At 36.0% G+C, this 67735-nt stretch overlaps 11 protein-coding genes and 1 long non-coding RNA gene across 29 annotated transcripts in view; 7 read left to right on the plus strand and 5 right to left on the minus strand.

Moving 5' to 3' along the window:
* LOC131009158 (trihelix transcription factor ENAP2) overlaps nt 1-1138 on the minus strand; it is a 2520-nt gene extending 1382 nt beyond the window's left edge. The window contains exon 1 of the mRNA XM_057936386.1: nt 1-1138. This exon is cut by the window's left edge and continues 15 nt beyond it. Within this exon, the coding sequence (XP_057792369.1) occupies nt 1-1054 (1054 nt within the window). The 5' untranslated portion in view covers nt 1055-1138.
* Nucleotides 1139-3389: 2251 nt separating this feature from the next.
* LOC131009159 (uncharacterized) lies at nt 3390-6886 on the minus strand. The gene is made up of 2 exons (XR_009096406.1): nt 6764-6886; nt 3390-3799 (listed from the first exon to the last, which is right to left on the minus strand). It is a non-coding gene; the product is annotated as an uncharacterized LOC131009159 (long non-coding RNA).
* Nucleotides 6887-11535: 4649 nt separating this feature from the next.
* LOC131009160 (phosphoenolpyruvate carboxylase 2-like) lies at nt 11536-17239 on the plus strand. The gene is made up of 10 exons (XM_057936387.1): nt 11536-12047; nt 12766-13157; nt 13278-13362; nt 13518-13740; nt 14057-14160; nt 14252-14339; nt 14455-14609; nt 15026-16024; nt 16105-16491; nt 16640-17239. The coding sequence occupies exons 1-10, from the start codon at nt 11883-11885 to the stop codon at nt 16940-16942; spliced, it is 2901 nt and encodes a 966-aa protein (XP_057792370.1). The 5' UTR covers nt 11536-11882; the 3' UTR covers nt 16943-17239.
* Nucleotides 17240-17780: 541 nt separating this feature from the next.
* On the minus strand, nt 17781-20789 carry LOC131009161 (protein CONSERVED ONLY IN THE GREEN LINEAGE 160, chloroplastic). The gene is made up of 9 exons (XM_057936388.1): nt 20374-20789; nt 19655-19704; nt 19488-19563; nt 19307-19402; nt 19102-19182; nt 18911-19002; nt 18456-18548; nt 18238-18306; nt 17781-18157 (listed from the first exon to the last, which is right to left on the minus strand). The coding sequence occupies exons 1-9, from the start codon at nt 20689-20691 to the stop codon at nt 18019-18021; spliced, it is 1014 nt and encodes a 337-aa protein (XP_057792371.1). The 5' UTR covers nt 20692-20789; the 3' UTR covers nt 17781-18018.
* A 533-nt stretch (nt 20790-21322) lies between these two features.
* On the plus strand, nt 21323-25139 carry LOC131009162 (14-3-3 protein 9). 2 transcript variants are annotated; one of them, XM_057936390.1, is made up of 7 exons: nt 21323-21637; nt 22359-22665; nt 22751-22838; nt 23294-23403; nt 23492-23640; nt 24723-24781; nt 24884-25139. In XM_057936390.1, exons 1-7 carry the CDS (start codon nt 21565-21567, stop codon nt 24884-24886), a joined length of 789 nt encoding a protein of 262 aa, XP_057792373.1. In that variant the 5' UTR covers nt 21323-21564; the 3' UTR covers nt 24887-25139. The 2 variants fall into 2 exon arrangements, with proteins under 2 accessions (XP_057792373.1, XP_057792372.1); XM_057936389.1 differs by having other exon boundaries at nt 21340-21637; nt 24723-25139.
* Nucleotides 25140-26394: 1255 nt separating this feature from the next.
* On the plus strand, nt 26395-31090 carry LOC131009164 (bifunctional riboflavin kinase/FMN phosphatase-like). Of its 2 annotated transcripts, XM_057936393.1 has the most exons (10): nt 26395-26737; nt 26814-27000; nt 27392-27522; nt 28352-28421; nt 28717-28782; nt 29392-29546; nt 29636-29713; nt 29909-30042; nt 30419-30511; nt 30844-31090. In XM_057936393.1, exons 1-10 carry the CDS (start codon nt 26659-26661, stop codon nt 30943-30945), a joined length of 1095 nt encoding a protein of 364 aa, XP_057792376.1. In that variant the 5' UTR covers nt 26395-26658; the 3' UTR covers nt 30946-31090. The 2 variants fall into 2 exon arrangements, with proteins under 2 accessions (XP_057792376.1, XP_057792375.1); XM_057936392.1 differs by having other exon boundaries at nt 26399-26737; nt 30419-31090.
* A 763-nt stretch (nt 31091-31853) lies between these two features.
* Nucleotides 31854-42270, plus strand: LOC131009165 (ubiquitin-conjugating enzyme E2 36-like). 2 transcript variants are annotated; one of them, XM_057936395.1, is made up of 9 exons: nt 31903-32060; nt 32154-32181; nt 33078-33164; nt 33283-33341; nt 33537-33578; nt 33679-33752; nt 33855-33952; nt 34053-34124; nt 41961-42270. In XM_057936395.1, exons 1-8 carry the CDS (start codon nt 32025-32027, stop codon nt 34088-34090), a joined length of 462 nt encoding a protein of 153 aa, XP_057792378.1. In that variant the 5' UTR covers nt 31903-32024; the 3' UTR covers nt 34091-34124; nt 41961-42270. The 2 variants fall into 2 exon arrangements, with proteins under 2 accessions (XP_057792377.1, XP_057792378.1); XM_057936394.1 differs by lacking the exon at nt 41961-42270 and having other exon boundaries at nt 31854-32060; nt 34053-34317.
* LOC131009163 (ketol-acid reductoisomerase, chloroplastic) lies at nt 35954-39805 on the minus strand. Its single transcript, XM_057936391.1, has 10 exons — nt 39376-39805; nt 38788-38880; nt 38484-38549; nt 38240-38380; nt 37733-37960; nt 37501-37618; nt 37286-37425; nt 36978-37145; nt 36731-36886; nt 35954-36505 (listed from the first exon to the last, which is right to left on the minus strand). Exons 1-10 carry the CDS (start codon nt 39649-39651, stop codon nt 36137-36139), a joined length of 1755 nt encoding a protein of 584 aa, XP_057792374.1. The 5' UTR covers nt 39652-39805; the 3' UTR covers nt 35954-36136.
* A 3465-nt stretch (nt 42271-45735) lies between the features above and the next one.
* On the plus strand, nt 45736-47581 carry LOC131009166 (transcription factor bHLH30-like). Of its 2 annotated transcripts, XR_009096407.1 has the most exons (3): nt 45740-46313; nt 46737-47447; nt 47510-47581. XR_009096407.1 is itself a non-coding variant. In XM_057936396.1 (2 exons), exons 1-2 carry the CDS (start codon nt 46059-46061, stop codon nt 47202-47204), a joined length of 723 nt encoding a protein of 240 aa, XP_057792379.1. In that variant the 5' UTR covers nt 45736-46058; the 3' UTR covers nt 47205-47581. The 2 variants fall into 2 exon arrangements, 1 of the variants encoding a protein (XP_057792379.1); XM_057936396.1 differs by having other exon boundaries at nt 45736-46313; nt 46737-47581.
* A 6296-nt stretch (nt 47582-53877) lies between these two features.
* On the plus strand, nt 53878-57684 carry LOC131009167 (uncharacterized). The gene is made up of 9 exons (XM_057936397.1): nt 53878-54009; nt 54148-54263; nt 55407-55438; nt 55630-55730; nt 55829-55901; nt 56005-56036; nt 56691-56781; nt 56937-57048; nt 57132-57684. Exons 2-9 carry the CDS (start codon nt 54156-54158, stop codon nt 57444-57446), a joined length of 864 nt encoding a protein of 287 aa, XP_057792380.1. The 5' UTR covers nt 53878-54009; nt 54148-54155; the 3' UTR covers nt 57447-57684.
* Nucleotides 57685-61146: 3462 nt separating this feature from the next.
* Nucleotides 61147-64798, plus strand: LOC131009168 (uncharacterized). 6 transcript variants are annotated; one of them, XM_057936402.1, is made up of 6 exons: nt 61231-61329; nt 62667-62784; nt 62956-63571; nt 63712-63813; nt 64040-64173; nt 64247-64798. In XM_057936402.1, the coding sequence occupies exons 2-6, from the start codon at nt 62698-62700 to the stop codon at nt 64424-64426; spliced, it is 1119 nt and encodes a 372-aa protein (XP_057792385.1). In that variant the 5' UTR covers nt 61231-61329; nt 62667-62697; the 3' UTR covers nt 64427-64798. The 6 variants fall into 6 exon arrangements, with proteins under 6 accessions (XP_057792386.1, XP_057792385.1, XP_057792383.1 ...); XM_057936400.1 differs by having other exon boundaries at nt 61238-61508; XM_057936398.1 differs by lacking the exon at nt 61231-61329 and adding an exon at nt 61503-62516.
* A 1394-nt stretch (nt 64799-66192) lies between these two features.
* LOC131009170 (dihydroneopterin aldolase 2-like) overlaps nt 66193-67735 on the minus strand; it is a 2339-nt gene continuing 796 nt past the window's right edge. For 6 of the 9 annotated variants that reach the window (XM_057936413.1, XM_057936409.1, XM_057936407.1 and 3 more), the window contains exons 2-4: nt 67542-67625; nt 66772-66973; nt 66193-66523 (exon numbers count right to left, since the gene is read on the minus strand). In XM_057936413.1, the coding sequence (XP_057792396.1) occupies nt 66319-66523; nt 66772-66973; nt 67542-67560 (426 nt within the window). In that variant the 5' untranslated portion in view covers nt 67561-67625 and the 3' untranslated portion in view covers nt 66193-66318. Of the gene's footprint in view, nt 66524-66771; nt 67007-67541; nt 67626-67735 lie in introns of all 9 variants that reach the window. The other 3 variants (XM_057936406.1, XM_057936404.1, XM_057936405.1) reach the window with 1 other exon arrangement.

Consider the following 67735-nt stretch of genomic DNA (forward strand, 5'->3'; position numbering starts at 1 on the left):
ATTGGACGCGCTTGAGGTTGTCGAGTTGCACCTGAGCTCTCAGCAGCTCCAAATCCTTCGCAAATTGCATCCTCTGTTTCTCAAACTCCACCATCTGCCGCTGCTTCGCCACCTCCACTTTCTCGTACGTTTCCCCCAAACTCATTATCGCCGCCGCCAACATCCGGTACCCTTCCCGCAGCCCCGTCCGCTCCGCCGCCTTCCGCTTCCTACCCGCCGCCGGCCGGCGGCGCCGCCCTCCGCCGCTCTCATCCTCGGGGTCGTTGTCGTAGTACTCCTCGTCCTGCTCGGCCTCCATCGCGGCCGCGGCCGCGGCCATCACGGAGAAATTCCGCTCCGTGACGCTGCCGGGGCCGGACCGCTTCGACCTGGGCCCCACCGGCACCGACCACGGGAGGCTCAGCAGTTGGCTCACGGCCGGATCCCTCGACGGCCGGCGGATCGCCGGCGAAACTTTCCGGCCGGAGGGGAACGGCTCCGGCGACGGCGAAGGGGACGGGGACGGCGAGATCTCCGGCGGTGGGGAGATTCGCCGGCGGAGATTCTTGCTGTGGCCGGCGTTGACGTTGACGGCGGCGGCGGCGGTCTTGGAGAAGGAATCGCCGATGAGGGCGTCGAGGCTGTGGAAGTGGGGCCAGGCGGGGACGTAGCGGCCGCCGGATTGGACGGCCTTGGACTTCTCGATCTTGTACTTCTTCTTGGTGGTGTCGATGCGGTTCTTGCACTGCGCGTCGGTGCGGCGGAGCTTGGCGTTGTGGGCGGCGTTGACGGCGTCGGCGACCGCGCGCCAGTGCTGCTGGCGGAGGTTGCCGCGGTTGAGGTGGAGGTACTGGGCCCCCCACGCCTCAATCAGCGTGCGCGTCGCCTCCTCCGACCAGCAGTCCTCGCGGCTGGGGAAGGCGGGGGTCTTCTGCGGCGGCGGAGACGGCGGCCCCGACGGGGAGTCCGGCTTCGCGGGGGAGGCGGGCGGCGCGGGATTCTCGTTGTCCGAGGGGAGGCGGCGGGGGGAGGGGGAGGGGGAGGGAGGAGGGGAAGGGGAGGGTTGGGAGGACATGTCGCGGCGGCGGTGGCGGTGGCGGTGGCGGTGCGGTGAAATATTGAAAGAGGAATGTTTTGTGAAAATTGAAAATTTTGGGATTTTTGAGAATTGGAGGACCGGTTTGGGATTTTTGGGGCCTTTCTAATTCTCTACCGGTTAGCGGTATCTAAACCGAATAAAATTAATATTTTATTTGAATTTTTTTTTCTCTTTTCAAATGTGTCCATCGTGTCATGTTCCTACGACTAAGTTGGAAACGAAGGTTTTTCTTAGTTGGAAACAAATTAAATATGGTATTTTTTTAATAATAATAATAATAATATTTTTTCATTTCTTCTCATCATAACTCAAACTTCAACATAAGAACATTCATATTAATTGAGTAAGCACTTAATTCATTTATGTTTTGGATCCACTTATGAATCAAATATGTATTGAATTAATTTAGGGTAAATATCACTTTAAACCCCAAACTATTTTCGCACTATTAATTATATTCTGAACTATTGAAAATATTTTTTTAAACCTTGAACTATCAATTTTGTATCAATTGTACCCTTTATCCATTTTTCATCCTTTGAATTTTTAATGAGTAATGCATATAATCACGTCGGTTTATATAATATATGTCAAAAAAAGAATGATTCTAAATACATTGTGGTATCCGGTGAGCCATGTCAAACTTTTGAAGCTAAAAAAAATGAACGAATGGTACAATTGATACAAGATTAATAGTTCAAGTTTTAAAAAATTATTTTCGATTGTTCAGGGTATAATTGATAGTGCGAAAATAGTTTGGGGTTTAAATTGATATTTACCCATTAATTTATCATGTTGACTCGGAGGATTAATTAATTTTGAGATTTTGATTTAATCTAAATGAAAGAAATTTAAATAAGACAATTACTTAAAATTATAATAAATTTAAATTATTAAAATTTAAATTATACTCCTTCCGTCTCGATTTTTAGTATCTATTTGAGAGTGACGCGAGTTTTAATAAAGTGATTGAGTGTGTTGTGAGTGGAATAAAGTCCCATCTTTTATGTGAGTGTTAAAAATAATTAAAATGAAGTAAATGTCTCACCTACTTTTACTTCAAATATAAATGGATACTAAGATGTAAGACGACAAAAAAAAGAAAGTTGAATACTAAAAGTTGTATTTGGAGGGAGTATAAAATTAAGTGACATAAAATTTAAAATATGAAAATTAATCATCTTTGGCTCCCCTTCGTACTAGAATTTCAGTAACCCGTTGTGCATGTATTTTTGTTACTTTGGTGTTATTTTTTATATATCGCCACACCAATTTGAAGAAATAAATCAAGATTGTTTGGATCCATTTCACATAAAGATTTGATAGAGATAATGAGAAATTAATAATAAAGGGTAAGGAATTGATGTGAAAATTGTGCAGGATAAATAAGTATTTAAAAAAAACAAAAAAAAAGAGGTTAAACTAGTTGTTATTGTCTGTTGTATAGTTTTTCCAAATTTATTTATTTTTATTTTTTTAATAAGACGAGTGTAAGAGCATCTGCATTGGCTGAGTTAATACTTGACTCAACCATGTTATGAGCCCACTTATGAGTCAAGTGGTGTATGAGTTGGCTCATCATGTTGACTCACATAAATTAATTTTGATTTTTAAATTTTTGATTTAATTTAAATAACATGAATTTAAAGTGTATGGGTTATTTTACTAATTAACTTTAACTATAAAATAAAATACAATTAGCATCAAAGGAAAAATAGAAAATAATAATTTTGATCCGATCAGAATGGTCTCATCTCATGTTATTTATAATTAAGATTATTGTTCGAAATAAAGTCAAGTGATAGTCTGATGGCATAAATCGCGTGAGTTGGCTTTGATATGGTAATCAACACAACTTTTGGATACAACTGGGTGTATCGTACAATCGAGTTGACTCGTACCCAGAATAGTATTGTTTATATGGGTTGGATCAGGATATGGGTTCAAATTAGTTTGTGGATCAAAGTTTAAGTAAAAGTGTAACTCGATTGTACGGTACAGCTACAAGAGATATCACACAATGTGTACAAATTAACCCATTTTAAAATAGGAATTAAGAATTAATTGTGAAAACATGATGAATTCAGAAAAATGGTATTTTTTGCTACGATCCATCGTAAATTTTTACGATTTAAGAGTTGAAATATTCCTAATTTATATTTTAAAATAAAATTTTATCCCATCTCTTACACAATTCTGCAATGGACGATAGAGATTCTATCAATTCAAAATTCTACTTTTTCTTTCTTCTAAATAAGGATATATAGATATATGTTTTTTCTAAAAACTGTGTCGCGTGCATTTTTCACGATGACAGATTAATTAGTAGATCCAATAAGTTCACTTCATTTCTTTTAATAAATTACACAAGTAAAGAAAGAAATAAATAGATCGCGCGACGATGAACTCGAACCCAGATGCTCAAAACTTGCACATTAATCATCTAACACTAGGCCAAAACACGCACTAAAATCCCGAGTTGGTCTTTCCTAATACCGAAATCCCGAGTTGAGTTTAAAAATCTAAACTCAACTCGGGATTACGAAAATGATGGCTTTGATGTTGAGATCAGTAGTAGGGAAATGGAGCTCTTCATTTTCCTGCATCCTGAGCATAACATCGACGATATCTTCGCCGCCGAACTCGCCGCTCTTCTTGCGGCGGTGCTCCTCCACGATCACGTCCAGAATCCTATCAACCCGCCGCCGCATCCTCAGAATTCTATTGATGTAGTCTTGTAGATATTACATTCATGCTGATGTATAAGCTATATAAACCAAATTTGTTGCATGCAAACATTCAAAGATAAATTTTCTATAATAATAGAAATAAACTAAGGTTGTATATCAATTCTCTTTCTGGTAGAAAGATGCACTTAAATTTTTTGGGCTCAATTGTGTCAAAAAAAATAAAATAATAATGGGACTCAAAATTTTGACGTGAAAATAAATTGACGTTAAGTCCGAGTCTTTCACATCAGAATTCCGAGTTAAACAATGTAGGTTCGGGCCTTATCTGCCCTTTTTTTCTCTTAAAAAAAATTGAAGTTCAAATCATTTTTACAATTTGCCCGATCAAAGAGTCACAATAATTTTTATTTTTTTTCAAAAAAAAATTCAAAAAAAAGAGACATAAATTTCGAAATAACCCTCTTATGTTTTGAATATATTTTTAATTGAAATGAACATTCTTGTTTTCTTTGTCCATGCTAGTTTTGGCCCATTTCATCTTTCTCGGCCCAATTTTATGTGTAAGGCAAATTTGGGCTTGGACTAAAAATGTAAGCCCGATACAAATATGTGTGTACACAACATGTGTTTGTTCACACGCCACTTCTATAAGACTATAACCACTTCATTAAGGTGAAAATTGACATTTGTAGTAGTCAATTTATAGAGAGGGATTAGTATAAAAACAACTATTAAAATATAAAATACAAATCAACTAAAATGTGTGTATTCTATGTTGATTCTATATGAATTCGTTATTTATGGAATTCGAACTTAAGATTATGAATTTATCCAACAATGTGATGAATCAACTGCAGATTTTGATGATCTAAGAATTGAAAATGATTCATATTTTATATTTTAAAATGTGTTTTTATTTTAGTTCACCCCTCACTTTATAAACATTTTTTTTTACAAACACCCATTAATCAAAATCTAACAAAATGAAAAAGAAACACCCTTTCTCATAATTTTAAAAAAAAAAATTTAATAAATAAACTAGGTTTAGTCGTTTTAGCTCTCATTAATCCATTTTTAGAATCTTAAAACGTCGTCATACAAATCAAAACTAACAACAATATATGGAAATCCTCAAAAAGAAAACTCATTGGCAATTAATATATAAGTTCATACTTAGAAATATTAGAAAATGCATAAAGACTTATGAAAATTTAAATATACCACGATAAAATTTCCCCTTTCTTTGTTCCAACTATCATGATTTGGGCCTCATTTGGTCCCATTTCCAATAGAAATTATCGTTTCCACTTGAGAATTTGGGATAATTTATTTTTTTGGAAAAATGAAACTTGTTTTCGAAGGAATCTGTAAGACTGCTAATTATTTAGTGCTTTTGATTGCAAGTGCATAACCTTTTTTTATCATAGAAAATTTTAAATTCCATGTACTCTAATTATGTATTATTGTAATTTCGACGAGTATATGATATTATTGAACTCATAATATAACTCTCCACTTCACTTCTTATGATTTAATTAATTGTTAATGTCTTTAAACGTTGGAACAAAAAATTTAAACCGTTCACAACGTATAGAAATTTGGCCACAATGTTTAGGAAGATTTTATGAGTAATAAATATTTGTATGTCATTCACATGGACATGAGGGGCCAATCACGTTCAAGATGACGTGGCTTCTTCAAAACCTCCTACATTTACTTTTGTACTTATTTAAATTATTTTAAAATTAAAATCTTATTACCTTGTATAGATATAACTATCATTTGCATCTCAGTAATGCACGAAAAAATATTTTTATATTCTATAAAATTGATACTAATTCAATTATCATATTTATAAATATAATAAAAAAATTAGCTGAATATATTTTAGCTAGATATTGAAAAAATAAAAAATTGCAATATTGGATTCTTAATACACTATTAGTTGAGAACTTGAGATAAAAAAAAAAAGTTACAAATAATTAAATAAATCAACAAATATCATTAAAAGTAATTGCAACTCTAAAATTCCACCAATCTTCCTAGAGGTGAGTAGGAAGCCACTAAACTATAATAGTACTTTATATTCGATTCCCACATACATATGTTTTTCTCCCCTTAATTTTCACTTTATTAGATTTTTCATTCAATGATTGTGATTTTAGTTAAAATTATATGATTTCTTATAAAAGAATTTGAACGTGTCTCATTCGTGCTACTTTGAGTCGCTTTTCAGTTATTTGGATTGTTTTTGTCTATTGTGACAAATTATCATTAGTTATTTTTTTTTCTTTTTTTAAGCATGACTAGTGACTACTGCCATAATTTTAGATTTTTTTCATTCATTTCCTTATGCATCCAATTGCATTATATAAACCTTTTTGACGATTTTTTTGGGTAAAAATATTATTTTTAGAATTTTTTTCTCTCTTTTTTATATCATTTTAGAAAGAAAAAGAAAAAAGAAAAATCAACGTTGAGTGTGAGAATATATATGCTGGATTAGACTGCATGTCAAAAGTTATGACTTATTCTCAGTAAAAACTTTATGATGATTTTATTTTTGTATTAGACCTATATATAGCATATCTTTAGGTATATGCTTTGATCATCAATTTGGTGGGTTTCCATTTTACAAAGTACAATCATAATCGTACTAAAGTACTATTGGTTTTAAATTAAATTAATACGAAGTTTGTAGCTTAATATTAATATCTTTCAATTTGTAAGGATAAAATATCGGACACAAATTAATCTAAATCCTCTCATCCTCCTGCTAAAAAATATTGAAGTTAATATAGTTAATAAAAATAAAATTTGACTAAAATATTTTACCCATATATCCTTATGATTCATTATTTTTGTTCATGTATAACAATTCCTACTAAGAAATGAGATATTGCCCAAGAACATAGTTTATCCAAAATTTCTCTTGTCACAAAAAGCTAGTATTAAAATTTTGTTAAAGAAAAAAGAAAAAGATTATTTGTCGTACCTTTTGACAAAATAATGTATACGGATCCTCAAAGTTGACGATGACAATTCCTCAACATCTTTTTAATTTGTCTTCTTTATTTTTCTCACGCATAGGAACAAACCAAAACTCATAAATTAGTATTTTGAAATTTTGAGCACCACACGTATCTAAATGGATCTAGTATACACTTGCAAAATCCCTTCATTTATTTTGCTTTTATTTATTTTTTTGTTGCAAAAAGAAGCAAACTTGTGATTTTGTTTGCCTCTTCAAGCTAAAGATGTTGAAGTATTTCAAGAGCTAAGTGTGAGAATTGACCTCTCATCATCTCGTAAAGGCAACTTCTTCTTCATCCCTCTCTATTGCCTACTCCACTTAATTTCTTGTTTTGTTGCCACAATTTTTTCTTTGTTGTGTAGTTACAATGCAAGGTCATCAATGCAAATATGAATGCGACCTATTATTAATTTGCTTATTATGATTCCATCCTTTTTGATAACAAGGATTCTTATATCCGATACTTCAATGCCGAGGCCTCCTTCCAAATTTTGAGTTATATATATTATAATGGCTTAACATTTTATGACATTTTATTTTAATCGTCCCATTTAATATGGCTCAATAGTCATTTTGGAATGTCCTATTTATAATGGCTTAATCCCAAAATAGAAAAAAATAATAAAAACTATATATATGCCTTAACCACCATATTGAGCTAGTGAGACCATCTACTTTATTTATAAATTAAGCTCTCCTTAATATGCGTACCGAAAAGTAACGAGTCATATTAAATAAGATAGAGGGAGTACAAAGTTTATTAAATTTGCGATATTTTTGTTTTCTTTCCATTTTTTCTATAATTTTGTATGTTGAATTTAAGTCAATTCGCTAGTTATATATATATATATATATATATATATATATTTAAAATGCATAGATGTAGTTTTTTATGGTTTCAATGTACCTGATGTTTGAATCAATAGAATGAGAACAATTATTTATTACTCCATTAAAATTTTAAGTCCATTAAAATTTTATTTGGATACAAAAACAAATTGTACGGACAACCCAAATTTTTTTTGCTCAAAGGCTACTCGCAAATCCCCGTACAAACACTCTCAGGCCCACCCTTGGATGTCTATGTATAATTTACTCTATGTTCTCTACGATTATAAAAATAAAGTAAATATGCATGTGTGAGTCTAATGATAAAATGATTAATATGTGAAGTTATTTTTTTTAATTATTTATTTATTAAGTAAAAGGTAAAAAGAGCTTGTCATAATCATGAGCAGGATTCAAAGTTTCAACATATTAAAGGCTAAAGAGTTCGTATGTCGGGTGATTTTTTCATCTATAAATTGTTCTAGACCACATATTATAATGTTGTATTTAATATATTTATCCCTTAATTATAGCTCAATTACAACTCATTAAATTTAGTTTGGTCTGAAAGTTAGTTTTGATTAAATGAATGGTCAGGATTAGTATTTGACAAGCATGTGATTTTATATGCTTTAAAGGTTTATTAGAAGTCAATAATTAGTTATTGATCGCAATAATACATAATAATAATGCAATTATTTAGTTAAGATAATTTGTGGATTTTGTAGATTTAATAATATTTATAGTTATTATAATTAAAATATTGATTAAGAAGATAATAAAAGAAGAATTAAGTATAAATTAATATGAAGATGATATGTAGAACCACGAATTAAGCAAAAAAGTTTCAATCATTAATTAATCCTATTATTATATCGATAATTAATTAATCATATTATTATATGTTTTTTACATTTTGGATGACATAAACGTCAATGAGCATCCATTTTAATATTTCAATAATTGACTTAGAATTTATTTATTATTATACCGGCCATAGACATGAATCTCCACGAACATGATATCTAAGATCAAGATTAATATTACCACGCCACTAAATACATATTTTACGACATTATTAAACAAAAGTAAACCTTTTTAATTATTATATTTTTCCATAAGACACACGACATCATGAAATTAACAACTCCATCTGTCCTAATTCAACAGACCACGTTTCCTTGTTTGAACATTTTAATTTAATAAATCATTTCCTAAAATGTAAAATCAATAAATAACAAATATTCCCATGTAACTCATTATTTACACCAAATATTATTGTGATCCACACATAATTATCTCTCATTTCACTTGAAAAATAATATTATCTTTATTCATTTTTTCTATCTTTTTAGAAATTTACCTTAAAAAAAACACTTTTTCATATTTTATTATAAATTATTCGTTTCTTAATATTTGTGTTTATATATGTCATGTGACCTATTGAATTGAGACGAATGAAAGTATATATTTTTATTGAAAATTACTTTATTTGTCCCACATATTTTGAGCACGGAGGTTAAGAAATTTATTTTTTAGAAAAAAATGGTGTGGTTCATACTAATTAAGTATATATATATTTTTATTATTCAAAATGAAAAACAAGCCTATTCAAATGAGATGTTTTAAAAATGAAAACAAGTGTATTAGAGTGGGACGAATGAAATATAATATAACTAATTTTTTACTTAGCAACCACTTAAGCATGACACATGTTGTCATGTGATTCCCTTCCATGTATCGACCTAGATCCACATCCAATGCATTTGCCGTTTGTAATAAATTTGTGAATTGCAAAAACAAGACTTTATAAATAAATAAATAAATATAGAAAAAACTCATTAATATGGTTTACCACCTTTAAGTTTCGATAAGAATCAGATACCTCAAGCATTACCTAAAAAAAATTATTTTTCTATAATTTTTTTTCTCTCTCTCTTAAATAAATTTAAGAGTATTTGAGGGGGAAAAAAAAGATTCCCTCTCTTATTTTATTAATTAAAGTGATTCAACTTCAACGAACTCTATTACTATAATCTAGAACAAAAATAAATATTTGTTGCGTCACACATCATGTGAGCGACTCTTTTAATGTAAAGTATGTGTAAAGTGTGCGGCGTCAAAAGTAGTTATTTAAGCTATTTAATTTCTATAATTAAATTAAAATAGATTAATTAGCACTGAATAATGTCCCAAAAATACTTACTTTTGCTCAAATAATTTGTTTTTAGGAACTGCAGGAATTGGCCTCTTAAAAAGCAAACGTAAAAAGTAGTTATGAATTAATATCGTATAACGTGACATATTTACATAATGGAATTAAGAAAAAAAATCCCATGAAATATGATTTGAACTTGTTTAATTTTTTAGAACAAATATCACAAGTTCAAATTTCATCAATAACTTCTAATTAAATTTGTTACATTTGATTATTATTTTTTGGACTTGTTGCATTTGATTTTATAAATATAGTAAACCCCACTTTTAATTCTGCATACTATTGCAATAAAGCGATTTATCCAATCCGCTTCTTCATCAAACCAAAATAAATACTCCCTCCGTCCACTAATTCAAGGCCTTCTTTCCTTTTTGGGACGTCCACCAACTCAAGGCCTATCCATTTTTAGTAAGTTTTTATTTATATTTAATTGGTGGGTCCCAAAACAATACACTTTTTCTCCACTCAACTAATAAATAATACATTAATTGTGGGTCCCTTTCTCCACTCAACTAATAAAAATACACTTTTTCTTAAAACCCGTGTTTTGCTACTTAGGTCCTGAATTAGTGGACGGAGGGAGTACATATAAATAAGGGGTTATGGTAAAAAGATACACCATTTTTTTATAAAAATAATTTTTAATTAAGTCAAAAAATACATAAATTTATATTTTTATTATAATTTTCATCTGAGCTTGACTTACTTGAAAATTAGAGCTTAGTTGGCAGTCGGAAGTTCACCTGATGGTTTAACTTCTGATGATGAAGAGTATATTTGATTTAATTTCGACTGTCAGTTAAACTATAATTTCGTTGAAAATCAGACTTAGGTGAAAATTGTAATAAAAATATAAATTCATGTATATTTTAACTTAACTAAAAAATCAGATAAAAATTACAATTTTTTTTTAATTTGACCATAATCCCTATAAATAAATTAATTTAAAGCAGATCTCTCACCGAAAGACATAACAATATGAATCACCTATTTATTGCTAGTGATGGCAACTTTATCTTATTTGACAAACGTTTCAACCATCGAATATTCCAATGTCAAATTTGGGATAAAAAAACCAATCCTCAAACTTATCTACCATATACCTTTTTAACTACATCGTACACATAAAACAAAAAACAATTTTCTTTTTCTTTTTTAAATATGTTTCAGTCTCAAATAAAAGCTAACTAGTCAATGTAATTCATCATTATGCACACGATGCAAGCTATTAAAACACATATACAATATAATATCATAACATATAAACGAAAAAAAAAAATGAAAGCTCAAATAGGACAATATTGATAATTAAAAAATAAAATTAAAAAAAGGCAAAAAACCTTAAAATTTCCAAAAAAGACACACTTGATACACCAGTGTAGAAGTATAGTAGATGTCCGAGAAGTTGGAATTCTTATTAAAGTCTTGCACATAATTAACTCCTTCATCTTCGGAAAAATCCAAAGGCATATTCCTAATTGGACTCTTCTTCAATCTTCATCCAATAATTCTCAACTTTTCACTGTAGAAATTAGGGAAAGATTCACACTTCCAAATTCACAAGATTTTATGATACTCAATCTCCTAATTTAAATAATATTTTATCTTAAAATTGAAGGGCATATTTAGTTAAATTAACCATCAATGATTAATAAAGTACTAGAAAATATAAGTTGAAATTCACCCATGGAGGTTGAAAAAAAGTTGTGGGAAAGAACAAAAATTGATGATTTTACTGAACTGAGCTATCAAGAAAATTTTGTCTATAAAAGCAGAATCTCTCTACACCATTACTACCTCTGCTTGAAACCATCTCCTCTCCCTCCTCTCTCTCTCTCTCTCTCTCTCCCTCTCTCTCTCGTGATCTTTTTTTTTCTTCTGGTTTCTCAACTGCAATTCGATCATCCGTGACTTATCTAAGTTAAACCACTCGAAAATCCCGTGTCCCTTTTGTTTCTTCTGCCTCGAATTGAGAGGTAGGAGACAGGTGGAAGAGTATCTTTTTGTTGAGAGGCTATATATAGAGAGAGAAAGATGAGTAGGAAGATAGAGAAAATGGCATCGATTGATGCACAATTGAGGCTGTTGGCGCCTGGGAAGGTTTCTGAGGATGATAAGCTGGTGGAGTATGATGCTCTGCTCTTGGACCGTTTTCTTGATATTCTTCAAGACTTGCATGGAGAGGAAATCAGAGAAACGGTATAAAGATTTGATTTTTCCATACAAAATTTTGGATTTTGAGTTTCTTTGTGTGTGTGTGTTCTTGATTGTGGAGATGGGTTAGATTTGTTATTGAATGTGACAGATTGTAACTTTTTCTGGGTTGATTCTAATTCTCACTAATTGAATGCATGTCTTGTTTTCCTTGGAGTTTTATATTGTGAATTATGGTAAAAATCAGAGTAAATTTCTTTTAACTTTTGAGAATTTGTGTTCTGACTTTGAAAAGTTGTTGAATATATATATTTATACATAAATTGAAGCCCTCTGAAAGAGGATGAGCATGTAGAATTGTTTGTTTATTACACACCATCTTTATTTCAATATATCCCTTCTTAGATACTGTAGTTTTTGCTTCAATATAGGAAATGTTGATGCTTGTTAAAATACATTTTTGGTTAACTGGGAGAAACCATAATTTATTAATTTGGAGAGGGCTTCTGAGATAATGCAGTTGCTTGTTGTTACTGATGTGCTTGTTTTGGATCTGTGCTTTCATCAAATCGAAGCGCGTGATCATGTATAACATGGATTTTTTTAAGCTTTCTGAATATTGGTAATGGGGATTTCCAATAAGCCTTCTCAATTAGCCAGCCCTCTTCGTTCTGCTCTGCTGAGGTTGCGATTTTTGGTCTAAGTAGATGATGGAATGTGGGAAAGTTCGAGTGATGTTTACCACGTTTACCATGTTTATCAGGTTCAAGACTGTTATGAGATCTCCGCTGAGTATGAAGGCAATCGCGACCCTCAGAAACTGGAAGAGCTCGGACGAGTTCTCACCAGTTTGGATGCCGGGGACTCCATTGTCATTGCAAAGTCTTTCTCACACATGCTTAACTTAGCCAACCTTGCTGAAGAGGTCCAGATTGCCTACAGACGCAGGATCAAATTGAAAAAGCACGACTTCTCGGATGAGGCCTCTGCAACGACTGAATCTGACATCGAGGAGACGCTGAAGAGGCTGGTGGGACAGCTGAACAAGTCGCCCCAAGAAGTTTTTGAAGCTTTGAAGAATCAAACTGTGGACTTGGTGCTAACGGCTCATCCCACACAGTCTGTTCGCAGATCTTTGCTTCAGAAACACGCAAGGTTTGTCAATGTAGTAGAATTCGTATTTGCATCTGTTGTGAATGTTCGTTGATTCATTTGATCTAGAACGATTTGATTTAGTAGGAAGAGCGTTTACATCTTTCGTTCGAATTTTCACAGGATTCGTGACTGCTTGACTCAGCTAAATGCGAAGGATATCACTCCCGATGATAAGCAGGAGCTTGATGAGGCATTGCAAAGAGAGGTAACTCGATCACGTTCCCTGACACTCCGAGAATGTTCATCTTTTCTTTGTTTATGAAATCGATCCCATATTGAAATGAAATCGTCAATATCTTAAAACGTGTTTGTTTTGGCCTAATTGATGATCTAATGATTATGCTATGCGGGTTCGTTCAGATACAAGCTGCATTTCGCACTGACGAGATTCGGAGAAACCCCCCAACTCCTCAAGATGAGATGAGAGCTGGAATGAGTTACTTCCATGAGACCATATGGAAGGGAGTGCCAAAATTCTTGCGGCGCGTTGACACTGCTCTGAAGAACATCGGAATAAACGAGCGCGTTCCTTACAACGCCCCTCTTATTCAATTCTCTTCCTGGATGGGTGGAGATCGTGATGGTATCGTCCTTCTTCAGTACTTTCTTGTTTGTGTGAAAGCTCTGATACTTTTTTAATTTTCTGAAAAAAGTCGAGTAGCAAAAACTGCCGGTATTTTTTCTCAAGGCATGAATTCAAAATTGGAACTTTGAGGCACCACTATTGAAATACTAACTAGATTCATGTGAAATACTCGATTTTTATACGTGCTTCGTGAATGTTCAGTTTAGCCATGTCAATGGTAAACATGTAAATAGCTAATCGCCTAGGTTCTGCTACAGCATAAATTTTGAAAATGCTACAAGTCGAAGCTAAGATGTATGCTATGTGATTGTAGGCAATCCTCGGGTGACTCCTGAAGTTACAAGAGACGTATGCTTGTTGGCTAGGATGATGGCTGCTAATTTATACTTCTCGCAGATAGAAGATCTCATGTTCGAGGTGAGAGATCGACCTTAAAAAAGCTTATCAACTTAGCATCTTAAAATCTCCAAATTTCTAACTAGCCTCGACCCTTCTATATCCTCGGCAGCTTTCAATGTGGCGCTGCAGCGATGAACTTCGCACGCGTGCACAAGAACTTCACAGGTCTTCCAAGAGGGATGCTAAACATTACATTGGTATGCTAATATGTTTAATTAGAGACCGCTTTTTATGTTACATTTTCTCGATAAAAACTCAAAAATTTTGTGTTCCTCATTTATCTTGCGATGTTCACTGAATTCCTTTCACCAGAATTTTGGAAGCAAGTTCCGTCGAATGAGCCTTATCGTGTTATTCTCGGAGATGTGAGGGACAAGCTCTATCATACACGTGAACGTGCTCGCCAGTTGCTTGCAAATGGAATCTCTGATATTCCTGAGGAGTTAACTTTCACCAACACCGAAGAGGTTTGCTTATCAAAAAAACCTTCTTTTATTGTTAACTAGTCGAATGGAAATCATGAATTTCAAGGTTTTTTAGACACAAAAGGATCCTTATCTTATATATACATATACTAAATTACCAACCTATCCTAAAAAATTTAAAATAAATAAGGATATTATAGGTATATCAGAATTTGTAAAAATACACTTTTATAATAGTAGTAATAGATTTGTTTCTTGAACCACTTTTTGTGGTCTTTAGATATATTGCAAGTACTTAATTTCAAATTACATTTCTGCAGCATCTTGTATATTTTTTGCTGGTGTAATATATTTCTTTCATGCTATATATTATCAGCGATGCTGAGGTTTTTTTTTTTTTTTTTTTAAATTCTTGAAGAGTTTTCACTCATAGAATATATCTTATGTTTTATGCTCAGTTTCTGGAGCCTCTTGAGTTGTGCTACCGATCACTTTGTGCTTCCGGTGATCGACCAATTGCTGATGGGAGCCTTCTCGATTTTCTAAGACAAGTTTCGACGTTTGGACTCTCACTTGTGAGACTTGACATCCGGCAAGAGTCGGATAGGCACACCGATGTTCTGGATGCTATCACAAGGCACCTCGAAATCGGATCCTACAAGGAATGGCCAGAGGAGCGCCGTCAAGAATGGCTCTTATCTGAACTTAGTGGCAAGCGTCCGTTGTTTGGTCCGGACCTTCCGAAAACCGAGGAGATTGCCGATGTCCTCGACACGTTTCACGTCATTGCTGAGCTCCCCTCGGATAACTTTGGCGCCTACATTATTTCAATGGCGACTTCCCCGTCTGATGTGCTCGCCGTGGAGCTCTTGCAACGAGAGTGCCACATCAAGACCCCTCTGAGAGTAGTTCCGCTGTTTGAAAAACTCGCCGATCTGGAGGCCGCCCCTGCGGCCGTGGCTCGTCTGTTTTCCATAGAGTGGTACCGGAACAGAATCAACGGAAAACAAGAGGTCATGATCGGATACTCGGATTCGGGGAAGGATGCCGGTCGGCTTTCTGCTGCGTGGCAGTTGTACAAGGCTCAAGAGGAGCTCATAAAGGTGGCGAAAGAATTTGGGGTGAAGCTCACGATGTTCCACGGCCGAGGAGGGACTGTCGGGCGAGGAGGGGGGCCGACCCACCTTGCCATACTGTCTCAGCCGCCAGACACCATTCATGGCTCGCTCCGTGTCACGGTTCAGGGAGAAGTTATCGAGCAGTCGTTCGGAGAGGAGCACTTGTGTTTCAGAACGCTCCAGAGATTCACTGCTGCCACGCTCGAGCACGGGATGCACCCACCTGTCGCCCCAAAGCCCGAATGGCGTGCCCTCATGGACGAGATGGCTGTTATCGCCACAAAAGAATACCGCTCTGTCGTCTTCCAAGAACCTCGATTCGTTGAATACTTCCGCCTGGTAAGTATATGCGTTTTATGTTGGATCGTCGTTTCTCTTACCAGTAACTTGCATTTACTTCTCCATGTCTCATTGATCAGGCGACGCCAGAACTGGAGTACGGCCGGATGAACATTGGGAGCCGTCCGTCTAAAAGAAAACCGAGTGGCGGCATAGAGTCCCTCCGAGCAATCCCATGGATATTTGCTTGGACTCAGACGCGGTTCCATCTTCCAGTCTGGCTAGGCTTTGGGGCCGCGATGAACGAGGCCATTCGGAAAGACATGAAGAATCTCCAAATGCTCCGAGACATGTATAATGGGTGGCCCTTCTTTAGGGTGACGATTGACTTGATCGAGATGGTCTTCGCCAAGGGCGACCCCAAGATTGGTGCTCTGTGCGACAAGCTTCTCGTCTCCGAGGATCTCTGGGCGTTCGGAGAGCAGCTCCGCGCCAACTATCAAGCAACTCAGGACATTATCCTTCAGGTGAGATCATTGCTACTCTATCTATAAACCTTCTTGATTGTTAGATTCTGCGAGAGATTGAGGTCCTATCGCTTTCTGGAACGAGCACGGTGTTTCAAGAAACAAACATACACTCACTCGCTCGCCTCCTCCTCGTTGTCTTGCTTAGGTTGCTGGACACAAGGTGATCCTGGAAGGAGACCCCTACTTGCGGCAGAGGCTGAGGCTCCGTGACCCGTACATCACGGTCCTCAACGTGTGCCAGGTCTACACCTTGAAGCGCATCCGTGACCCCACCTACAGCGTGAAGGTGGGCCCTCATCTCTCGAAGGAGATCATGGAGATGGACACGAGCAAGCCGGCCGATGAGCTGGTCAAGCTCAACCCCATGAGCGAGTACGCTCCGGGGTTGGAGGACACGCTCATCCTCACCATGAAGGGTATCGCTGCCGGGCTGCAGAACACCGGCTAGTCGAGCCGGGCGGCTGTGGCTGACTTGCTGAATTGTTCCTTTTGCCACTTTTGGGAAAGAGAGAGAGCTCATGTGCAAGACCATTTATGCATCCTCTTGTGCAGAAAGCTTTGAAGAGAATAATAAGTGTAATAATAGTACTTGGCTTTCATGTTATCAACTTGTAACTTTTGGTGTTTGATGTTTGCTCTGTTAATTTGAGGAGCCAACTTAGATGCTTTAAGGCAAAATAATAATGATCCCAGAAACACTACAGTTTTGTGGATTATTTCATAAATATTTACTTCTATTTATATCTCTCTACTGTTTAGATTGATTTGATAAATTAACGATATTAAATAAAAGAAATTTAAATAAAGAAATTTGAAAATCATACCATGGTTTTGATCAAGTTCGGCTTGATTCGAACTTTTATCTTATTGATCAAGTTTGGCTGGTCACCCAATTACAAAGCTTGAGTTTGATTTATTAGATGTTCGAATACATGATGTTCAAGTTCGAACTCGTTAAAAATTAGGATTTTTTTTATTAATTATTCGAGCTCGACTCGTTTAAGGCTCGTACACTAATTCGATTGAAGGTTTGTGAATAGGCTCGCAAACATGTTCGCAAACAAGAATTCGAACATGTTCACGAGCTTTTCTTAATTAATTATTCAAGCTCGACTCGTTTAAGGCTCGTGCATTAACTCGATTGAAGGTTCGTGAACAGGCTCGCAAATAATCGAATTCGAACATATTTGCGAGCTCAGCAAGTCGAGTGCTATCAGGCTTGAACTCGGATCGATAAAATTACCGAGCTCAAAATTAAGCTCGAGTTTAACTTGTTTACTATCAAATTGAACTTTGAACGAACTTTTTTCGAATCAAATCTCGAATAATCATTTTCATTTACAGCCCTATTTGTGATCGGGAAATATAGCCCTCAAGAAACATAAGATGTAACATTACTTTGCAGCAAATGATCCAACATGATTTCATTTACACAATCTGGGAAGAGAAAAATGGTAACATGAAATACAAGTATGCATATCAACATCTACAATCTTTTCATCACTATCTGCATTGTAGGCTGAATTAAGCTTCGGTATTTCCGGCAGCAACGTTCACGGCCTCCTCTATCGCCTGCATAAAAGTGGCGATCTTGTAGGTGAAGAACCCGACCAGCATCGGGATCAATTCAAGGGGAAAGAATCCATAATCGGGTACCAAAATCCTGTGGATGAAAACAACATGAGAGATATGGGAGCTAAGAGTTGGGGGAAGCAGCTCGACCGAGCAGTGAAAAGGCCTTACCCGTTCCATCGATTAAATACCATCACCAAGACAACAGGAACCAACAGCCTTGGCTGCCCCATAGCTCCCCTGAAATGAGAAGTTCCGAAATGAACAAAGACCAAAGAAGCAGCAAATGCACGAGCAACGACAATGGCAACTTAACACACACATTATGTAGGCCACCATCTAAGAACTTTTAATGCTCGAGGAAAAAGAAAAAAGGACGGAAAACATACTTGATCACCCCTCTTGCTCCATCGGCCATGGAATCGATACTGTTACCAAGCATCCGCATGTATGCCAAAGCACCGAGCAAGCCAGCACCGTAGCTGAAACAGTTTGTGATACAAGAATTCATGTCGGTAGTTACTTGTAAAATACTAAGTAAAGAGGATAAACGTTTGTAGTGAGATTGTAAATCCCACACCAGACAAGAAGAAATCATATTCAAAATATAAAAAAGTATGTATTCAATTTCGTTTTGCAACCATCCCTAGTTGTAGTAGACTAGATGATAGCTCTGATGTTCAATATCTGTTATCTAAACCCCGATCTAAATTAGTCTAGCTCCAACCCGTTGCTCTCGAGCAGTATATTTGGAACATGAAACATCCATAAAGAGACGCAGGTATAAGCAATAGCAAATTAAAGATAACTTTATGAAATGCCTACACGACAGCATTTTAGGTACCTTGCCGCAATTTCTGGAGAATATGTGAAATAGGCTGAAAGCAAGCCAATGCCACCGATTCCCACAGTGAGTATTTGCAATTTGTTTTTCAACTGAAAAGAAAAAAGATTCACAAGTTGTAAAATTCAAAGTACTGCAACGGGCTGGATTTAAGGATACAGAAGAGCGTCGTTTATTTTATAGATAAGCACCTTATAATATTGTTCCCTCGACTGAGCAGCCAAAACTACAGGATCTCCTCTGGGGCGTCTTGATTCCCGAAACATGACATCCTGTAGGAAAAGGAGAAGAGTATGCATATACCAGAAAATAGCATTGCTCAAAGAATGTACAAATTCTGTCACACATCTATCAAAATTGTATGCTTTTACGCGTTTTAGAAGTTATATGACATACACTGCCTCCAGTTGCAGCTTTGGCAGCTCGATCCCACTTGTCTAGCTCACGACGTGTTGGAGCTGGTCTCCATCTCCTACCAGCAGTGCTAACAGTCTGAACATCATGTCAATGAGACGGGTATGCAAGGAAAAAACACGAGATTACAAGATACATAACCAAAGAGAGGTCGAAATGGTACTTGTTCCTCCTCAACTTGCTCTTCCACTAGTGACGCGGAAGGAGCTGCTAGTTCTTTACTCAAGTCGACTTCCAAACTGCACAGACAGATCCCCGAATCGTTATATGGTACAAGCACCAAAGCGCCTTGCCTAAAAAGGTAGATTATGAAAGACAATATCTGCATACTTGTCCAAGCTCATGACTCTATTCAGGCTAAGGAATCCCGAAGGCTCCTCCTATGAAGAAAGAGATCCAAACTACATTAATATACTATAGCTTATTACACCAACAAGAATAACACAAAGCTTTGGTTTAAATTTATATCGTAGAACCTGCACAACAACATTACAATCAGCTTGTGAGTTAAATAGGAAAAAGGGCACACACACACACAAGAAAAAAGAGACCACTACTTCATTCAATCGAACCATCAACAAACAGTAACAAACACCACGAGTCCACTACTATCTAAAGATTCAATCTTGTGCCATACTCTCTCTCTCTCTCTCTCTCTCTCTCTCTCTCTCTCTCTCTCTCCACACACACACACACACACACACACACATACTAGGAGTCCCCTACAAGGCTTAAGATACAAACTAGTGCCAATTCTCTCTCTCTCTCTCTCTCTCACACACACACACACACGCACACATATTAGGAGTCCCCTACAAGCTAAAGATACAAACTTGTGCCAATTCTCTCTCGCTCTCTCAGACAAACACACATTAGGAGTCCCCTACTATCTAAATATACAAACTTGTGCCACATTCTCACACTCTCAACCCCAAGAATCGCAAGGAATGACTCAATTGCAGAAAATCTAACACCCAACCAACAGAAAAGAACAACAAAAAGAAAAGGGGAGTGGAGTAATTGGTAAAAAGAAGAAGGTAAAATTAAACCTTAGCAGATGCAGGCGAAACATGATCGGGGTCTTGAATGAACTTCTTCATGCTATCCATGAAATCTTTGTTCCACAAGTAATCATCGGAGGCGAGAGGGTCTTTCTCTCCGCCCCAGTATTTCCGGAGCTTGGTGGTGGTGGGTGGGCCGCCGTATTCCCCAGGGGCCACCCCAGTCGACCATTTCTCCGCCTTCTTGTTCGGCAGTATGATCTTGGTCGGCGGCTTCGATGTGGCCGCTGCTTGTGACGGTGGGGAGTCCTGGGAGCTGGGAACGGCGGCGGAGGTCACTGAGAGGCAGCAACGAACTGCCGCCATTGATTCTCACTCTGTGTGTTGGGATAGCAAATATCTCAACAATTGTGTTGTTTGGTTTCGAGATGGCTTTGGTGTTCGACTCATTTTCCATAAATAAAGTGAAAATTGATATATACTACATATATATTTTCTTTTCTTTTTAATGATATGAATTGTGAAATAACTTGATTTTTTTTTTAAGTCAAGTAAAAAAAAAAAAAACTTGATTTTTCTTTTTTTAGTATTTCGTCGATTCGAAAATCGAACTTGGAGGTGATCAATTGCAATAAATGAAAAGATGCTTGCTATAATTTGAATATGAGACTATGAGTAACTAAATTCACAATCTTATTCCCATTTAAAATGAGATCATTACTCCATTAATCATTATATTCAAATTTTATTAAAATTAGTGCTATCGATAAGATGATAATTTTTTTTGTAGACGGAAGGGGTACCATTTTATAAAGTTATAGTATTACAAATTATCCATGTTGATCAATTATAACAAATTATTGGAAATTATTATATTACTACTAGTTTTTACATATATAATCAATACTTTTTCTTTAAATAGTCAATAGTACGAGTAGAAATACAATTTTTCTCAAACTTTTTTATTTATTTAGGTTTAACTAAATCGCTATAATGTGTAGGGGTTGACGTTTCCAAATTCCAAGTAGCGGACTTCAGTAGAAACCGTAGGGAACTGGAGGGAAATCACAGGAGAATAGCCGGTCAGACAATCAATCATTTTCTGAATATTTTTCAACTACTTTTCTCTCTCTCCACTCTACTCCTTTTTCCCCCCTTTGCTGCCGTGGAAATCGTTGGCGAGTCGGCAGCTGTCGAAAACCTAGAGAGAGAGAGAGATTGAGTCCCTTTGGATCGGCGATGGCTTCCTCTTCAGATCGCGAAACCGCTGTTTACACCGCTAAACTCGCCGAGCAAGCAGAGCGATACGATGGTAAACCCTTCCCCCCACCAACTAAATTTGTTTTGTATGTCTGATTTGGTGTAGCATGTATATCGATCTCGTCTCTGCTTGTGTTCTGTTTAACTTCGTGCTAGATTTAGGGAGCGTGAAGTAGTAAGCTCTTGGTTTCTGCTCGTTTGATTAAGGTGCTTGATGTTGCTACAGCTCTGTTTGAAGCAGGGAGATTGAAACTTCTGCTTAAATGCTTTCTAAAGATAGTAATTTCGTGGAATATTGTTTACTGAACTTTCTCCGCTCTCTTTTGGAATTGTGTTTTTCTTCGATTTTAGGGGTTTCAACTCTCAACTTATGTTTGTAAAGAATTTTTACATTTAACTCTATTGTTCAGTTAAGATCTGTCGCTTGTCTGTGACACGGTTTTCTCATTTGGTCCATTTGCGGACGTAGATTGCTCAGTAGCAATCTAGATAGTTTTATGGGAGAAAAACATGCTGAGCGGAAAATTTTCCTTGGAGTTTGTGACGTAGATAGTATATTACTTGTATGATATTTCTCTTTAACTTTACTCTTTGCATTGCTAATTGGCAAGCTTTTGTTAATAATTGGAAAATGTTTTACCTGTTCTGTTCTACTAATTCGGGTATTGATAATCCCGATCTAGTAAGATTCTGTTTTACATTATTGTTTTGATTGAACAGAAAGAAACGTAGTAATTTGGCTGTTGATTCAAAAACTTTGTGTAATTTTGCAGAAATGGTGGAATCAATGAAAAAGGTCGCTAAAATGGATGTGGAGCTAACAATAGAAGAGAGGAACTTGCTATCTGTAGGGTACAAGAATGTGATTGGGTCTAGAAGAGCGTCGTGGAGAATCTTGTCATCAATTGAGCAAAAGGAAGAGTCAAGAGGAAATGAGCAGAATGCTAAGCGGATCAAGGAGTACCGCCAGAAGGTTGAGTTAGAGCTCACTAATATTTGTAATGATATCATGACCGTCATTGATGAGCATCTTATTCCTTCGTGCACGGCTGGTGAATCAACTGTGTTTTACTATAAGATGTAAGAAGTTACTGTCTTACTTGACCAAATATTGGTTTCTGATTTTTCCATTTGCTGCTAACTTGAATTTCTTTCACCTTCTCAGGAAAGGGGATTACTATAGGTATCTGGCTGAATTTAAGGCAGGTAATGACAGGAAAGATGTTGCTGATCAGTCACTTAAAGCATATGAGGTATTAATCAGATGTCTTTATCAATTTGCAATTCATGCATAATGATAAGTTTTCACCCAAGCCCACCCCTCTCAAAGAAGGGATAGGAATTCATAAGGCTTGCTGCTTCTTGTTTGTTATAGGTGATGTTTCTATTTAAATAGTATGATCTAAGAATTTATATAACAATGGTTAATCTGGATATGTGATATTAAACTGGATTTTAATCTGCATCTGAAGAAGATATTCTTTGCAATAAACAATAATGAAAATTACCTGTTGTTCGAACAGTTTCTTAAATCTTAATCTATATTTAAGAGACAAATATCTCTTTGCATTAAAACAAATTCAAACAATCTCCTGTACTCTGGAAACAATTTTGAGCTGTAATTTTGATACTGACTCTACAGGCATAATAACCTACCTATTTTAGTTTTGTTTTGTGCTTATTATTCTTCTTTGAACTTTGGTTAAAGTTGGCAACCAGTTCTGCTGAGACAGAGCTACCTCCAACACATCCTATTCGCTTGGGGTTGGCTTTGAATTTTTCAGTGTTCTACTATGAAATTTTGAATTCCCCTGAAAGGTCTGTCTTCTCTGCAGTACTGTTGATTCTAAAAATTATATTTGATCACTTTAAAATCAATCTCAACTGCCTTATTTATATGTTCTAGGGCATGCCATCTTGCAAAGCAAGCTTTTGATGAAGCTATCTCTGAGCTTGATACCTTGAACGAAGAATCATACAAGGATAGCACCTTAATTCTGCAACTGCTTAGGGACAACCTCACACTGTGGACCTCTGACATTCCAGAAGATGCAGGTAACTTGATAGCCATTAGAAATAGTGAAAATCAAAGTTTCAGTGACCTAGCTCCCCCCACCCCAACCCCAACCCTGCAGTTATCAGTGCAATTATTGCTGTTGCTATCACATTGTTACCATTTTGATCATTGACATGATTATAATTTTTACTTGGGAGTTTTTCATCATCTTCTCTATTGTTGTTCCTGTAGAGGTTATAGATTTTTGTTAAATTTTAATGGGCAAAGACAAAGTTATACTAAGATCCAGTCTGCTTTTATTAGAGTAACTTAGAAACTTCTGAAAAATTTACATCTGAATGTTTGGTGTTAACATTGCATATGTTAGGAAATGTTTTCTTTTACCATAAATTTAAATGCAAGCAATATGAGTTACTGTTATGTGCCATGCTGGTCGGGCAAGACTTTGTGATGTCTAAGCAAAGAATTATTTGTTTGCCCCATGCTGCAAGAAAATACTTGTATATGATGATTGATGTTGTTATTTTCAATTATTTGTGAGCCCATCATAACATGTTGATTCTATTCATACTACCTACTAAAAACTAAAGAAAGCTTCTTCTCATTCTATGAGAATTAACTATAGGGCATCCTACATGGAGCAAATTGACCTTGTTTGATTGGGTTATGGGCAGTGACTTGTGTTCCCCATAACCAAATTCACAAACAATATCTGTACTTTTCTTATCTGAATACTATGAATCTCCTCCATGCCCTGCTGAGGATAGAGATACAGCCAGTCAGTATATAATGAGGTTGGCCATTTTAGGCTTTAAGATGTGCTGCTGTGATATTTACATAATATTTCTAGTGCATCATTAATGATGAGGAATTTATGAGTCATAAGATAAAGAATCTACGTTCTTATCTCATGCATCATCTCCTAAGGATAAACCCTTCTCAAAGCATATTCTTTCATCATATATTAAAAAGTAGAACCTTCCCAGATGCGACAACCTCATGTTGCCTGCCACTTGTTTGTGGCAGTGTGGAAATTATCATAGAACCTTAGGGCACCCACCCTCCAAGATTCTTTGTCGCGCATCTGAAAGTATGTAATCTTTTTATCTGTTGCTTGCAGATGAAGGACAAAAGCTGGATGCTGCCACCAAGGTTGGAGGCGAAGGTGCAGTTGCCGAGGTAAGTTTTTCCACCGTCTCCTTTCACTTCGCAAATCTAGTTCTTTACAGATTGACAGTTCACCAGAGTCCCGACCGCCCTCTTTTTTGCCGTACATTGCAGTGAAACTGCTCCATGCGCGAGGACAGATTGGTGATTTGTTGAGGAGATGTTTGTTTGGGGTCAAAGTAGATACTTTGCTCTTGTGTTTGTTTATCGTTGTTTTGTTCAGTGGTTGTGATTGATGTTGGCTTATGGTTTATTGATGTGGATTTGATGTGGCGTATAGGTGGTTTAATTTTAGTGACTACCTTAGCCTAGATTTGTTTGTTTGAATTACTCAACATCTTATTAATTTCGTCTACACCAAAAAACCAAATTTGACGACTGCTTCTCATTTGAATATTTTCCTGCATATTTCGGCACATTTTTCTGACTCTGACCATAACAATAAATGAGCAAGTAGTTAGACATTTGGCATTTTTGAATTAAATTGTTGTTATGAATCAATTTGGCTTTATATTTTCATCAGCGATGATACGCAATGTTTGCAGCAGCGAATGAGTTCGTTGATTATTTGAATCAGGTATTGATAGTTTTGAGCTTTGTTCATGACCCTACCCTAAACGAATAAAATGATTAATTTTAAGTAAATAATAATGGTAAAAGTGAGTTTTTTTAATATTGTGTAAGCATATGTTAAAATTACTACAAGGATTAAATTATGATTTGTAACACGAGCTCTTAATCGAATCTGGGATAAAACTGAGTGAAGCTCGTGAACTTAACCGTTGAAGCTTAGTGAAAGTTGGCTAGTTATATGTCGCTTGCTTCTCGTAATGTATATATCTATGTATCTATATGAAAGCTAAATTAATTTTCCAGAAATTTTTTGTCAAAACTTGATTAATGTCATCAATAATAGTAATAATTATTTTGCTTAAAAATTTTCTGTATTTGAATTAATTAAGCAACCTAATTTAGTATCAATCAATAGATTTTCTTTTTAATCTTTAATAGTTTATGTAGATATACACATATTTTTTTTTTATTTAAAAGTAATCGATTTTAATATAAAATTATCCTCTATTTTAATTATAATATATATATGTACATGTACATATTAAAATATAAATGATATTTTTCACTATTTTAGTTAAATAGGTTTCACCAATTGCATGTGATGTGACTAAAAATAGTATTATACGAGATAAATGGTACTCCCTTCGTCCCACTCCAATAGGCTCATTTTCTTTTTTGGGATGTTCCATTATAATAGGCTCATTTTCATTTTTAGGTAAAAAACTGTACTTAATTGGTGTGGATCATACCACTTTACTACCACTTTTCTACTAAAAAAAAGTAAGTTTTCTTAATCTCCATACCCAAAAGAAGTGAGTCTATTGGAGTAGGACGAAGTATATGATTCAATCATTCCTAAACGAAAGATAACTATAACAACATATACGAATTTGTTACTCCTAACTAGTCCTATTCCTAATCCCATCTCATAATTGTAAAACAAAAGATTATTTTTAGAAGTTGCAATTTGGTAGACAATTTTTTTTTAGTTTGGGAAGACAATCTCAATGCATGTAATTAAATAGGGAAATAGAGACGTGAATATTTGATAGTACTATTTGTAACGAAGCAAAAGAAGCTTCTATTTTGGGAAAGTCAAGAAGAGTTGTTCGAGGCATATGCCTCGAACAATCCTCCGCCTACAGTTCCCTTATTCACTTGGAATACTTTCAAGTTCCATAGCCCAACAAAGCTCTTCACATTCAGATTCATCTACCCATAAACCCCTCTTGCAATGAGAATCTATCCCTCTCTATTTCAATCACAACTCTCCCATTCAATCACGTTACACCATCAGCAATCCGCATTCATAGCCGATGGGCTCCGAGAATTCCGCCCCCAATCCTCAGATTTCCGCCGTCATATTCGATTTGGACGGCACCCTTTTGAACACAGGTGTATTAATTTGTTGCCGCTTTTTCTCGATTTGCCAATGTATTCTGACGGATTTTCCTGTTTCGCGTGTTGTCAGAGGATGTTACGAAGAATGTATTGAAGAATTTCCTGGCGAAATACGGGAAGGTGCAGGACAATGAGAAGGAGAAGAAGAGATTGGGCATGACTTTCAAGGAATCATGTCTTACAATTGTGAGTGACTATGATCTTCCACTAACCACGGAGGAATATGTCAAGGAAATCTTGCCAATGTACCAGGGAACGTGAGTTTCATATTCAATTTTACACATAATATTTGCTTGGAGTTAGATTTGAGGATTCTATTCGATCATCGATACTAAAAATCTCGTCTTTATTGGTTGTTTTAGCTAATTTCATACATACTCAATGGCACATGTGAAAGCAGCATACGAGTTTGTGGTTTCTCTAATAGTTGGTGTGGAAGTATCAGTTCAATATATATATAGGAGAAGCTCTGCAATTCTTATAAGTTTTGTTGCTCCAATGCGTAGTTTGAGGGTCGTATAAGGGTCTATGCTCGTTGGTAGAATCGCAGTCTGTGACTTCATTTGATGTATTGTTATTCTCTTTACCTTGTCTGTGGAGAACATTACGTAGATATCTTGCTATTATCTTGTGATCTGTTCCGTATAGGTGGCTACTGGCCAAACCACTTCCCGGTGCCAACCGTCTCATGAGACATCTCCACGAGCACGGGGTACCATTTGCACTCGCCTCAAATTCTTTGAGGAAGAATATCGATGGGAAAATATCTCACCATGATGGTAATAGCGGGATTCTTTTCCCTTTCTTATTGTATCTGCCAAATCATTGTTCATGATGCACAACTCTATCATGGTCATTGCTGTGTTCTAGCATTCAGAATTGCAAGTTGTTACAATTCTACATGCCATTATTGAATGAAATAACAAAAGTGAAGCAGTTTATTTAAAACTAATTCCCTATGAATCAGAACACATATTGCTCTTATATGGTTTTTCTTTCTTCTTTTATGTTATACACCGGTTAAGACTTCATTGTTGGTTGTTGTGGGTCTCTCTAGTGAGATTGCGTCTTTTGTTTATTTTGGAGAATATATGCAGTCCCGCCTCGTCTAACCCCATCAACAGATAGTCATTTCAAACTTTTTTTTGACCTTTTATTTTTTAGGTGGGGAGATGCTTGGTCAGTTTCTGCATAAGTATCTTTACCACCACTGATAAACACCCGAATACGCGATATTCACTGGGCCAAAAGCACCCCCTCTAGTAAAAGCCTCCACGGCCGGTTGACCAAAATGAGGATCCCAAATTGCATGAGCAATAGGTCTTACGTGTAAAGGGTCTTGTACCCATGATTCAAAATTTCCTTGCCAAGCTACATGAAACAGATTTCCGGAAGTCCACAGAAAAATTATTGCTAATTGACCAAAGTGGGAAGCAAAAATATTCTGATAAAGACGTTCCTCAGTAATATCATCATGACTTTCGAAGTCATGTGCGGTAGCAATACCAAACCAAATACGACGAGTAGTGGGGTCCTGAGCTAACCCTTGGCTAAACCTTGGAAATCTTAATGCCATAATGCCTTTCAAATAATACTTTTTGTTTGTAGGTTGGAAAGATAACTTCAAAGTAATTCTCGGAAGTGACGAGGTGAAATCAGGGAAGCCTGCTCCAGACTTGTAAGACACATTTTGCATTTATTTATGAAACATTTTTTTTTTTAAACTTTTGCTTTATTTTTATCCGTGTATGGTTGTACAATGTATATGATTTTTATCATGCTTAATGTCTCTCTCTCTCTCTACATTTTCTTTTCTTTGGAATTATTTCTCCAATCATTAATTTCTAGATGAGGAGATGGAATTAACTTCCTTCTAAAGTAACTGTAACTGTAGAATCTTTTACGAGTATAATAGCATTGTAGTTTGTTAAATATGGTTCTCTACCTGCCAATATATATTCAATATTGCACAGATTTCTGGAAGCTGCAAAGAGAATGGAAGTGGATCCTTCATGCTGTCTTGTGATCGAAGACTCCATGTAAGTTTACCATTCATCATAAGTAACATGAAGAGTAGCAGCCATCTCAAGTATTACCTGACCTTGCATTCAAGTTTGAAAGAACAATGCTTTTCAGAAATGCTCTATACTAACTCTCCCTTATGAGATTCAACTATATTCTGCAGTCTAGCATGTTCTAATTCTCCTTGTCTGATATATTACTAGCTAATTAGATATTTCTTCCATTTCTTGCTCCATCTTTTTTGGTTTTCTACTTCTTTGGTAACTTATGGACTACTTAAGGATCTCTCTCGTCATTCCTTTTCCTAGATGGTTGGTAATTTCTGGATCCAATCTGTGTAAGAGTCGCTAAACAGAGATTTCACTTTTTAGCTATTATTGTGTGTGTGTATAAGTTTGCATTGTATTGAAACTTATGCAATATGCTAATTGTGTATATATGAGTATTTGATATGTTTCCTCACTTGGTATGGTCCTTGCCTTATTCCTATCCTACCTGAAAATCTTGGATTTTACCAGCTAATCTCCACATTATGTTTTTTGCCAGAATTCACTTAAGTTTGTTGCCGCATCATATTTTTTTCTCTACTAGAAGATGTAATTCTTCCCACGTCTTGTCTTCAACAGTGTCGGTGTCAAAGCAGGAAAGGCTGCTAAAATGAAGGTCGTAGCCGTGCCATCACTCGAAAATGAATCTGATTCATATTCCATTGCTGATTCAATACTGCACTCACTCCTAGAGTTTCAGCCAGAACATTGGGGTCTTCCCCAGTTTGATGATTGTACTGTCTCCTGCATTAATCAAATACACTACGTCTGTTTTCATCCCTTGCTCGAGTAGATGCATCACATTTTTATTTGATGATTGCAGGGGTTGGTAATGCTTTGCCTACTGAACCTATTCTTCTGACGGGTGTCCTTCGCAATGGGCTTTTCCAGGCATACTCAGGTTGAACATGCAACCTCATTTAGGCGTCGTATTTTATTGCTGCACAGTGCTAATTCAATGCATTCTCTTCTCAAAACATTCAATTTATTCCATGATAACTTGTTTTCTATAACTTGCTGTTTGTTGTTCTGTTTAACATATGTTATGTGTTCTCGTATGGAATAAACATTTGAAAAAAGTGGAATGGTGATCCAGATAACGCATTGTCTGACCTTCCGAGTCAAATATGGGGACTGTACATTGGCTGGGCCAAATTGGATGGGCAGGTCTTGAAGGCTGTAATCAGCATCGGCTGGAAGCTTGGTTGCTGTGGTCCTGAGAGAACAATTGTGAGTATCGTTTTTGTAGCACACTTTTAAATATGTAAAGCTAGCTAGTGCTCGGACTAGATGCATGTTCTTTGTCAGATCTTCACCATGAATATATTCCTTCTTCATAGTTTTATTTTGTCAATATATTTGATTTGGTCTTCGCACATTCTGCTATAAGTGAAGATGCTTTTGATCTGATCTTGGTCAAGATTTTGAAGTTGGGATCCAAATTCTGTTGATATATTCGAACATGCCTCTTTCGGTTTTCCAAGTTGATCTTACTAGTTCATGAATTTCGAACCACTTCACAATATTCAAATACTATGCTTGACCTTCAGTTTTGCTTAAATGGTTTACCTCTAATAGCTTCTCCCCGTGACTTCTTTTCACACAGCAACCATGTCTGCTCGATGGAAATCACGTTGAACATCATGATAACAAGATGCAGTTGCTGCTCGTGGGCTACCTACGGAGAACATGCAGTCTGGTAAAAAAGAAACTTACTTGTCAATGTCTTCGAATTCAGAACCAGAAATTCTATGATTCATTTGAAATAATGTGGTGTTATAATCTTGGTCAATTGTCAGTGTCACACTCCCATAATAAATTTCTGCTGCCTTGCTTCATATATGCATTTTGAATATACTTTTTCTCAGCATGGTTCTATATTATGCTCAATGGCTGTCTGAATTCCAGTATATAATTATATATGTGTCTTTTCTTTGTCAATGCATTCACAAATTTCATTGAAAAGCTTAATCTTTATGCCAATATTTTCATTATTTTTCTCTCATTTGTTATGTGTGGTAAATGATGCAGGGGAATATGTTGAATAGCCCAGAGATAGTTGATGAAGACAAAGTGACAGCTGATGCTGCTTTAAATTTGCCTGCATTTTCCCATCAAATATTTGAATCTTGAAGAAAGATGATACACAAACTACAAGCTTTAGTTATTGTGTCAAGAATCACACTCTGTTTTTTGGTGGATTTTGTCTATTTTCTTTAACTTCCTACCTGTAGAACATGTTTTTTGTTTGAAATAAAATGGATCAAATCATTTGGAAGTGTTGTTCATCTCATGTTAATTGTATAGGAGTTTGATGTCTCTATTTTCTAATGTATTCTACTCCCTCCGTCCCACTCCTACTATTGTTGGACTGTTTTTTCTTTTTTGGGATGTTACATTAATATTGGTCAGTTTCTATTTTTGATAATAATTTTACACTACAAACAATATGGTCTCGTACACTTTTACGTAGTGATTTTATTAGCATTTTTCCCTCGTACCTCGTTTGCCAAGAAAGGTAATTTGACATTTTCATATATTTATTTTTATTCCAATGTTTCAAAAATTGTTTGACATTATTAATTCTATAAATTACATAAAAATTTAATTTTTATATATTCATTTGGCCTTTAACTTCAAATAAATGAAGAAATGAACAAATTGTCCTTTGATTTTTAATTTATAGAGCTAATATTTCAATAAGAATTTATGAGGTATTATAGTCAAAATATATGTATATAATAAAGAATTTAAGGTAAATACATATAGCATATCATTCATAATAAACTAATATTCTTATATTTTTATTTTAACTATATTTCGCTATTATGTCTTCAATTTTTCGGAATTGTGATTTTAAATTCTTCTTTTAAATATCCTCCGAAACTTAGATAAAAGTGATTATGCATCATAAAATATTTCTTATGAATATAAATATATAATATATTATGACACACTAATATAAGTAGATATTTAATAAAAACATAATAAGCAAAGCTCCTTCTATAATAGTGCCTCTATAGATTATGAAAATTCAAAGTAAAATTCCATAAATTGTCTCTCATGACTCATGCGACGACGTGGCGAAGCCACGAATATTTAAAACAGGAAAAATATTTTTCAACTATAAAAGCTAAGCTCCTATAATAGTGACTCATGATTCCGCTCCGCCTCACCAATTCCTGCAACTGAAGATCGGAAAATCAACTCAAATGGCGAGCTGCAATTTACCAAGACGAATCATCAAGGTTTATTTCTCTTTTTGCATAATCTCTTCGATGTCTAATCTAATTTATCCTGTGAAAATATTAGATTTTTTTTAAAAAAAATTCTGGTTGCAGGAAACACAGCGGCTCCTAGATGAACCAGGTCTACCTCTCTCTTCCTTCTTTTCATCTCAGGATTCTGTTTCTGAGTTTCTGGCAACTCTGTGTGTCTCTCTAGACTTTTTATATAATTATATTTCCATTTTGTTTGTATATCGATGTCATCTTAACAGCTAGCAAGTAGCAACAATATTTATTTGATATTTCTGGTTCTGTGATACCGCCGCTCGAGTTTAGGTCGAATTCAGCTATTTTAGTTGTCAATATGATTTTTGTTGCGTTTTTCTTCTTCTTCTTCTTCTTCTTCTTTTGAATTTCATTTTTTTCCGCCAAAATTTTATTGATCGAGTCTCAGTGATTATTACTACAATTTTTTTTAGCTTAATCATGATTTGGATTTGGATTTGGAATTGGATTAGAGTGTTTAGACTCTTAGAATTTGGCAAATATGATATGAGTATACTTGTACTGAATTCGTCCTGAGGCTGTTCGTGAAAAATTGTCTCCGTCCTGAGGCTGTTCGTGAAAAATTGTCTCATCAGTATGAATTTTTCTTAGTTTTATCAGGCTCAAGGTGTTCGATGTTTGTGAGAATAAGAAAGAATCGGCGTTATATGTTTTATTTTCATATTCACTCTATCATGCTGCATTGGTTATGGTTATAATATCTCTATTGGTAGCTAAAGCTTGGGGAGTCATAATATGTTGAACAGGAAATTCGGAATAGAGCAACTCTTCAGTTAGAATAGTGTGGTTTAATGTTTCGTTTACGCATCTCTGTGAAAGTTCTTGTTGAAAATCGAGTATGAAATGTAACTTGCAAACTTATGCTTTTCCTTGAATAGATAATATGGATAGTTGATATTTAGTTTGATAAGTTTTTGTCTTCAGTGACTGCAATTCCTTTCTTATTTTAATTATTTTGTTATGTTCAAATAGCTCCTGGAATTAGTGCTTTGCCTTCGGAAGAGAACATGCGCTATTTCAATGTAATTATACTCGGTCCTGCCCAATCTCCATATGAAGGTGATATATCTCGTTTTGGTTTCTACACATGATATTTTTTTTGTTATAAAACAAGGAATGTTATATACATATTCATTGTTTCAAATCCTAAACTTTCCATCCCTTGTATTTGTTAAAGGAGGTGTATTCAAGCTCGAATTGTTTCTACCTGAAGAATATCCTATGGCACCTCCAAAGGTAATTTTCATATTCTGTGCCATCAACTACTTCAAGTCTTCAAGCATCCACTGCTGCTCAAATGCACTGCTAGTTTGGTTTTTTCGGTCTGGTTCTGTATGATAACGTTTTGAATTGTGGAACAGCTATGAATTTTATGTAAGCCTTTTATGCTCCGAGTTTTGTCATTTAAACGGTTGTTGCTATTTTCAACAGGTGCGCTTTCTTACAAAAATATATCATCCTAACATTGACAAGGCAAGTGTTAAATTTTATTTTTTGTGATGCTGCTTTGTTTAATTTGTTACACCTTTTAAAACAATTTGTTGGTGGGTTGTAAATGACCTTATCTATGCAGCTTGGTAGGATTTGCCTGGATATTCTGAAAGATAAATGGAGTCCAGCCCTCCAGATACGAACTGTATTGCTGAGGTGAATTATGCTCGTAGACACTCGTGGAAGTTCTGCATTCGAGCCAGTAACAAGAAGCTCCTCACTTTGATGCTAACCATACCTATTTTTCATTTCATACAGCATACAAGCACTCATTAGTGCCCCAAATCCCGACGATCCACTTTCTGAGAACGTTGCCAAACATTGGAAGGCTAATGAAAGTGAAGCTGTCGAAACAGGTATAATTTAGCTCATCCATCAATGGCTCGAACGACTCCCTGATGGCGAGTTTCGTGTTAGTCTATTAACTGAGCGCGATCATTTCTTTTTTCCTTTCAGCAAAGGAGTGGACACGCTTGTATGCAACCGGTGCATGAGATGTATAGTAGGAAAAAAATGCTACGCATTCTGGTGAGGGCTTAAGGTTTTTCTTATATACTTGTACTATATAGCACTATAGTAGGAAAAAGGCTAGGCATCTTCTCTATATTCTCTATAAATAGTATAATTATATTGTTTGATATATAGGTCTAATTAAATCAATAGTTCAGTAATTATCACGTTAAATATTAAAGTTTGTGTGCAAAATTAGAGTTTTGTGAAAGTTCTCAGACAATTTATAGGCAATAAACCCAATACTAAATATCCGCAATGTTGGAAAAGGAAGCAACAAAGTATTGATTATTTCGATTGTAGAATTCGGAAAGAAAGAGTCAAAGAAGGAAGGCATATGACATGCCATTGCACACCCCTTTAGAACAAACAAACTAGAAATATGCATGGAAAGCCATATGCCACCATGCATGAATTCAATTCATTCCCATCAAAATAAACCCGAGGACGAGCTCGAAGAGGCGAAGAACGATGGCACTCTTCGCCTCTTGCTCGAGCTATTTCTTGGTGAGAACTCCTCTGATGCGTAGAACTTATCGAGAAAAGAACGAAAAGCTTGAGAAATTCAATCGGGCCTTGAAAGAAATCTTGGTAGTTCCAGGAGTCAGGGTTCTAAGAGTAGCCAAATGGGCGTTGATTCTTTCCCTTCTTCGGCATCGCTGTGATTCCTCAGAGCAATCAAAGCCTTGTCTGCATCACCCATCTTTTTGCCTTGATGAATTCATCATCAGCTCTCCTCTCTCCCATTTGTCGGAAAAATCCATCTCGATTTGCTGGTTGTTTGAACTATAAAACCACACAAATCTTTGAGATAAAGTATTTTTCAATCGCATTGCAGAGCTTGATTCCTCCTGTGGTTTCCATGTCTTGGAAGAGAGGCAATTTGAAGTGGATCAGTATATGTATGCAAGAGTCAAAAACTCAACGTGGTAATATCATGAGAGAGAGAGAGAGAGAGAGTCTAGAGGTTGGTGCCTTGGTGGTGACTGCAAAGGAAATTATGGATGGTGGGACAATAATGTTAAATGGCCCAAATGACCAAGTATTTCCCCAACGATGTCACTACAATTTACCTAATCAAGTATTTCCTTCTGTCTCGCTTCAAATGACCCAAAAAAAAAAAAAAAAATAGACACGAAGATTAAGAAATATGTAATAAAAGCGCAAAGTGATGGTGGGACAATAATGTTAAATGCTTAATTTTATTTTTAAATTTGGATTAGGTAATTTGAAGTGGGACGATCCAAAACAGAAATTGCATCATTTGAAGTGGGATGGAGGGAGTACTAAATTGTATTCCTTCTGTGTGTTAGCCAAGAGGTAGTTTAAGGCTAAAGGTTTTGCGTTCGAGTTTTTTGTAGCACGACCTTTAAATTTTTTTATTTAATATTGTTAATTTATTTTAAAAAAATTATATTTCTTTCGTCCGCTCAAAAATGTTACTTTTATCATTTTTTATATTTGTAAAAATTATCATTTTTTTTCTTTAACATGACTCCACACTTTTTTCTTAATCCTTATAAATACTTTTGAGTGAGTACTACTAATCAGGTCAACTAAAGAGTTGATTCACATTAAAACATGTTAAATTAATCCGGAGATGATGTATGTTACAAACTTAAACGACTGATGTTTGTGCAAACAAATCTGCTACTTATCTATAGACTATAGTGTTTATTTATCTATAGACTATAGAGTTTATTTTAGTATTGAAAAAATGAAGTAGCTATCTCTTTGTTCCCACCCACAGTTGAATATTGAGATTCCTGCAACCTCCCATTTCTTGCCTAGGAAAATGTCAAGTAAAATCAATCTTTCACTTGGCTATCCAACTAAATTATAGGGAATTAGAGCACCAAACACCATGATATTATTACCAAACTTATGCGATACCGTCACAAAACATACATAAGATAAAGAGGTTCCTAGGTTCAACGATAGCAGCCTACTGGCTGCAGCACTCAGACATTTCTTGATATCTAAAAGCTCAGCTCAAACTGAGTAGAGAAGGATGAAGACTCCCGATATCTTCAGTTGCCGGATTGTCGCAGCTCCGGGCGGACGAAATCTGCGTCTGCGGGCACTGAGATGTCGACGGTGGGCCTCAGCTGGGCGCATACTTCGATGGCGCCGTGCACGGGATCCGACAGGAAGTTGCTCAAGAGGTCCTGGTTGATCGCGGAGCCATTGTCCACTGCTACAAGTGCCTGCTGGGTGAGGATGTAATCGAATCTCGGGGCCCATTTCCTTGATCCCAACCGTGCTGTTGTCGAGCAGTTGTCGACCATGAATGAAACGCCGCGGGCGTGCATGAAAGGATTCAACGAGTCCACAGACTCGATCACGCTCTCGTTTATGATCTCAGAGTAAGAGTGTCCCTTCTTCCTCAAAATCTCAATCTGAGTTTTGCTCAAAAGCAAATTTAAGAACATAAAGTTAGATTATAAGCACCATCTTTTTTAGTCAAAACATTTAACAGGACAAATTTACAGAACCATCAGAGATTTCGCTTCTGTATATTAAGCGTGCTGTATATTTGAATCTTTTTCTCAAGATGATGGTTCGCTACTAGGCTTCATATACAATGAGGAAATGAATGTGAGACGAGAAAGAGACAAACGCACCTGGGCCATCATCAATGCCACAAAGACTCCTGCTGTGAAAGGATACAGAGGTCCCAAGTCACCTGCTGGGCGTTGGGCTCTCACGCGCTCACCAACTTTCCACATCCTGGTCTGATCGATTTTACCCATAGGGAAGGCAGGCAGCCCTTCCTTCTCCTGAAGGAGTAAAGCAGAAAGATAAATATTGGTCAGATAAATAGGTAAGGTGGCTACTGATCTCATCAACATGAGTCGCTGGTAAACATACATAAAATCGACGGCCAGCCAAGACAACACTCCTGATCTCACTGCCACTGGCCACATCTTCGTAGCACTCATACAGAATGTCCATGCAGGGATAATACGAAGCACTATACGCTGTCTCAAAGTCCTTTTTGCCTTGTGCATCTAAGGCATTATAGACCGCTAGCATACCCTGTAACAATTTTGGAAATCAAACTAGTAGATAAGAAAGAGTGATTAAAAGAACAAACTACACTAGCTCTCCTAATGCATCTTGAGCCAGAATATGTAAGGGTGACTATGATGGAAAAACCAATTTTCCCTTAGACTAACCTTAGTTGATATGGTCTTTGATATCGTCCCTGTAATGCTCTCAACGGTGTTCTTGTAAGCAAGATCCTCACTCATCCCATTTTCAGTGTACCTTCTGAATAAGCATTCCACAACACCATGCACAGCACCAAGCAATATTCCTAATGATTGAAAAGTGATTTAGCATATTCCAAGCCAACATGGCAAATAACCTCAGGCTGGAGACATACACTTACCTCGTTCCCCAAAGATATCACTTTTATATTCCTGCTCCAAAGTAGTGGCAAAAGTGAAAGGTGAACCAAGGGCCACTGACCATCCAAGGGCAACATCAGTAGCTCGCCCATCAACATCCTTCAGAAAAGGAGAAACCATCAAACATTAACATAATGACAGAGAGTTACCTATAGACATAAATCAAGCCACTGGATATACCAACATTTAAAGATGCGTAGACAAAATGCATACCTGGTGGACAGCAAAACTTGAATTAATACCAGCACCGTTGATTTCTTTCCCTTGCACATATAACCTTCTCACAGACGGCCCCATCCCCTTGGGACACACAGCTATCACACTAATGTTCTTTGGAAAGTCAAGACCCACTGACTGCAGATGTCCCAACAGGAACCCATGGGAGAGTCCAAGGATGCTATTTGGCTTCATGTGTGAGAACACTTTTTCATAATTATCCGCCTGCAACGTGAATGCATTAGAAAAAAGAAATCACCAACAAAAAGATTTGAAGTTGCAACACATAATGCAAACAACATAATTGATCGTTTAAACACATCATAACAATGCCACCCGAGACTCAGAAAAAAGATTTCATCAGTAACTCCTGCCAGAATCTGTTTCTACACCAGCTATACTATTCAAAGCTCCACGAGATGTATCAGAGAGACTGAAGTTACATACAGCACATACAATGGGATGCAACCAGTGGCCTCAATAAAGGTACAAGGCAACTCTTACCTGAGCTGAATCTGATATCAAGAGCAGCACCAAATCACTGCTGGATACAGTTTCCCATATGTCTCCAAGCGTCCCACTTTCCTCTGTAAACCCAGCAGCACGGGCCTCAGCAAATGAACGAGAACCCTTTCTCAAACCAACCTGCACGGATGTAAACATAAAATAAATCATTCACTCCATACAAGACAATTAAAAATCTCTTCCACATTATGAGATTGACTTAGGATAAGACAAAAAAGATTACCTTAACAACAATATCAGAATTTACTTCAGCAAGAGAATCCCTCAAGTTCTGAGCTTGAGCAGGTCCCTGCACAAAAAACAAGACTTCACTTATCACAACAACAAGAAAAACGAAAGTTAATTAACATGCATATTGCTTGTACTACAGCAATATCCAGCAAGAGCAGATCCAAACTTCTTGAAACAAGAGTAACAAAAGCAAATTTCTGAAATGCCCAAATGAGACAACTAAATATACACCAGATGTTGGATGAGACAAAATATCTCAATAAACACCAACATTCTCAAGTACGATTATAAAGTACCTGCGAGCCCCAACCAATCACCCCAATCTGCTTGATGCCCTTGAATGCATCTGGCAACAACTTGAATAGATTCCTTCCTCCTCTCACAATGTACTGCATATAATACAACAACATCATTAATTACACAAAATAAACTCTAAATGACCATAACATCACTAAAAGCTTAATTCAAACAGGTTAGGACATCAGCTCGTTATTTATTGGAAAAAGTAAATTTCTCACGTTTTATAAACTCTACAAATTAAATAATGTCGTATTTCAGAGTGCAAGCTATCCCGCCACATGCTCAAATCTGCAACTTTTAGCTCTCAATACCCGTATATGGTGTCAAACTTAAAATATATACAACATATCAACAAAAATAGCAGCAGATCTTCATCTATACAGCTAGTATCAAAGAGCCTTACATTCATTTATTTAAAACCCTAAATGACAGCATAAAACCTCGTCTTTTAGCTGCAAATACAAAAAATCGAAGCAATATTCCCCCACAAAAATGTCAATTAAATCAAACGAAAAACAATCAATTTCCACCGACACGCACAGAGTCATCAAACACATACATTTCACAAATAACATCAAATATACCTCATCGTGACCGGCGAGGTTGACCTTCTCCTTGTTGAAGACGGAGGTCTGGAAATCGAGCGACTCCGGAAGCTTGATGGCGGGAACCGACACCATGCGAGCCGCCGCGGCGGAGCCGGACGCGGCTCTGGAGCATGCGGCGGAGCGGAGCGCCTTGAGAGAAGGGGAGGAGGTGGACAGGAAGCCCAGGGACGCAGCTGGAGCTGTGGGAGGAGGATTGAGAGCTCTGGTGGAGGCGGAGGCGGTGGAGAAGGAGGTGGGAGCGGCCGCCGCCATGGTTGGTGGCTTTTCGAGTGCGTGAAGGGAGAGTGAGAGGAAAAATGTGCGCTACAGAGCTCAGATGAGAGAGATAGGGTTTAGGGTGTTAATGCTGCTGAGTAGACACTGTTGTGTCGTTATATAGTGGAAATTGGAGTGGGTGGATCTCATTTTCTCATTTTATTTATTTTAGCATTTTATATTACTAGTAATTTTCATGATATTAATAGTGCACTCTTAATTATAATTGACCGGTAACGCCCCCCGGGCCCCACCTACTATTAAGGTAGAGACTTTAGAATTATAAGTAAGACCATCTCCAAGGCTACATTTAAATAGAGTCAGCCGCAATTTAAATTAACATAAATATATACAATATTTAAAATATATTTGATGAGGAGTCAAATACTCATCAGTACTGGACATTCTCTTATTATTACTCCCTCCGTCCTACTCCAATAGGCTCATTTCTTTTGGGTATGAAGATTAAAAAAATTTACTTTTTAGTAGAAAAGTAATACTCCCTCCGTCCCGTTATTAATGGCACGTTTTCCTTTTTGAGTTGTCCCGTTATTGATGGTACGTTTCCTTTTTTAGAAAAAATAAGGGAGTGTTTAATGTTAATGAAATCCCTAATTAAAAGCCTAATAAAACACGCAATTTCCCTCTCCCTCTCTCTCTCTCTCTCTCCCACTTCGGTCTCTCCCTCTCGCTGCCTCCACCCTCCAGCCTCGCCTCCGCGCTCCCAGCCTCGCCGTCGCCGCTACCTTAGCCCCTATCTTTACTCGAAGTCCGGTGACTGCATATATCTTGTAGCCTCCGCCCCTCTCTTTACTCGAAGTCCGGTGACCTCCGTCATCTCCCTCGCCCGTCTCCACCTCGCCAGAAATTAGGGCTCGTCTATCTCTCGCAGCCTTTCTTCCCATGGTCGCTTTTTGCGAGGTATGTTGAATTTGTGGGATCTGGAGTTTTTGAAGTTTGTTGGCCATGGAAGTTTGAGATTTTGAATATTGTTGCAGAATGCGACCGCGATTTGAAGCCTAGGGTGCTGAAGAAAAAGAGACGAAGGTGAGGGCAGATCTGTTGTGTCGTCGGTGCTGAGGAAGACGAGGCGAAGGCGAGGGCGCGGCGACGCGGTTCTTTCCTCTCCAAATCTTGAAAGAATAGACTAGGTAGGGGGCGACGACCTCTCGCCGATGCAGCGGCCGCCTCCCGCCGCAGAGGAATGCAACCACGATTTTAGGCCTAGGGTTTTAATTGCAGATGGAGATTTCTTAAATTTCTTGAATTTCATTACACTATTGGATTTGGGGGAAATACATTTGTTGGTTGTTTGAATGATGGTATATGGAGAGTAGAGGGAGACGAGGCGAAGGGAACGCGGCGCCAGCGCCGGCGCCGACTGGTCGGTAGTGAACAATGTCGGCAACAGAAGTGTGTTGGTTTATTAACTTAAATCAATTAACTCATGTGTGGGCCTTGCAATTTTTCTCCTAATACAACTCTCCTTCTCCTAATACAACTCTCCTTAATACCCGTGCCGAAAAGAAACGAGCCATTAATAACGGGACGGAGGGAGTAATAAAGTGGTGTGGTCCACACCAATGAAATATAATTTTTTTACTCAAAAAGGAAAATAAGCCTATTGGAGTGGGACGGAGGGATTATTATTATTGTTAGAGCATCCACTATGGTGCTACCCCATAATGGTGCTACATGTGTGCCAACTCAACAACTACCTCCTTTTTCAACCACCTCATATTTTTTCCATTATAGCAGTACCTCATTTTTAACTATTCATGGACTCCACTATCATTATTACTTACTTTTATGTATTTAAATTTATATTATATTTTACTTTAATAAAACCAATATAATTTTATGAATAAATTGATTTATTAAAATAGTAAAATATAATTTTAAAATTGATATAATTATGCTAAAATTGATGATGTATATACAGTATATAGCAAAGAAATGAAAAAAAAATACAAGTGAAAACAAAAAAAAAGAACAGAAAACGGAAGAAATTGAGAAAAGAAAAGGAGGGGGAGGGGTGGGCCACGCAAGAAATCAATTCCAGGCGCGTGCATTGCACGCGCTCCAACTGTGCGTCCTGGAGGCTGTTTCTTCATAATCGCGCGTGGGGTGAATTAATAGTGGGGCCCATTTCAATATTGCTACCAAGGTAGCAAATTTGCTACCTCTTGTTCTACCTCTACCCGAAAATTGATATCCCACTATGGCACTACCTAATCCAACTCAGCAACTACCTCAAAAAAAAACTACCACAGTGGATGCTCTTATAGTAATATCCACTTGCGTAGGCACATCAACTGGGATTAAGAGCTTTCAATCGCTTGGTGGGGAGTTTACCTGCACAGGCAGAAGGAGGGTCCTATTCCCACTACCCGGCCAAGCCAAGGAAGTCAAACTTCACGCTGCACTGCTAGTATACACACTTACGCAGACGAGAGCTGTACCTTCCAATTGAAAGGCTGCAAGTTAGTTAGTAAATGATGAACTTCGGATAATGATAGCTATTCACTTTTGTACATGTAGAGTACGTGAGGACTTAAAAGGTCCAAATTACCCCTGTTCATGTAATCTTTATAAATACCCCTTCTTCTCGCAGTAACGATCAGAATGAAAATGATAACCAAAAGATGAAATGTTTTACAAGTTCTTCAGTTTAGCTTTCTACTTTTCCGATGATTTTGGGGGCTTCAGGTTTAATTTCCGTCTATTTTTCTCGATTATGGGTTATGATATTTTTTTGTTTCACCAATATTATATACTAAAATTTAAAAATACAATAACATGAAATATAATATAAAAACACATTAATATAAATTACAATTTTCTCTCATCGTCATTTTTCTAAACTATCTTATCCTAGTCTAAATGGTCTTTAATTTATTAATCTCCGTATCAGACTAGTCACTAATAGGGGTGTAAATGAGCCGAGTCGAGTCGAGTATTGCTCTGCTTAGACTCGAACTCGGTTGTTTTCATAAAGCTCGAGCTCGAGCTCGACTCGGCCGAGCTTGATTTTTTTGAGCTCGAGCTCGACTCGATGCCATATTCGCGAGCTCGAGCTCGACTCGATTAAGCTCGATTACCAGTTGCACCGAGGAAGGAGAGCAGTTGCGCCGGGCTAAGAAAAGGAGAGCAGTCGCGCCGGGCTGGGAAAAGGGCAATCGGTGGTGGTAGATGCTGCTGCTAACGCGCCGGCCTCCGGGCCTAGAAAAGGAGAGCCAAAGGCGGCGGCGCAGCGACTCTGTGCTGCACTGCTACTGCTGTTAGGCTCGCTGGAAGGACGACTCACCGTTGCGCCGGTCGCCGGTCGTCGATCAGCCGAGAGAGATGAGAGTCGAGAGATTGGGGGAGGGCCGGAGGGGGAAGAGGAGGCAGCGCTCGTTGCTGCACTGCTGCTGCTGTTAGGCTCGCCGGAAGGACGACTCGCCGCTGCGCCGGTCGCCGGTCGCCGATCTGCCGAGAGAGATGAGAGTCGAGAGATTGGGGGGAGGGGGAAGAGGAGGCGGCAGGCAGGAGGCAGCTGCTGTTCTGATTAGGAGAAAGAAGGGTTTGTTGATATGGGCTTGGGTTTGGGCCATTTTGTGGATATGAAATAAATATAATTATGGGCCTATATATAATACTCCATATTACTATATAATAATTGTTTGGGCTCGATTAGGCTCGCGAGCCTAACGAGTCGAGTATCACGAAACTCGAACTCGGGCTCGGTACCTATTCGAGTAGCTCGAGCTCGAGCTCGACTCGACTAACATCGAGCCGATTTCGAGTAATCTTCGAGCCGATCCCGAGTAGCTCGCGAGCTGGCTCGACTCACTTACACCCCTAGTCACTAATTGAGACAATCAGTTGTCAACAAAGTTAGTACTATGTTTGAAATTTGAATCCCTATTAACACCTCATGCTTAAATTCTATCAGTACAGACAGTATTTTTAGTATCTGTAACTATGTATTCGTAGATGATACTGTACGAATCCAAAATTTAATTTTTTATATTCGTAGTTGAGTGTCTAAAATTATTTTTCACTACCAAAAACATTACTTCATGTGCACGGATAATAAGTCTATAAAAAAGTTTACAAATTTATTTTAATAAAGAATCCAACACCAACACGGCAGCTCGGCGGCGCACGTGTGGTACCGATCCTACACGTGGGACAAGCAATAAAGTTGGTAATTTATTTCCTGATTTATTTAAATTTCGGGGGACTTTACAATTACAACACCAACCACAAAACGCCAAAATGGGATTGTAAAGTTTTTTTTCATTTTTGGTATCGTTCGGTTGCGGTAATCATTTATAGAAGATAATTTGATTTTTAGTTTTAAAATTTAATTTTTGGTTTAAGTTTTCTGTAATAAGAAAAAAAAAATATTTTAAAAGTAATCTAAGTTTTTTTTTGGGGAGTTTCGGATTATCTAATTTTAGATAGATATGATGTTCTAATTATTTTGCTTCACACAATGTATTTATAAAAAAAAATAAATTACTTTTAGAAAATTAAGTGTGTCTGACTCATATATATAGAGGCATTGTGAAATTCGAACTTGAATAATTATAGCACATTTTATCTGATGTGAATAAATGCATGACTTAAATATTCTTATTGCAAAATACTCCTTCCCTCCGTCCCACTCTAATATGACCTTCTTTCTTTTTGGACATTTCACTAGAATAATATCGTTTTCCATTATAAGTAAAAAAAAAATTTAATTAGTGTGATTACTTTCCTCTTAAAAAGTATTTTTTTTAATTTTCGTGCTTAAAATAACTGAGCCTATTAAAGTGGAATGGAGGCCGTATGAAATAAATGAGCTTTTAATTAAGTTTTGAAATTAATATTGTACCCTAGGGAAACAGAATAAGTTGGCCCATTAGGGAGAAATAGCTATACAATTTACTTTCTATGAACAATGAAATGCCAAGGCCCAAACCCAATTAAAATGGTTTTATCTGTGATTATTTCTTAATTTTGGTTTTAAAAAACTCACTGAGCTGGACTTAGACCAGTTTATCAGGCATTCTAATATGAAAAGCCCAATAACTGGATATTCATTCAACTTCAATTTTATTTTATTTTTTTACATTAATTTATTAGCACGGAATTTAGGTGGAAAAAGAAAATAGGGTGGGAAAACTTTCCCCAGGAAATGACAGGTGACATTCATTGTGGATTTCAGAGTGCTAAAATCATAATGTTAAATAATTCCAAAATTTTCTTTAATAGTAGAATAATTGATATCTTTGTAGAAGGGTTATTTAGGTTAATCTATGTTTTTTTTAAAAACTTTTAGATATATAGTCCATATTAATCCTTATCCGTTTAGATAGTTTTCATTCAAATCACTAACTTTGATCTCATCTGCAATTTCGTCTTAACTTAGAAAATGTAGTAAGCAAGTATGCAACTTTTCGAATTTTTACAATCAAAATTCTCCAAAAATTTCAATCGAACCAAAATACCACTAAATTTGTGGCCGTTTGAGACCTAGCCTTTATTCAAATAATTAAATGAGAAGATACATATTTTGGTATATGAATCAACATTCCATACTTGTTATTAACGGTAACGAATTTTGTCGAAGCAATCTATAGATTGCAAAAAATTGATCAATCGTTGGGAAATTTGGTGGAATTTTGAAATTGCAAAAAAAAAAAAAATAAAAAAATTGAACATTTTATATTTAAAAAATGAGATCAAAATTGCAAATTGTGACAAAATTCTTAATTTTAACGACAACTATCGCCATCTATAAATGACGCTTCCCCTCTAACCAATAGGTCGGAGGTTGAAGTTACCACAAAAGGAAATGGTGAACCATTATTGATTTTTTTTTTAATACTGATCGAGCTTTTAAAAACCGATATAAAATTTAATGTACATGAGTAGCATTTCCATCAAGCATGACATGCCGTACAACAAGTTCATAACACATGAACATAGGATTCCAATTGAAAATATTAATTGGACACAAATCAACTCACCAGTTGACTTAAGTAGAATTAAGTATTTGGTTAGGTAAATTGCAGGTTATAAATCCCAATCATCAACTTCCTCTGCAGACATCCATCTATTATTTAAAATTCAAGATCATCATCACTAATAGCATGCATTATCATCATATATTCTACACATATGCCCTCAAACTCCCAAGAGCCATATATATAGTCTATAGATTCTCTCTCTCTCTCTCCCTCTCTCTCTCTCTCCCTCTCTCTCTCTCTCATGATATTATTACCAAGATGAGCTTTTGACTCTTGCAAACATAAACTGATCAATCACATGGCAACCACAGGAGGAATCAAACTTTGCAGTGTGATTGCCAAATACTTCATCTCAAAGATTTGTATGGTTTTATAGTTTGCAGCAATCAGCAAATCAAGATGGATTTTTTCGAGAACTTTGATGGGGTTCAAGGTGGGAACTACTTAGGGTTCCAAGGGGTTGTACCATCTTCATCGTTGATTCTGAATAATGAGAGAGGAGAGCTGATGATGAATCCATCAAGGCAAAAGATGGGTGATGCAGACAAGGCTTTGATTGCTCTGAGGAATCACAGCAATGCCGAAAGGCGAAGAAGGGAAAGAATCAACGCCCACTTGGCTACTCTTAGAACCCTAACTCCTGGAACCACCAAGGTTTGTTATTTCATTCATTTCTTTCTACTTAATTATGATCATATACAGCTAGTGTGTGTGTGTGTGTTTTAGTTTTGATTTCTTGGAGGTTCTTAATTACAAACTAAATATTGGGACTAGATTACTTAATTATTTTGTTGTGCGTGTCTGTACGATATTATTCATTTTACATCTATGTCTGTACGGAATTTGAAATTAGGGTTTCCAATGAAGGACTTTGGTTGTATATAAATAGAGCTGTCAAAACTGGCCGGCCTGGCCAAAGTTAGGGTTTCTGATTCATAGGTCGGATGAGCCCTATTGATCTTCAGCCGACTGGTCTGGCCCGAAACTTTGACAACTCTAGTTACCATTAATTGAATTAATTAGCAATATAAATATGTTTGATTTGGTTGATGATTTGAATTTGACATGGTTAATTAGATGGACAAAGCTGGTCTACTAAGTGAAGTTATCAATCAAGTGAAGTCACTAAGGGAGAATGTGGCGGAAGCTACTAAAGGGACGGTGGTGCCGAGCGATATCGATGAAGTGAGAGTGGAAGAAGAGGAGGATCCAAACGACGCCGCTTCCACTTCCATCCGAGCTTCTCTCTGTTGCGATTTCAAGCACGAGCTTCTCTCCGATTTGAGAGAAGCCGTGGACGCTCTCCCCCACAATGACGTGAGGGCCGAGATTTCTACCTTGGGAACTAGGATGGTCAGTGTTTTCGTGATCACGGGGCTGAAAAGTCAGGTCCAGCCCCTTGTCGATTCGATTCGTCAGACTTTCCGTTCTATCCTCGATAAGTTCTATGCATCGGAGGAGTTCTCCTCGAGGAGTAGCTCGAGCAAGAGGCGAAGAGTGTCGTCGTTATTCGCCTCTTCGGGCTCGTCCTCGGGTTTGTTTTGATGAAAATTAAATGGTGGCATATGGCTTGGCATACATACATATTTTCCTAGCTAGTTTAAATATGAATTGTTGTATAAAGGGTGTGCATGCCTTGTCATATGCCTTCCTCATCCATCTCTTTCTTTCTGCTTTTTACATTTGAAATAATGTAACACATTTAATCAGAGTGTATGCAAATTAATGTTGGGGCACTCATTTAATGTTTTATTTTTATTTTTCCTTTATTGGCGCAATGAGATCATTGTGAACAGAAATATTTGATTTCGTGAATTCTCTATGGTCTAGGCTGGAGTTATGAGAATCAGCATTTGTATTGTATCGAATATTTTGTCAATTAAAATTTCTCCAATGCGATACATAAATTTCATATTTTCAAATTTTATTAGGTTGAGTAATTAATTTGACATGAAAAATAGTGATCTTAACTAGCTTACATGAAATAAATACTATGCATACTTATTGTATCTATTTGTATGTCTCAATAAGTTAACATTGCGGGCTTTGTGTGTCATAGAAAAACAATATTAAAGTCTTAAAATTTAGAAAAAATATTTCCGTTAAGCATGCCCCTATATTATGACTAATAAATTATTAATGCCAAATTGTTGGAATGTATTATATCAACCTACAAGTTTTTAAAACATCTTTATATATGTAGGGATTGGTTACAGTGAAAACCGCAACTTAAAATGAGAATTGAGAACATTGCACTGACATGTAAAATTACTGCATTCGCTGTACAATTAACTGCATTCGAGAAAAATGAATATAAAAATAAAAATTTCGCTCCCTTCAGAATTCGAACTCAGATGGTCCATTCATCTATCAAAATAATGCATTCCGTTGATATTCATAATCCAAAGATTGAGGATGGCTCTCCGTACGTTCTCATTTTAAATCTCGGGTCTCATTTTAACCATGTTGATGAATCAACATTCGAGTTGACCTAAATATTTTATAAGTATTTGGTTAGGAAAATTAAAGCCATATTAATCTCAGTGTTGATTTCCTATTCTGACTCAGCATTTATTTATAATTGCACGTATTATTGTTTGCATTTAATATAACAATAATTTAATCTAACATCCAACTAAACTTCAACCGATCTCTTGGAATCATATGCCTAGTGATCTCACATCCATGCAACGTTAGCCCCTCTAAATTAAAATTATGTGCATGCATTTTTAAACACTCCCTCATTCTGTGACACTCTATTATACTTGACCTTTTAAAATAATAATTATAAATAGTTTGTGTCCATTTACTTAAATTTTTAGAAATCCAATATACTCCTAATATCATGACAATTGATTATGATGTAACTTAAGTCAAACTTATATATTTACTGATGAGATATCAGACAACGAAATGGACAATACAAATCAATAATCCGATATTTAGGTTTTGAGTTTTAAGGCTGAAGGATGCGTTTTCTTTGGTTGTAAATTTATCATGAGAAAATGAGGAATAACCAATATTTCACCCTTTAAATTCTTTCTTTCTTTTCTCTCGTTTCTTACTTAACCCTTACTCATTCCTTATTTTTACTACAAACGAGGGATAATATTAGCACACTATTTTTGGAGAGATAATATTATCCCTCCTTTGTAGTGTAAAGGAGGAATGAGTAAGGGTCAAATAGAAAATGTGGGGAAAAAAAGGAAGGATTTAAATAATGAAATTTTGTTTATCCTTCATTTTCCCAGAATAAATTTGCAACCAAAGAGAACGCACCCTGAGATGTTAAATCTCAACTCCCAAACACATACAAAATAAGATAAAGTTAGAAAAGAATAAATTTATGCAAATCGAAAAGTTAGGATATCCAAGTATTGAGATTTAATTTATACTACTAATTATTATCTCAATAATTTAGAACAGGTGATGAATCAAAGAAAAGCGTTGACTTGGAACAGAGGTCTCTGAAATGAGTTGAATACTGTATAAACAAATGGGGTTAGTAGTTGCTGCTGAGTGCTGAATGCTGATGCAATCCAAAATAAATTAGTAGTATTATTTTATTTTCAAAATAAAAATAAAACTGCATGGCGTGCCGACGTTATCAAGCATATATTTTCATGTTTCTTTTTTTTTTGAAAACATAATATGGTTTTTCTTTTGATACTATATTTAAGAAAAGCACCAGATATAAGTAACAGTATTAGGATTTAGAACAAACACATAATTAAAATATAATACTACGAAATAGATAATGTAATACTACAATAATATTCTAATGCATATTGCATAAATTAAAGAGTATTTTCGAGTGAGACGACGCTACCTAATAGTTTATGCAATGTGTGCGTGTGTTGGCCTAGGGGTAGTATGGTTAATGTTTTAAGGCCAAATGTTTTGGAGTTTTGGGTTCAAATTCATCATTAGTGTCAGACACGCGTTGTTTATGACCGCCCATCAATACATTACACCATCATTTACAATATGCATTTTTCTTTACTGTTGTCTACTAGCGAAATTCTTACAGTGATTACATGATCTTTAAATTTAGTTTATTTAATTATTAATTCATAAAAAAAATAGTTCGTGCCACAAAAATTGGATGCATTTGTACAAATCGTATAACTTTGTCCTTTTCTTCATGAAGTTCTACTGACTTCTTAGAAAACAATAGCTGTATTATTTTTATTGATCAAGTTCATCAAAACACCCGCCTTTAATTTTTATTCCTCCTTTAATACTCCCTCTGTCCCACTTATATTGGTATATTTGCTTTGGACACAAAAATTAAGAATAAAAGGTTAATTAAACTTAAGAGTTTGGATCTGCACAAACTGGTGCCTCTGGAAAGAAAGAAATGAATGCAAGTTCAACCAAGGTAAGTGGAACATTGAAAGACTTTTGCCGAGATCAAATCGAGGTTGTGGGGCTGGAAGATGATATACAATACGCCGATCCCATCCTCGGAGTTTAGGAGTTGGTTCGAGGCAGTCAATCTTTGGGAGTGTCTGTTGTTGGTTCACTTTTCTTTTCTTTTGTTTTGGTTCTCCTGTATCTTTTTCCTTGGTACTTCTGATACCTGATCTTTTAATAGATTACCCTTTCTGATCAAAAAAAAAAAAATTAAGACTTAAGAGTGTAAAGTGGATAGGATCAATTTATTTTATGTGTGTAAAGAAAATAGGGACCGTATATTTTATTTGAAAAATATCATTATAAATGGGACAAACTAAAAAAAAGTATGTCAAGATAAATGGGAAGAGGGAGTAACTAATAAGAATAAAATATATGAACCTTTGTCACACACATATACTTTTGTGATGAAGAGAGAGTTTTCTGTCAAAGGTTTGTTAAATGAGTCATGATCTAAAACCTTTGTCACACACATATACTTGGTTTGTTAAATGAGTCATGATCTAAAACCTTTGTCACACACATATACTTTTGTGATGAAGAGAGAGTTTTCTGTCAAAGGTTTGTTAGATGAGTCATGATCTAAACTGCAAGCATTATTATAAAATAGTACTCCCACCGTCCCCCCAAGAATGTTGACACGTTTGGTTTCGACACATAAATTAAGAAATTGTATATTAGTGTTTTAAGTGTGTAGATAATAAAGTATAAAAGTGATAAAGTAGAAGAGTGAATGTAATAAAATAATAAAGTAGGAGATAGAATGTTATTAAGACCCCTTATTTTTGGATTAATTATTACCTAATTTAAAAATGTATTAAGATTTGTGAAACGACCCAAAAATGAATATGTGTCAAGATACGTGGGACAGAGAGAGTAGTAATTAAATTGTAAATATGTTATATATATATTTTTCTTTGGAGTTGGAATAAGGTTTTTAAATTGCTAGAAGAGGAGATTAATTTTAGTTGTTGGTTCTCCAATTCTATTTCCCATTTGCTGTTGTAACCTGTTTGGTACTTCTGGTACCATGAACTTTCTTTAAATAAAATCCTTTTCTGATCAAAAAAAAAAAAAAAAGGAGTCATATATTTTTTTGGAGTTGAGTCATATATATAAGTTAATTGAATCCAAATGTTAATCTAATTTGATGAATTTTAAGAGTTATAGTGATTAGCTAGGATACAAATCTCACCTTTCAATTAAAATAAAATAAAATAAAATTTCATGTGAAAACTTACAAATTTTGTAAATGTTCAATTAAAATTTGTGAATATATCTATATAGTGCGAACGAGTATATGAGAGATCTCGTGATAAATAAATGGCCAACAATGTCATGTATACAGGGAAGAGCTGAAAACATTTCTTAAAATAAAAATAAAAATATTTTTTAATGTACGAATTTTATGTAGAACACGAATTCATCCAACAGAGTTACGAATTGTGAAAAATAAATTTTTGCTACTTTGAGATTCGATCTCAGGACCACGAATTCATCCAACAAGGTTACGGATCAATCGCAAATCTTGATGATCTAAGGGCTGAAAATTATTTATATTTTATATTTTATATTTTAAGAAGTGTTTTTATTTTAGCCATCCCCTATAAAATAAAAACACTTCTTAAAATATAAAATATAAACAATTTTCAGTCCTTAGATCATCAAGATTTGCGGTTGATTCGTAACCCTATTCGATGAATTTATGGTTCTAAATTCACACACACACATATATATATATATATATATATCATATATATATATATATATATATAAATAAAAGGTCACATACGTGGAGTGAATAATATATATTAATATGTCTTATATTTTGAACTTAAATTCCCTTCAATATATGGTAAGGAATATAGAGTTTATGCCAAGAATCAAAATATATCCTCATTCCTTATCTTAAGTTGAAGAAAAAATAAATAAATAAATAAATCGAGACTCCACCGACCTTGACCAAACCTCTGAAAATCAATGCATCGGACGGTAATTGCACATTGATCGCCAAATCAACGGCAGAGAATAACTTCAAGCCACAGGGCATTTTTTTTAAAATGTTAGAACCTTTTTTTTACCAACTCAACTTCGATTTTGAGCTTACAAAAAAAAAAATCAGATAAATTAGAGATATTTTATAATCTAACAAAACTTCCTGATTTTAGCACAATTAATCCTATAGAAAAATATAAAATAAAATATACAAAGCAAATATAAACAGGAACGGGAACGCACGTAGAGTCAAGGGAAGACAATTGCCATCCCTTGAATTTTTTAACATGAAATACCTATATTATCTCTTATTAATTATTATTTATTTGTAAATATATCCTTAATATTATTAAACAAATAGAATTGTCTATATTCTCCCTCAAATTTCATCCCACTCAACCCTCCATCCATCTTGCTTCTGTCTTCAGAAGCCGCTCGCTCCTATGTGTTTCCTCTCGTCCAATAATCACTAGCATTGCCTAGGGGTGAGCAAAAACCGAGCCGACCGAAAAAACCGACCGAAAAATGACCGAACCGATCGGTTTTCGGTCGGTTTTTTTGTACTGGGCGGTCGGTTCGGCCCAAAATATGCAGAAATTTCGGTTTGGTCGGCCGGTTCGGTTTTCTCGATTTTGGCCGGTCGAAAACCGAACCGACCGACCATAATGTAAAGTACTAGGGTTTTTTTTTTTCCCCACTAATTCTCCTTCTCTCCCTAACGGACCCGAAGCCCTTTCTTCTCCAGTTTCCTCTCACTGCGCCGCACCCCGCACGCCCTCAGCGCCAGACCCCGCACGCCCTCCCCCCCATTCCTAACCTTACCCGGCTCACCCCTACGGACAACCACCGGCCGGCGAACCCGAAGCCCAGCCCAGTCCGAGGCCGCGCCGAACAGCAGCCTGGAACTCGCAGCCCTCGCCGCGAAGAAGCCCACAACCGTCGTCGCCGCGCCCAGCCCGTAGCCGTCGTCGCCGCGCCCAGCCCGCAGCCGTCGTCGTCCAGAACACAGGTGAGTTTCTGCACAGGGGCGGCCGGTTCGGTTCGGTCGGCTGAAAACCGACAATTGGCCGGTTCGGTTTTCGGCCGGTTTGAATGTGGAGTTTCGGTCGGTCGGCCTGAATTTTTGTGCACCGGTCGGTCGGTCGGCCGGCTGAAAAACGGTCGGTCGGTGGGCCGAACCGACCGATGCTCACCCCTAGCATTGCCAGACCAACTCGAGAATTTTGTGTTGGATGTGCATTCAAGAATTGACACTTTTGATGTTAAAGGGCTCGGGGAACTAACCAAAAAATTAGTGGTAACTTGTAGAGATTTGGTGTATCCGTTGGTTTACAAGCTTATGACTTTAGCATTAGTTCTATCGGTTGCAACAACTTACGTGGAAATAACATTTTCAGCTATAAGGATTGTGAAGAATCGAACACGCAATAGGATGGGTGATGAATGGATGAGTGATAATTTGGTAGTCTATATTGAAAAAGATGTATTTAGTTGTGTTTTAATGATGCTATTATACATAAGTTTCAAACTATGACAAATTGTCACGGTCAAATATAGATTGAATTTCTATTAATAACTTGTATATATTTAGTTTTTTTTATACAATTTTTTTGTCACCCCTGGATAAAAATCATGCGTCCGCTACTGGATATAAATCCTCAAAAGTGACAACGAAGTATAACTCAATTATTAAGATACTTTCTCTCTAACTAGTAGATTGGGGTTCGAGTGACTAAAGAAAGAAACGAAGAACCATTATATAATGATTATTTTAATTTAATTTAAAGTATATATACCCCCAAAAGAGTCTATTTGTCTATACTAAATTCCAAGAAGGCCAACCACATTATTGAAAATTCCCATCATGTCCTAAAACATTTGGGCTGTGCCACTGCCAACCCCTCTCTAGATCGGAGACGATTCATTCATTGTTTCTATAGTAATAATCTTCCCCTAAAATTCAATTCAATTCAATTCACTTAGGTTAAAATTTGATTCGGAGTCAAAACGATTGAATTCAATTGAGGATATAATCTGTATTTGGGTAGTTAATTGCGATTGTTTATTGATTAATAAGAGGATCATATGGAGAAAGACAAGGTTACAGAAGAAAAGGAGGAGGTAGTGGAAGAAGAAGAAGCAGATGCAGTTGAGCTGGTTCTGTTTCAAGTCTCGGAATGCTATGTTTACATGGTAATTTTCTATATTATGTTTCGATTCTTGCCCTGCATCTCTACATGTAGCGAAGAAAAGCGTCTGATGATTTGATTTCCTCTTTTTTGGGGGTTTTTTTATTTAAAGGGATCACAATTCATCTGCATGCGGAGAAATGTAGAAATTCTGCGCGTGTGCTCTTGCTTGCTTGATTATACTCTGCATTTTGGTGTGCTTTAGCTACGATATGCAATCGATTGCTGTGCTCTTTTTGTATGGGTTTAACTATCTATTTTTGGCAAAATATTGTGTTGTTTTGAGACTAATTGTTGTAAATCGATGGAATGTTACTCTATTTTTTCTAGAATGTCGTTAGTAGGTTTATTTCTTATTCTTCTTCTATATTTTATTTTTTGCAAATTGGGAAGGCTATTGCCTCAACAGAAGCTTGAATCCGTGCTGCTACAACTGCTCTCCCATCATTTGTGGTTTCTGCATTGTTAACCGATCCTTGATATAATCAAGATTATGTTGCCAAAAACACTATCATATTCACTTAAACTCCAATTTGAAGGAGATAAGCTAGCTTGTCTGAACTAGTTTAGATTTAGTGTGCATGTGGATGGTTGAATGAATACGGTACATTTACATGTGATATAGTTAATCATGTTTCTTATGGTTCGAGTTGTTGGACAAACCAATGTATACCCCAAAAGTGAAAAAGTGGATCAACTTAAGAATGCATTACTATTTGTTTTAAAGTTAGAAATAAGAAAATGTAATTACATTATGTTCTGGATCAGAAGGAATGATGTGTAACTCGCACATTGTAGTTGATTAACACATGCTGATGAGCTGGTATTGACTTGCTTTGGCTGAAGTAATGCTTCAAAACTATATAGCAAAGGTTGCATTGCAATGCTGTAAATTCCATATGGACATCAAACCAGTTTCTATTTTGGGTATTTTTAACCTGAAGATGTTGCGTATCATTCTAAATAGTACAGTTGTTGCCCTGAAATTCTCTTTGTTGTAATTGAAAGTTCTAAGAAGTTTTAACCTGAAGATGCGGCATATCATTCTGAATAGTACAGTTGTTATCTGACATTTCACTTTTAGCTTTGGAGTTGGGTTCTGAAGTCACTTTGGTATAGACCTAACGTTCCAGTGTTAATCTTGCAGATACCTCCACGGATTTCTGCAGCTTCTTACAGGTTTTCCCTTAAATTACTTGTTGATGAGCAGTTCCACAATCTTGATTGAATATCAGTGTTGGTCAATGAAAATTCTTTGTTTGTCAAATCCTCTTTTAAAAACAGCTTGTGAATTAGAAATGATAATGTAATTGCTCAGCACTAATTTGATGGATTAAAGAATTCGAAAAAGAAATTCTTTCTTCTTGTAGGGCTGATGAATGGAATGTCAACAAATGGACGTGGGTAGGTACTTTAAAAGTTATTACTAAAGGAGAAGAATGCATTATCCGGTTGGAGGATAAGACAACAGGTGGATTTTCTCGACTTTCTACTGGGCATCGGTGTTGGTTAACTATCCATTTTCATCAAGATTCCATCTCGTCTAATCTCATATTATCTGTGTAACAGGTGAGCTGTATGCTCGGGCATTTTTGAGAGATGGCGAACCGCATCCTGTGGAGGCTGTTATTGATAGCAGCAGGTAAAGAAATTGATCGCAATTGAAGTCACCCGCTCGAGAAAAATCTTGTTAATGTTAAAACACTTTGGTTCAACTTTTGAGACTGCTTTTGGTTCCTTTGCAGATATTTCGTTCTTCGGGTTGAAGAGAATATTGGTAGTCTACAGAGCTTCCTTCTTCTATAATATTTACTTAGTGTGATCTGTTGTTATTCTTCAATTGATTAGATTTTGGAAAATCTAAGTTACTATTCCAATTCATATTAATAACCTAACTACACACCTCTTATCCTGTTCATTTATATATACGGAGTATATCATTTGCACTCATGTTGACGTTGACACTGTTAGACATATATAGTTGCTACCTCATAGCATCTGGCTTGAGGAAGTTTCCCTAATGTTTGCTAGTTCAAACTAGATGAACTGTTTCACTCACCATTTTGTGCTAATCCAAGTAGTTTAGTGAAAGGTCCACTGATGGTTGATGCATTCCCAACAATTTGTAAATGAATATATAGCAGGTTTTAACATTTCCAACTTAAAAAGGCACATATAGTATTGATTTGTGTAATTTCCGGGGTTGGACATTAAAAATCATATTGCCCTGAATATTTAAATCTGGTTAACTCATTCATTCATATATTTTCCGCTATCACTGACAATTCAGGTCTCGTCTTCTTTCTTAAGTTGTGACAATCATTTGCAAACTAGCCTCGTTGATTTTGCGTGTTAAATTTTAGTATGAATTTTTTTAGCTATTTATTTTCATATATGTAGAAATGATCTCGACTCATTACGGTTCATGCAGATGGGCGCCTTCGCCATGCTTTCATTGGGATAGGATTTCGAGAAAGATCTGAAGCATATGACTTCCAAGCTGCTCTTCATGACCATATGAAGTACTTCATCTCCTTGTTTAATTTGCTTCCTCTTAAGTAACCATGTTTTAAGGGCGGGTTTGCCCCTCGTTGTTGTAGTCTAAACTCTAATGTATAACGGCCTCAAATCTCTCTGCTGCTCAGGCTCCAGTTAAATTATTTTCTTCAATCTATAGGTATCTGAATAAGAAGAAAACTGCAGAAGAGATGGAGCATCAATACCAGCATTCTTCTTCAGTCGATTACAGTTTAAAAGATGGGGAGACCTTAGTGCTTCAGCTCAAGAAAGTAAGATCTCATACTCCATCTTATTACTATATGATAATTGAATATGCATCACCTAATCCCGTTTCTCCTTTTCTACGACACAGAAAGAAGGTGGCAGCAGCACAAGATCCCAGTTTTTCGAGCAGAAATTGAGTAATCTTTCTTTGGATGATAAGTCTAAAAACAAAGAAACCTCAGTAAGTATCAAACTGCGCCCTCCTCCTCCCCCACCCCTCTCACCCGTTGATGCTCCGGATAGGTCTCCATTAGGAATTTCCCCGGAAGCTAGCCCAGGCAAATCTTTTGAAAACGAGGAATCACCTGGGGTAGAAAAATGTCAAGAAGCAGAAGCCCCCGATAAGAAAGAACAACACGATGCACCAGATGATGATTTCGGGGATTTTCAAGCAGCCAGGTAGTGGGGATGCCAAGAGAGGTTTGCTTGTACTTGAATAATGCCAGTTCTTTACCTTTAACTTAGGTGTCGGAGCTTCGTCCTGCAAATCTTTGGGAGAGTATGATCTTTTGCAGTGAGGTTTCGCCTTCCGATACTACTGTTACTTTTGTGTGTGGAAGTCTTGTGTTGTGTATATTCATTTGTGTCCTGATCAAACTGGTGCATTTTTAGATCTTGCTTTTAGCTACACTCTCCATCAATGACTGTCTACTTAGCTTTTTGGTAGATAATATGTGTTGTGTGTGTAGAGTTTGAGTGGAGAGAGACTAGAAAGCATGTAGGATAAAATGCGTTACGGTGAAATCTTTGGCATCGGGCATTAACCATTTACCATTTGATCAACGCACGCGCACAGATAAAATGCATTTTTCGTTATGTGATGTGAGTGGTGATTGGAGTAGTCTTTTTAGTCCTAAACTTGGGGATTCTTGGTCACAACAAAGTGAAAAGTTCTATACTCCAAATCAATGCATTTTTTTCTTGAAAATTCCAAAATTTGGCCCTAAATCGAGAAAAATTATCAAATTGGAGGAGTAAAAGGCAACTACTAAAATTTACTAATACCTGATAATAAAATACATTTTGTTTTCCAAGAAGACTAAAAGATAATTTTGGTAAAATCGTTAACAGTTTTACCTTTCTTTTTTTAAAAGATTAATAATATTTGTTCATTTTCCTTCGAAATGATGGTTGAAAATAACAAGCTCATGAAGAGTCGACCGTTGTTTAAATCTCTCAAGATAATTACAACAAAAAAATTTATCGATTAAAGAATACAAGAAAGGTTATCGAATAGATAAAAGAGTATCTATTATATAATAGGATTAAGCCTTAACCTATGTGGCATATCTAAAATCTCACCATTTCAAAATTTACCATATATAATCTTCATCATTTATTAATTAAGTAACTATTACATTCCATATAAAGATTCATTAATCTTAATAAATATAATTAATAATAAATGTGTATATATATAATAATATTAACTTACATATAATCAAAATTAATAAATTTTATTATTTATTTTATTTCGATAAAAATTAATCTTAAAAATAATAATAATAATAATAATAATAATAACTTACATATGATCTAAATTAATAAATTTTATTATTTATTTTATCTCGATAAAATTTAGATTTACATGTCTGACAAGAAAAAATTATAATTTATATACAATAAATGATTTTAATTGAATGTTAGTGATTAAGTGTATTTTTGTTATTAATTTTATATTTCTCAAAAGCGTATATATTATATGTATATGTTGCAATATATTATACTGTATGAATATATATATATATATATATATATATATAATATTTATCTTCTAAATTTTCAATAAAATAAATTTTAAATTGAGATTTGAATTGAAACATGCACGTGTATATAAATTATAAACGGGTTTGGTCATTGATTTACATGTTTGAATAATAAGGCACAAATTCTATAACCCGATTACTTTAAAACAAAATCTTATTTTATGTCTATCAAAATAATTAAAATTTTATTTTTATTTTTTATAAAATATATCCGTACATTTTATTTGTATAGGGAAGAAAAATATATTTTTCATTTCTAAAAACTTTATTTGTTTCAGTTTCATCAATAATAATAATAATAATAATAATAATAATAATAATAATAATAATAATAATAATAATAATAATAATAATAATAATAATAATAATAATAATAATAATAATAGATAAATTGTGAAATTAGTAATGCATAAATGAAGAATTTAGATAAAGAACAATAGAGGATATGATGTTAAAATACATTAGAAATCTTTAATTATGTATTAAATTTATAATAATCTCAATCGAGTGAAGAATTCATATAAATCACCTCATTTCACATTGATATTTTTTTATAAGGTTTCACTAAAATAAATCTTATATAAGAAGAAGCTCTTGCTCTCCAAATTAAAAATCTATATTTAATTGGCGGAATGATTGAGACTAATACAAATTGAATTGCTCCAAGCGAGATGATTCTCGGAACCCAATTAAATGTTTATACTCACAAGTTAAATTTGTTCTTTCAAACTCCAAACGAGATGATTCTTAGAATCCAATTATAATATTTGAAGCTAATAATGCATAAAAGTATGTCAAGAATTTTTCAAGTTTCATACAAAATGATGTTTACAAGTTAGTTATGATATTAGAAGCTCCAAATCATACAATCTCACAAGTCAAATTAGATTTTTAAACCTCCAGTTAGTGATGTTAAAAAAATTGACGCATAAAATTTCATTTTTTGTATTTTAAGGTCTAGACAAGATGATGCTCAGAAGTCTGGTGTTCAAACATTAGATGTCGTCTTCCGGGCTTTAGATGATGATATGATCCTACAGGATGGTTCAGACGAGATGATGCTCAGATGAAATAAAATCTTCAATATTGACTTTTTTTCCAAAATATTATTAAATAAAAATTTATATAAAAAGAATATTTATTATTCTAACAAAAGGTCAACATTTAATTGAGGAATATGATTCAAATTAATATAATTTCAACTATATTACCTTAAATTAAATAAATTTAAAAATAATTTATATATAAATAATTATTTATAGAAAAATAATACTCCCCCATCCACCAAAATTATGCATGAAAGTTTGTAGTAATGATAGTGGAGAAATGGTCCCACAGTGAGGGTATTGTTAAATAGATTATGAGTAAATAGTGTAAGTTAAAAGAGTAAAATTGTAAAAATTATATGAGGGGTAGTGTCTAACAATAAGGTATGCATAATTTTGGTGACCGTACAAAAAAGAAAAGATATGCATAGTTTTGGCGGATGGAGGGAATATCATAAATTTAAATGATAATTTAAAATAATTTTCCGTCGAATTTCGACGGGTTATGCACTAGTTCGTATAAGAAAAAGAGTATCAAATGTTTGTGGGCAGTCTATTTCATCAAAATACATGCACGTTACCATTATACAAGAACTATTAAAGAGAATTAGACTCAAAACATTAAATATCTAATTAATTAGTAATTAGTAATTAATGTCAATTACTCAATTACGTAGGCAACTCTAATTATATCTAGAAAACATTTTAATTCAATATCATGCCCTACCCTATGCCTTGTGACAAATTCGGGTAACTAATTAAAATGGTTAGTGAGATTTGCATAGTTTTTATTTTTACATAAATTAACTAACTTAAAAGCTCGCGTACAAAGCACATTGCATTTACCCCACCTAACCTAACATTAAGTATTCTAAATTAAAGAAAAATACATTTTTCTTTACTTTGATAGAAAACGAGAGAAAATATATATTACACCATTTTTCCATCATTTTTTGTTTCATGTTTAACATTATAGAAAATTTTCTCTGAGCAGATGAAAATATTTTCTTGGGCTGCTCATTTTCACTAATTTTGTTTCTAATGTTGAATAATATCTTTGGTAGTGATGAGATAATAAACCTATGATAAAAAGTGAGAAAAATGCAGATAATATTTTCTTATCCATCATTTTCCAATAAAAATTTTACAACCAAAATAAACTCAGCTAAGAAATTACTTTAAATTATACCCACAATTAAAAAATAAATATTTTAGCATTCATTTTTTGAAAGGACTTATTAAAATTTCAAAAACAATAAATTAAGACTTTTAATCTTACACATTAACTGCACTACTCAATTTCTTTTTTTCACTCAAAGTTAACAGTTCTGATTAAGTAAACTAATTTATTCATGGATATGAATCTTTTTGGTATAATCTTAATCTTCAGTCGATTAAATCCTTTCCTAATCGCACGCGTGGCCAAGATTTGCCCCAAAAAAAACAAGATTTGTCCAAGAGAAATCAGTTGAATGTCTCTGCGCTAATATTTTCTTTCTACTCAACCACTCCCTCCATTCATTGCTATTCTTTTCTTTTATTGTGATTTTTCTTTATTATAATATCATAATTTTCCCCCTTTTGTGACTATATATTGATGGAATATATTTCATTATAGTAGTGCTTCTGGGGTCCTTCATCTTTTCTCTGTTGGCAAGTTCCTCTGCATCCGCCCTTTAAATAATATAATTCTTTTTTGTCGCTTGTTAACGAGCTTCTGCATATGTTTTTCTGCTTTGATCATGCTAATCAGTATATGTTTCTATTTTATTTGTGTTGAAATTTATGCTTGTTTATGATTTCTTTGCTCATTAGCTTTCTGTGTGTGTGTGTGTGTGTGTGTGTGAGAGAGAGAGAGAGAGAGAGAGAGATTTTATTTGTGCTACTGTCTTCTAGTGTGATAAATTTGTGTTCTTGATGAAATGATGCAATGAATATGATATGATGATTGACTTGATAAATTCTTGCTGGGAATTCGGTTTAGTGAAGGTTGAAAAAGAACCCTTATTTGAACCTTAGAAATTGTTGGTAGTGTTATTTACAGAGAAAAATATGATTTTAGGTGGTGACTATATAAGTTGAATTACATGAAACTATATATAGTTAATTTGTTTGGTGTCTGTTTGGGGGGAAATTACTGCCTCTGTTTTGGTAATACTTTAATTCTTGAATTGCATTCTTCTATACTGTTGTTCTTGCCTTGAGGCTTTTGAATCCGAGCTAAGGAAGGCGGCTTCTTATTTCGGCTTCTGTATGAGGCCTTTTCCAATATGATGCTTGAAAAAGGAGAATGATATTTGATCCTTTGTTTCTATGGTGTAAGCTGTTTTTTTACATGTGTGTTGATGTATCCTTGATTCAACGGAAGTGAACTTTTGGCTGTTGATTCATGATACTTCATGCCACACGATGTTGAGGGATCGTTTTCTTGCTACACTTGATGCTTGCACCTTAAACTGTTATCATCATCATTTTTCAAAGTGACCAATTTGAACTCTATGGTTTCAAGCCCTGCTGTTCTTTTCGCCCGTTGATCAAACTTTACTCGTTGAATATTCGATTTCAGTTACCAGAGTGTTTATGTTTTTGCAGCAGTAAGAATAGTGATACATTTGCAGGAAAATTGGCTGAAATCTTTGATGGTTTACATAATTTGTCTAGGTTGAGTTTACCGTGGGAAATTCTCTACGTACAACTTTTGATTCGTCACAAAGATTTAGATAAATCGTGTTGTCTTGCTACAGTTTGCTAAGATATGCACACTGCATTACTCTTTCCATTGGTTGATTGAGTATTTCTGCGTTCTTGCAGATATGTAGTGACCTTATCCTGAAACATCGCTATGGATTTCAAAGGTATAACGTGGGCAGGAGACGTATACGAGAAGTTTGAGGCTATGTGTTTGGAGGTAGAGGAGGCCATGTACGAGGTAAAAGTCTCGTTTCAACTGGCCAGTTATCCGTTTCAAATGCGTTTGGAACCCTTTGTTCTGTGATGAACCGATTATTGACTCTCATTTTGTGCCTTCTTATTCCATTTACCTAAAAATTCAGTGTTCGACCGAGTCATTACCCTCTCACGTTGACATTTTCTTCTCTAGGATACCGTCAAGTACGTGGAAAACCAGGCGCAAAAAGTTGGTGTGAGTGTGAAGAAGCTCTATGCAGAAGTAATGCAAGATTTGCTTCCTCCATCTTGTATAGGCCCCTTCAAAGTGGCTGCTGCTGCGGCAGAGTTGCCACCGGAACCTTACACCCTAACTGATATCGACGAGAAGCCAAAGCCGACCTGTGGAGAGCTTAACAGTGAACAAGCTGGAGTTGAAGATATTTGCAATTTAACTGCTGAAGACTCAACCCTATGTGTTTGTAACGATGCAAAACATCGTTCTCCTCGAATTTTTGTTGGAAATGCACGGTCTGGTTTAACCAGACAGTCAATTGGCATAAAAAGAGTTTCTCATCCTCCAAAACCATCTCGTGCCACTCTGTGCGACACAAGAAGCAATTTACCGGGGGCCAGTGATGGTCCTAGCGAAGCAGTGGCTGAAAAGAGACCTATTTGTGATGCTTCAGCCGAGTCCTGTAATTCAGACCAAATTCTATTGACCGAATCTGTGAAGCAGGAGAGGAACGGCTCTGAATGCGCCTGCCCGGCTCCTGATGATGCAATGGAACGCAACTCATCCTCTCATGGTTTGCCGCCTGCACCTACTGGTACCTCTGGAGTTGCAATTTAGTTTCTGTTTTACGTTGTCTCTTCTTTCTATCATGTGATGAATGAGGTTACTGTCTACTATCTGCTAGGTCGTCTAGTCGGATGTTTGAGGTCACCCTTTTCTTTTCTCTCATGGCAGATGCGTTCAGGAGAGACGGCTCAATTTCTCGAATACATTCAAACATTACAGATACACGTGAAGTTGGATCATTGGGCGAGGGCGCTACTGCATCTTACGAAGGTTAGGCACTCTCACCAATTTTAGAGATAGGCTGCATTTTCATGCCTTCTGTTTGAGAAAACGAAGCTATTCTGATTCTCGGAGAGGCAAGGATCTTAGACAGCGTAGCAACGTAGACTGTTTTAAGAATTGATGGATAATAGAAAAAATTTACAAGTCTTTGGCATACTTGAATTTTGCTTTTTCTTTACACCGGTGTTGATTGTCGTGTATTTATGATGCTCAGATCACTTTGTAATCGAGCCTGATAACGTGCTCGAGCCTATTGAGAAGTCGGAGTTGGAGGAAAGCTGCATCTTGGTGGAAGGAGACGAGCTTCGTTTTGTTTCCCGAGGGTCGAAGAAACATAAGTCATACAAGGTTTTCTTTCAAACCCCAAATATTCACTTTATCATCACTGCTTACATAGTTTTAACCAAATGTTTCCCTTCAGAAGAAGATCTACGACGTGCTTTCATCGAAGTTGAGGCCGACGAAGAAGCAAGATCCACGGGTCTCCGACCATGAAGATTTGCGCGATGCAGGGGTGACGAGTTCAGCTCTTGCAATGGACCGTGACGAAAGAAAACTGCCTGCTCACAGTTCTTGCGACTTTGGTTGGGAGCTTCTGTAGATACGCTTCCGGGCTGCAACAGAATCCGGCGACTCCCGGCCTCCTCCGGGGGCGGGGCAGGTGATCGTTTTATCGGTTGTGGCTCAGATAAGCTTCCCTTACACAAACACTAGAGTTGGATGTAGCAAGTAGAAAATGAGGCATTGATTCAGTTAATAATGTAAAGCAATGTGCATATATTACTTGCTTATCATAAGGGCAAAGCAAAACATCTTGCTTTGCCAGAATTTAAGACCCTTTAATGGGATAGTATAGTAGTATAAGATTTGATGTGTGAATACTGTGTCTTTTGTTATATACTCCAAGGTAAGTTTTAGGGTACAAATCCTTTTTAAAATATAAATTACTAATCCGTGACTTTTTTATGGAATATATATGAATTCAAAAATTAAAATTTTTGCTATCTATGAGATTCAAACGGCAAAAAGATAAGTTTTTAGGGAAAATTAAAATATATGTGATATATATATCATATATAGAGGTTGGTTATAATAAAAATCGTATTTTAAAATGAGAATTGAGAACATTGTACTGGCGTGTAAAGTTACTACATTCGCTGCACTTGAAAAAAAAATTCACTCTATTCAGGATTCGAACGCAGGTGGTGCATTCATCCATCAGGATGATACATTTATCGTATTCATCTATTAAGATGACACATCTACCGTAGATCTTCATGATCATTAACAATGACTTTTTATTCTCATTTGAACCTCTTATATACAAAGATTTAAAATGAGAACGGAATGACTTTCTATTCTCATTCGAACCTCTCCCCTATATATAGAGATTTAAAATGAGAACGCATAGCTATTGCCAACCCTTGGATATGTTCTCAATTGAACCTCTCTTCTATATAAGGAGATTTAAATTGAGAATGAAGAATCATTCTCAATCCTTGAATCATGAAAATTTACGATGAATGCATCATCTTGATATGAATGTGCCATCTGAGTTTCTATATGAGGAGATTTAAACTAAGAATGAAGAATCCTTCTCAACCCTTAAATCATGAAAATCTACGATGGATACATAATCTTGATATGGATGTGCCACCTGAGTTTGAATTAATTGCACAACGAATGCAACAATTTTACACGCCTATACAGTGTTCTCAATTATCATTTTAAATTACAATTTCATTTTAATTAGCCCTTATATATAATTGGGTATATTAGAATTCCATACTTAGTTGTATTTCTAAAATATCCTTCGACAATAAATATAGATGTGCAAGAACAAGGGTAGTTTTTCAAATCGAGTATAAATTAGTGGCAATGTCAATCAGATCAACCTACTCGATTTTGAGCTGATTCATTCAATTTTGAGATATTTTTTATTCGAGACAATCGGATGAAAAAAAAATCGAGCAAAAAAATTCTGGTGTTAACCCTAAATCTTTGATTTTTCGATTTTCAGGCTAGACCATCGAGATCAAAAAGATTACGCAAATTTTACTACTCCCTCCGTCCCACTAAAAGTGGCCTGTATTCTATTTTGGATCGTTCCACTATAAGTGGCCTATTTCCACAAATGATAAAGTTTAACCCTTTAAAAAAGTGTGGACCCTACCACTTTTAACACATTTACACATTCTCCTTAATTCTCGTGCCAAAAAGTTTTGAACCATTTATAATGGGACGGAGGGAGTAATATATACAAGAAGAAACCAACATCTCCCGAGCTTAAAAAGGAGAGAATTCCTCGGGTGAGCTTAAAATTCAACATAGACAACAATTTCCTCCAAAAAAACAAAAACCAGGGAAGAATAAACGACAACAGCTTAAAATAAACAGTAACTGAGAAAGCAAAATGTAGCAAACAAAAACCAAGTATAAGAAGGGTTTACAAATTACAATTGACAGCAACAACGGCATGTAAGATAGTGGAGGCTAGCTCTGAACAACTCTTTTGCGACGTCTGATAATCTCGACGCCCAAGTAGTCGACAGGGCCGGCCACAGCCACATGCGGCTTCCCCAACACGACACGCACAGCAGAAATCCGGGGATACTCGTTCAAGATTGTGGACGCAATCGATTCAGTTACTGATTCAAGAAGATTATGAGGGGCTCCTTCCAAGACTTCTTTAACCACGCTGCACCGTACAATGACCACATACATATAAGATGTCTAGCAACGATGTGAATCTGAGGCAGAAGTACTAAATCTCGAGTGATAAACGTAGAGTGATTCTAATGGATTCATGATATACTTTCTCTTCAAGTTGCCAACTATCAAGAATTTGAACGGAGAAAAGATCGATTTATGTTAAAAATAGTAACACCTGCTGTGCACACTCAGCCTAAGTATTGGATATGGACACAGCTGAAAGATGTTAGTTACCGATATATAGCAGTATAGCTGATGGTATCTGAGAGTGAGTCGGAAAGCCCTGCTGGTTGAAGATCCATCCAGGCATCTACGTCGACCAGAAACTTCTGACCCAACTTCCTCTCTTCTTCCTTCACCCCGTGGAACCCGTGGAACTTTAGACCCCTTAATACAAGCTTGTCTCCCATCATCTCCCCGTGATCCGTTGATACAGCTGATGAAAGTGTAGAGCGACATAAAGGCATGACTACCGAAACATGAGAAAAGAATACATTTTTATTTTTTACATTAGCATTTATCAAGTACTTGCATGAGCAATTTTTATTTGCATTTGCATATATTTTTTCCCACAAAAAAAAGAAAAGAAAAGAAAGAAGTGGTGCATAAATGAATCTGTGCTTCTGTAATTAGGCACACACTTTTGCATTTACATTAACTATTTGCATTGCAAAAGTCCAGTCAAGTAATCACCTAAAGAGGAAGATTATCTTGTTCTTGTTTGCACGTTTGCTAAAAGTAAAGTTAAATTAAACATCAACAGAACATTTCTCCAAATCATGCATTAAGATTGTTCCTAAAGAATAAATCTAGTAGAATTTGATCCAATTTTGATATACTCAAGAAAACTGCATATGAACAAAAAGTACAACCAAATTCTTTCTAAGGAATCACATAAACACATAAAAATCTAAGACAAAGCCAGTTATAAACACCATAAAATATGTGCTTGCTTGAGCTGTATAATGTGTGTGTGTGAGAGAGAGAGCACAGGGAGCACCCACCAACGGCGGATGATGTCATCAGTGATGAGCTCCCGACGTCGCTATAGTTCACAGGTGACCGGTCCCCTTCACACAAAGAATACTCTGTAGTGATAAACAGAGTGTCATGCAAAATATAAGGGCCACTTTACTTAATGGAATAGAACATCACAAAGTGGGACATTACAAATCAAAGAAACTATCATTTCAGTTGC

This window comes from Salvia miltiorrhiza, chromosome 2, assembly GCF_028751815.1.
Source record: "Salvia miltiorrhiza cultivar Shanhuang (shh) chromosome 2, IMPLAD_Smil_shh, whole genome shotgun sequence".
NCBI lineage: Eukaryota > Viridiplantae > Streptophyta > Magnoliopsida > Lamiales > Lamiaceae > Salvia > Salvia miltiorrhiza.

Excerpts from the sequence above, each read along its gene's own strand:
- LOC131009160 (XM_057936387.1), top strand. The coding sequence starts at position 11,883 with ATGAGTAGGAAGATAGAGAAAATGGCATCGATTGATGCACAATTGAGG. Across the intron at positions 12,048-12,765 it reads GAGAGGAAATCAGAGAAACG|GTTCAAGACTGTTATGAGAT; the intron begins GTATAAAGATTT and ends CATGTTTATCAG. Across the intron at positions 16,492-16,639 it reads CTCAGGACATTATCCTTCAG|GTTGCTGGACACAAGGTGAT; the intron begins GTGAGATCATTG and ends TGTCTTGCTTAG.
- LOC131009161 (XM_057936388.1), bottom strand. The coding sequence starts at position 20,691 with ATGGCGGCAGTTCGTTGCTGCCTCTCAGTGACCTCCGCCGCCGTTCCC. Across the intron at positions 19,564-19,654 it reads AGAGTCATGAGCTTGGACAA|TTTGGAAGTCGACTTGAGTA; the intron begins GTATGCAGATAT and ends CTGTCTGTGCAG. Across the intron at positions 18,158-18,237 it reads GTATTTAATCGATGGAACGG|GATTTTGGTACCCGATTATG; the intron begins GTAAGGCCTTTT and ends TTTCATCCACAG.
- LOC131009162 (XM_057936389.1), top strand. The coding sequence starts at position 21,565 with ATGGCTTCCTCTTCAGATCGCGAAACCGCTGTTTACACCGCTAAACTC. Across the intron at positions 22,839-23,293 it reads AGTCACTTAAAGCATATGAG|TTGGCAACCAGTTCTGCTGA; the intron begins GTATTAATCAGA and ends CTTTGGTTAAAG. Across the intron at positions 23,641-24,722 it reads TGACATTCCAGAAGATGCAG|ATGAAGGACAAAAGCTGGAT; the intron begins GTAACTTGATAG and ends TGTTGCTTGCAG.
- LOC131009164 (XM_057936392.1), top strand. The coding sequence starts at position 26,659 with ATGGGCTCCGAGAATTCCGCCCCCAATCCTCAGATTTCCGCCGTCATA. Across the intron at positions 26,738-26,813 it reads CGGCACCCTTTTGAACACAG|AGGATGTTACGAAGAATGTA; the intron begins GTGTATTAATTT and ends GCGTGTTGTCAG. Across the intron at positions 29,547-29,635 it reads TCTTCCCCAGTTTGATGATT|GGGTTGGTAATGCTTTGCCT; the intron begins GTACTGTCTCCT and ends TGATGATTGCAG.
- LOC131009165 (XM_057936394.1), top strand. The coding sequence starts at position 32,025 with ATGGCGAGCTGCAATTTACCAAGACGAATCATCAAG. Across the intron at positions 33,579-33,678 it reads ATCATCCTAACATTGACAAG|CTTGGTAGGATTTGCCTGGA; the intron begins GCAAGTGTTAAA and ends TTATCTATGCAG. Across the intron at positions 33,753-33,854 it reads ATACGAACTGTATTGCTGAG|CATACAAGCACTCATTAGTG; the intron begins GTGAATTATGCT and ends CATTTCATACAG.
- LOC131009163 (XM_057936391.1), bottom strand. The coding sequence starts at position 39,651 with ATGGCGGCGGCCGCTCCCACCTCCTTCTCCACCGCCTCCGCCTCCACC. Across the intron at positions 38,381-38,483 it reads ATTCTGATATTGTTGTTAAG|GTTGGTTTGAGAAAGGGTTC; the intron begins GTAATCTTTTTT and ends ACATCCGTGCAG. Across the intron at positions 37,146-37,285 it reads CAAAGACCATATCAACTAAG|GGTATGCTAGCGGTCTATAA; the intron begins GTTAGTCTAAGG and ends AAATTGTTACAG.
- LOC131009166 (XM_057936396.1), top strand. The coding sequence starts at position 46,059 with ATGGATTTTTTCGAGAACTTTGATGGGGTTCAAGGTGGGAACTACTTA. Across the intron at positions 46,314-46,736 it reads TAACTCCTGGAACCACCAAG|ATGGACAAAGCTGGTCTACT; the intron begins GTTTGTTATTTC and ends ATGGTTAATTAG.
- LOC131009167 (XM_057936397.1), top strand. The coding sequence starts at position 54,156 with ATGGAGAAAGACAAGGTTACAGAAGAAAAGGAGGAGGTAGTGGAAGAA. Across the intron at positions 56,782-56,936 it reads GCTCTTCATGACCATATGAA|GTATCTGAATAAGAAGAAAA; the intron begins GTACTTCATCTC and ends TTCAATCTATAG. Across the intron at positions 57,049-57,131 it reads TAGTGCTTCAGCTCAAGAAA|AAAGAAGGTGGCAGCAGCAC; the intron begins GTAAGATCTCAT and ends TCTACGACACAG.
- LOC131009168 (XM_057936403.1), top strand. The coding sequence starts at position 62,698 with ATGGATTTCAAAGGTATAACGTGGGCAGGAGACGTATACGAGAAGTTT. Across the intron at positions 63,572-63,711 it reads TTTGCCGCCTGCACCTACTG|ATGCGTTCAGGAGAGACGGC; the intron begins GTACCTCTGGAG and ends CTCTCATGGCAG. Across the intron at positions 64,174-64,246 it reads AGAAACATAAGTCATACAAG|AAGAAGATCTACGACGTGCT; the intron begins GTTTTCTTTCAA and ends GTTTCCCTTCAG.